This window comes from Cupressus sempervirens, chromosome 8 (genome assembly GCF_028749045.1).
Source record: "Cupressus sempervirens isolate cs-2001-9-10 chromosome 8, ASM2874904v1, whole genome shotgun sequence".
NCBI lineage: Eukaryota > Viridiplantae > Streptophyta > Pinopsida > Cupressales > Cupressaceae > Cupressus > Cupressus sempervirens.
In genome coordinates, this window is record NC_143125.1 from 694373751 (window position 1) to 694445839 (window position 72089).

General features: G+C 34.5%; 2 protein-coding genes and 1 long non-coding RNA gene across 5 annotated transcripts; 2 read left to right on the plus strand and 1 right to left on the minus strand.

Annotated features, from left to right (window-relative positions):
* Positions 1 to 16314: 16314 nt before the first annotated feature.
* On the minus strand, positions 16315 to 46444 carry LOC149544349 (uncharacterized). 3 transcript variants are annotated; one of them, XR_016355775.1, is made up of 4 exons: positions 46074 to 46444; positions 45903 to 45979; positions 17236 to 17293; positions 16315 to 17007 (listed from the first exon to the last, which is right to left on the minus strand). It is a non-coding gene; the product is annotated as an uncharacterized LOC149544349 (long non-coding RNA). The 3 variants fall into 3 exon arrangements; XR_016355774.1 differs by lacking the exons at positions 16315 to 17007; positions 17236 to 17293 and adding an exon at positions 38348 to 39337; XR_016355776.1 differs by lacking the exons at positions 16315 to 17007; positions 17236 to 17293 and adding an exon at positions 39996 to 40366.
* LOC149544350 (uncharacterized) lies at positions 41489 to 42962 on the plus strand. Its single transcript, XM_089795961.1, has 2 exons — positions 41489 to 42477; positions 42623 to 42962. The coding sequence occupies exons 1-2, from the start codon at positions 41738 to 41740 to the stop codon at positions 42960 to 42962; spliced, it is 1080 nt and encodes a 359-aa protein (XP_089652087.1). The 5' UTR covers positions 41489 to 41737.
* LOC149544351 (uncharacterized) lies at positions 42939 to 44866 on the plus strand. The gene is made up of 4 exons (XM_089798805.1): positions 42939 to 43461; positions 43567 to 43790; positions 43901 to 44088; positions 44185 to 44866. Exons 1-4 carry the CDS (start codon positions 43234 to 43236, stop codon positions 44796 to 44798), a joined length of 1254 nt encoding a protein of 417 aa, XP_089654931.1. The 5' UTR covers positions 42939 to 43233; the 3' UTR covers positions 44799 to 44866.
* Positions 46445 to 72089: the final 25645 nt, after the last annotated feature.

The window sequence follows — 72089 nt, forward strand, 5'->3', positions numbered from 1 at the left end:
GAAAGCAAAATGCTAGTGCTTCATTCCTGGAGCTCTATTCTTACCAAGGCTCAAGTTGGCTTTGCACTTTCTTTCTTAGCTGGGTAATTCAGAGTCATTATATATTTAATTACTATAGAATGATTTATGATGGGGAATGCAAAGACTTCAAAGGAAATCATCAAGATTGGATTTTTCTCTCCAAGATGATATTTTTAATAATTTAAATTTTTTAATTTAAAATTGAAGTGGAATTTCTTTGTACATTGACATTGCACAAAGCTCGATAATCGAAGGGAGAGAGAGAGTGGCAATTCTACAAAATGTACAATTCTAGCTACCGCTTGCAACCTTAGAACTTTCAATGAAATGCATAACCTAGTTTATAGTAAACTATAATATCAAAAGCTATCTAAAATATACACAGACGCTCTGATCTCACTCAGACAATATAGAAAATTGATAGTGATTGGAGTGTCTAGGGCAGCAAGGTTTTTTGATATTTTTTGGCAGAAATTTGAGATTGCTTCGATTCCGATTCAGCATTTGTTTGCTGGGCTCTTATGGCTGCGAGTGGGGTCTCCAGGAGTCTCATTCTTGCTGGAGTCTCCGGTTGTGATGGATCTTCTTCCAGGGCGAGGTCATAGGAGAAGGAGCCATTTTATGTTAGCAAGCTCCCGAAGTTAAATAAAGTTAATGGTTGCTTTCCGCGTAGTTAGGATCGGCCTGTGTTGGTTATCCCTCTGGAAGAGTAATGGAAGATGTGGACTATTTAGCCACACATGCATTGATATGAAAGTTTCTTGGTATCTGGATGTCCCTGTTGGCTTTGGAAGTCTGGATTCGTCGTTCATGGCAGGTGGAAGGTGATATGGATATTATGTTGGCTAGTTATAGCTACTTTTTGGTGAATTTCTCTTACATGTTAGATCAAAACCAAGTCTTTGAGGGAGGCCCATATTTTTATGGTAGTGTAAGTCTTTTTGTCAAACCCTAGCATACGGGGTTCAATTCTACTGAGGATCTTACTTCAAGGGTTCCTATTTGGGTCTGCCTGCAGCAACTTCCTTTGGAGTTCTAATGTGAGGATATCCTACGACAGATTGCTGCTATGCTTGGAAAGTCGACTCTTATAGCACATTAATCACTGGACAAAAAGGTTATTTCTTATGCCCGTATTTGTGTTGAAATTTGATTTAAATAATCCTTTGCCAAATTCTTTAGAAATTTGCGTAGGCTCTTCTTCTTGGATCCAACAGCTAGACTATGAATCTATTCCCTTCCGTTGCCACATTTGTCATGCATATGGTCATTTACAGTGCCAATGCCATCAAGCCTCCAAAGGCAATGGTACCCCTAGTGGGTTCTCTAGCCCAAGGATGGCCAATGATGGTAAGGGGAATGGTCAAACTATTAGTACTAGAAAAGGAAATGTTTAGACTAATAGTATAGGTAAAGGGAAAGCTCAAATGAACACTTCAAGTTAGGGGCAAGAGCCATCCAATACTACCGGTCCCGATAAGGATGGTTTTATCCTAGCTCAAAACCATGCTAAGGGGTGGATTCAAAAGCGATCTCATCTAGATCGGCAAGTGGACTCAGGGTTCAATCATTTTGAGGTTCTTGACAACATGGTCATAGAAGAAGGCAGTGTGCAGCTACTGGCTCAGAGGGGAGGAGTTCTATTCTTAGTGGCAACTAGGATTATGTAGCTCAACAGATGTCGGAGACTTCTATTAGCCTGAGTCTCATGCCCTTGTGGTTTCTCCTACTCCACAAGAAAAGGATGTTCTTCTGGCCAATTTGGTTAAAGATGTGTTTTCCTCTGGTAAAGGAAAGGGATCTTCTCTTGCTTTGGGCCTGATGCAAAGACCATTTAAGAAAGTCTCTTTTGCTACTCCCCCAAGAGTTGGGCAAAAGTAGGATCATAAAAATATTAAATTTACAGGAGACTTACTAGTAGAGTGTGGAGTTTTTAGGACCTTGGATGATCATTTTCCCCAATCTACTCAATGATTATTCTTTCATGGAATGTAAGGGGGTTGAATAGCATCCCTAGACAAAAAGCTATTCACGAGCTGGTGGTTGATCATTCTCCAGATATCCTTTGTATCCAAGAGACCAAGCTTTTAGTGGACTCCATCTTTAGATGTGCTCTTAAAATTTGGTTTCTAGGCCAATGTCAATGTGTTGGTGCTTTAGGGAGCTCTGGTGGTCTTGCCATTTGCTAGGATCCTAGAAAAGTTACGCCACTTTATTGGGTTTCTTGCCTCTCGGCTCTCTCAATGGTTGCATCCTCTTTAGAAACTGGAGAGATTATTCTTGTTACTAATGTGCATGCTCCTATTGATCTCCCTAGCAAGCTCAAGCTCAAGGAACATATTAGGCATGTTAGAAGCTATCATCCTTTCTTGCCTTGGATTGTGGCTGGAGATTTCAACTATGTTCTTAGTTGGGGTGGGCTGGCTTGTTTGGGTCCTTCTTCTAAGCTTCTTCGACAAAATATTGATCTTTTACATCTCTCTGATGTCAAACCTCCTAACAGGCTCTTTACTTGGAATGATCGAAGGGTTGGAAATGATGCCATCTCAAAACACTTGGACAGGTTCCTTGTTTCTTGCTTTTGGAATTGTGGCTCTTTTTCTCTCTCTTATGAAATTCTTGAGTGGAGAGGTTTTGTCCACTGGCCTATTAAGCTCACAGCTAGTTATGTTGTAGTCCCCAAGAAGCCTCCCTTTAAGTTCCAACTGACATGGCTTCGTGACTCTTCTCTTCATGACTTAATGGCTCACTGGTGGAGACAGGGAGGCCCTACCTATGACACCACTATGTTCTCCTTCTCTAAAAAATTCAATATGTTAAAAGGAAGTTGAAGCATTGGAACAAGAATTTTTTTGGTAATCTCTACATTATGAAGAAGAGGGCTTAGGATTATCTTGATGTTATTACCAGGCAAATTCGAGATCTAGGTTTTTCTGAAGCTTTTGGCATAGCAGAATCCCAAGCTTCTACTAATTTAGCTGAGTGGGATCTTAGAGAAGAAATTTATTAAAAACAAAAGGTTCGAGTTGATTGGCTTCAGGAAGGGGACAAGACCATTGTATTTTTCCATAAATCTGTTCAAGCTCAACATAACAAGAGTTACATTTCTTCTCTTGTTACTTCTGATGGGACACGTCTGACCTCCTCTCAAGCTATATCCAAGAAAGCTATTTAGTTTTACTTTACTCTCTTTTCAAATGATTTACCTCTAGCGGAGATTGAGGAGAATACAATCTTGTTATGTATTTCCTCTGTTGTGACCAGAGAGATGAATGACTCTCTTATGAGGCCAATTAGTATGTCTGACTTGGAGGGGGTGGTCTTCAGCTTGCAAAAAGGCAAAGCTCTGGGGCTTGATGGCTTCCTATTGAATTCTTTCAGGAATTTTGGGATATTATCAATCATGACCTTTTGGATGTGGTTTAGGAGTCCTATTCCAACAAATAAATGCTTCGAGCCTTGAATGCTACTTTCTTATTCCTTATTCCGAAGAAGGAAGAAGCTAATCAGCTAGACTTTTTTAGGCCCATTGCTCTTTGTAATGTGGTCTATAAAATCATTACTAAGCTCCTAGTATAGAGGCTTAAAGTTTGGCTTCTCATGGTTATCTCTGAGGAACAAGGGAGTTTTGTGGTGAGAAAACAAATTTTGGATGGGGTGGTTATTGCTTCCAAAGCTATTCACTCTATGTGTACTTCCAGGGAACGTGCCATGTTCATTAAGCTTGATATGGCTAAGGCTTATGATAGAGTCAATTGAGATTTCTTGTGAAAAGTTCTTCTAATGTTTGACTTCAGTCAGGAAAGGGTTAGATGACTAATTTTCTGTAATGAGTTAGAGGATGAAAATGTCAGGAATTGAAGAGAGCCTAGATTTCTATCTACGGTTTGAAGCATGAGTTCTAATTCATTCGGAGCTAGGAGATATCGCAATTTTACTAAGACATCGATTTTGGGAATTTAATTATTGTAGGAGGCCGACTTTGGCATTTAATTTATGTATTTGTATTTAATTTGTGTTCTGGGCTGACCTATGGCTAAGATTGGTATAAGTAGGGGTTGTGGGGAATTCTTTAGGATGATCATTCAGAAAGGAGAAGTAGAGGAGCTTGGAAGAGTGAATTTTGAGAAGGGCTAGTAGCCAGGGTTTGGGATTGGATCTTGAGGGATCTTGCAGAACTATTACTTGCTTTGTATTTGACCATAACCGGGAAGGCCTTACAGTCTGACACATTGCATGTAATCAGTTATATTTTATGAATATATTATTATGATTTGGTATCAAATCTTGCATTATTGCTCCTTGTCCTTGCATTGTTGCTTCTTGTTATTATCTTTCTGCTGCATGGTTGTATAGCTGGGGGCTAGGACATCTCCTTTGGGGATTCTCCTGCCTTGCATTGCGTCATATTTGGCTGCCTCTAGGCAAAGAATTAATGACCACAAGTCCTCTATTTTTTTCTTCAACACTCCTATGCCTATCCAGCAGAGGATTGCTAATATCTTGAGATTTCAGATTGAGTCTCTCCCTCTAAATTACTTGGGGGTCCCTATTGTGGTGGGTAGATAGCCTAGGCTTTTCTGGCAAAGCTTGCTTCACAAACTTCGACATAGGTGGCTCTTTACTGCACTGGCAGGGTGACACTCCTATAATTAGTGATTCAAGTCCTTCCCATATACAGAAGCATGGTTCAAGCTACCCTAGTGTATTTTCTTAAGGAATTTGATGCTCTCTCTCACCAATTTCTTTGGAGTAGCAATTTGAAAAATACCAAATAGAGCCTGATCAATTGGGATACCATTTGCAGGCTAAGAAAGGAAGGAGGCCTCAACCTTCATTCTACTATCTTGTGTAGTCAAGCTCTTTCTGCCAAGCTCTATTGGCACTAGTGTTCTAGTCAGTCTCAGCTTTAGGCCTGTATCTTGTCACACAAGTATTTACCTGGTGTTGAACCTTCAAATATTTCTAAGTTTTCTCTTGAGGGAAGAGGCTCTATGGTGTGGAATACCCTCAAGATTGGTGCTCACCTGGTGAAGACAAGTTTATTTTGGATTTGTAACAGAGGCATTGAGGCTCTATTTTGGAGTGATTCTTGAAATGGGCATCCTCCTCTCTTATCCTCTCATCCACACTTGCAATCTCTTTGTGATTTTTTCCTTTCTACTAGATGGAATAAGGTGGCTCATTATAAGGAAGCTTATAACTTGGGCCTTGTTGTGGGTTACATAATTCTTCTGAGGGTGGCTCTCTAGGGGATCGGTTGGAACTATCTCAGATATTGGCTTTTAGGGAGTGCAGCTCTCTGCAGGAACCTAATGTTTTGGCTTGGGGAGGTGCTTCTTCTGGAAAGTATTTTGTTTCTTCAGGGTACCTTGTGCTGACAAAGAAATTTTTTGGCGAGGTGGAGGTCTCTTGGTGGAAGAAAGTTTGGAATAGTTTTTCATGGCCTAAGTGTAACTTTTTTCTTTGGATTCTGGTTTACAACCGTTGTCTTACTTGGGAGAATCTTTGCTAGCAAGGCTTCTAGGGGCCTTCCATTTGTGTTTTATGCCGCAATAGTGAAGAGATTGTTTCTTACCTTTCTTTCCAATGCCCCTTTGCCAAACAGATTTGGCACTTCTAGTGGAGTGTGTAGGGATGCATGTGCTAGCATGTTTCCTCTTTGTCTAAATTCTAGGACTGTTTGGGCCATCCCCCTTCCAAGACTTCTATTTTTTAGGTTGCTTGGACTATTGGCCCTTCCCTTATTTTATGGCATGTTTGGCTTGAGAGGAATAGGAGGATCTTTCATGATGTGCAGTTTGAGATCAGACACTTGTGGGGGAAAATTGTTAATTCTCTTCATGAAACACTCCTAGCTAAATGTGACATTGGTGGAGGTTTGGATCCTAGAGATGCTGGTATTTACTCATGCCTTTCCTTTCTTCTTCAGGGCAGCACTCCCTCGGTCCCCCACAACCACTTTGGAAATAGAGCTAAGTAACACTCTCAATGTGTTAATCGTGAGGGGCATTGGTCTCCTCCTGAGGTGAGCATTCTTAAAATCAACACTGATGGTTCTTCTCGAGAAAATCTTGGTTCGGTTGGTATTGGGGGAGTTGGGCATGATAGTTATGGTGATATTCAATTTTTGTTTTCTATGTACAAGGGTTACCATACTAATAACCTCATGGAAGCCCTGGCTATCTTGGTTGCAGTGGAACAATGCTATCAACGTGGCTGGAAAAGAATTATTTGTGAAACTAACTCGCAGGTGGTTGTGAATTTATTGAATAGAAAGAACCTTGTGCATGTGGATTGTCATTTGGCTCTAGTTATTTAGCAAATCATTCAGTTATGCAATTCTTTGGATTCTATGTCTTTTATGCATATCCCTAGTGAGTGGAACGTTGTGGCTGATTGTCTAGCTAAATGGGCCTCTGAGCATGGGCTAGCTTGGAACATTATTGATCATAGAATGCTTCCCCTTGATTTATCTCAGATACTGATTCAACTTGTGGACCAGGATAAAGCTCTGTAGTTCTCTTTGTTTCTTGTGTTGTTTTGCTCTCTTTGATATTCAATAAAAAATTTACCCCTCTTTTAGTTTAAAAAAATATACATAGACAGTGTCCCTACAAGAAAGTCAAACTCTACAACTTTGCAAGTCCGCCAAAATAAAAACACCCAGAAAGGGAGAAAAGGAAAAATACCACTAAATGCAGACTTGAAATCAATCACTAATCTACAACACAATTCTGTCAAATGTAGAATCCCACAAAATTTCAATAATCGTACCCAGAAACCAAAAAGATTTCCCACAAAATATCTTCTAAATAGGAAGCTCTTCAAAAATCTCAAATTTTGTTAACCAACACCTCCCTCAACTTATGCAATAGTAGTTACATGTAGGAAATATCTTCATTAGAATAGGGTTCGTGTAAGATAAGAAGACATGTTATATCTTAACTACTATGAAATGAAGCCGATCCTATTGAAAAATAAAAAATAGACAGAGTACATTATAAATAGAAATGAAATCTTTCTTTCACTAGGTTCAACTTTTTTGCTAACTCATGTTTGCAGGATTTTGGTTGTTTTCATTCTAAAAGTATTTGTCAGAGTGAATTGGACGTTTTCAGAGCTGAAGCTAGTTTATGAAAATTATTATTTTTATATTATTCATATACGTGGAATGGTCTTTGTTCCCCCTTATGTCCTAATAGTAAACACTAGGAGAAAACAAATAACAAATCCAGAAAAATCAGTTCAAATTTACGACCACTATCCTACCTAGTCAAAATATTTGAAGTGAAAAATATAATTGCGATTTAGAGGAAAGGGAGCCTCCTCCAAAAGCGTAAGCAGAAAAATAGGAGCATAAGACAGCTCTATCAGATGCATGGATCGTGATGATTATAATTTATAATTTACAGATATACTATATGAGAAACAATAAAACTTCTTAAGATGCCCAGCCTCAATTACAGCAAATTGTGTTAAGTCTTCTATATGAAAGCAGTCAAATTTTACAATTTTATAGCAAGAGAACGTTTGGATAGATTTCTTGTTTCTTGCTTTTGGGTTAGTGGCATCCTTACTATCTCTTCAGAAATCCTTGATTGGAGTAGTTCAAATCATTAGCCAATCAAATTTTCTGCTATAGGGGCTTGTGTTCTGAAGCATCCTCCTTTTAAGTTCCAGTTGATGTGGCTTCGTGACTCCTCTCTTCATGATTTTGTTTTTTGTTGGTGGAAAGATGGTGCTCTTGCATATGGTACTGCAATGTTCTCATTTTCTAAAAGGCTTCAATATGTTAAAAGGCAGCTCAGGATATGGAATAAGCAATGCGTTGGGAACCTTCACTTTATGAAGAGGCTTGCTCAAGAAGATCTTGATGTCATCACAAGGGAGATTAGAGATCGAGGTTTCTCAGAGGATCTTGGCAAGGTTGAATCCCTTGCTTCTATAGCTCTAGAAGAATGGGAAATTTGAGAGGAAATTTTTTGGAAGAAAAATGCTAGAGTTGATTGGCTCCAAGAAGGTGATCGAAACACTGCCTTTTTCCATAAAACAGTGCAATCTCGCTGGAATCAAAGCACTATCTCTTCTTTGGTTAATTCTCAAGGTATCCAACTGAATTCCTTGCCAACTTTGTTCCTAGAGGCTACTTGGTACTTCTCTACCCTCTTCTCTAAAGACTCTCCTCCTGCTGATAATGAAGAAAATATTATTTTGTCCTGTATTCTTTCCCTTATCACTCAGGAAATGAATGATTATCTCATGCGTCCAATCTCTTTGGAAGAGCTAGAGGAGGTGGTCTTTGGCATGCCTAAGGGGAAGGCTCCTGGTCTTGATGGCTTTCCAGTTGAATTCTTTCAAGAATTTTGGGACATCATTAATCATGATTTTTTGGAGGTGGTTAAGGAATCCTATGCTAGCAAGCAGATGCTTCGAGCTTTGAACTCTACATTCTTGACTCTTATTCCTAAGAGAGAGGGTGCTAATCAATTGGAGTTTTTTAGACCAATTGCCTTAAGTAATGTGGTTTACAAAGTTATTACTAAGTTGATTGCTGAGAGACTGAAAAGGTGGCTTCCCATTATTATCTCAGAAGTACAAGGTGGTTTTGTTGTTGGCAGACAAATTTTGGATGGGGTGGTTATTGCTACTGAGGCTATTCACTCTATGGCTACTTCAAGGGAGAGAGCAATGTTTGTTAAGCTGGATATCGCTAAGGCCTACGATAGAGTTAAATGGAGTTTCCTAAGGAGTATTCTTCTTTCTTTTGGATTTAGCTCTGACTGGGTGAGTTGGACTATGAGTTGTATTACTTCTGCCTCTTTTTCTATTCTTATTAATGGTCAACCTTCTCAACTATTTGGTGCTTCTAGAGGCCTCCGCCAGGTGACCCTCTCTCTGCATATCTATTCATCATCATGGCTAAAGGCTTGGGCAGATTCATTAAGTATCAAGTGTCCCAAAATTCTATTCAAGGATGGCGGTGGGGTAATGACTTACCTTCTCTTTCCCATCTTCAATTTGTTGATGATTCTGCTCTTGCGGGTCTTGCTAGGATCAAGGAAGTTGAAGCCTTTCGACATGCTTTGGAGGTTTATTTGGTAGCTTCAGGCCAAAAAGTTAATGAGCACAAATCTTCCATTTACTTTTTTTAACACTCCTGATTCTATTCAGCACAGGATTGTTGGTATCCTACGGTTTCAGATTGGGGCACTTCCTTTGACTTATCTTAGCATTCCTATTGTTGTTTCTAGGCAGCCACGTCTCTTCTGGAAAAATTTGATTACCAAGCTTCAGGATAAGGTAAATCATTGGACTCATAGATGGCTTTCTACTGCTGGTTACTCTTCTTCAAGTTGTTATCCAAGCTCTTCCTACTTATAGAAGCATGGTTCAAGCTGCTCCTATTTACTTTCTCAAGGAGTTTGATGCTCTTTCTGGACAATTCCTTTAGAGCGGTAATTTGTGAAGTACTAAATGGAGCTTGGTTAATTGGGCAACTGTTTGTAGGCCTAAAAAGGAGGGCGGTCTTGGTCTTCGATTTGCTCTCTTGAGTAGTCAAGCTTTGGTTGCTAAACCTTATTGGTGATGGTGCTCTGGACAACATCAACTTTGGGCTCGTATTATCACTCATAAATATTTTCATGGTGTTGATCCTTGCTCTATTTCTGCACTTCCTCTTGAAGGTCGTGGCTCAATTGTTTGGCATACTTTGAAGACAGGTGTGATGTTGGTGAAGAGGGGTATGTTCTGGATATGTAAAGGAGGTTCTCAGGCTTTGTTTTGGTCTGATGCTTGGGATAGATTCCCTTCCATTTTATCCGTGTACCCTCATCTTCAGTCTCTTTGTGACTCTTTTCTTGCCGCTCGATGGGATAAAGTGGCTCATTACAAGACTCTTTATCAATTGGGACCTATTGTTGGTTACAGATGGAAGCATTCTTCTGATTGGCCTCCTGGAGGTACAGACAGGGATCGTCAGGAGCTTTCTCAAATTTTGGCCTCTAGAGAGTGTTCCTCTTTGCTTGGTCCAGATGTTTTGGCTTGGGGTGGTACCTTGTCTGGTAAATATCATGTCTCTGCTGGGTATCAGGAGATAACTAGACAACTATTTGGGGATGCTGAGGTCCCTTGGTAGAAGCAAGTTTGGAATAAAGTTTCTTGGTCCAAGTGCAATTTTTTCATGTGGCTAGTGGCTCACAACTGTTGTCTTACCTGGGATAATCTTTGTAAACGGGGATTTCAGGGCCCCTCTTATTGTGTTTTGTGTGGTAATGGAGAGGAGTCTGTCTCCCATCTATTTTTCCATTGCTCCTATTCTACTCAGATATGGCACCTTTGGTGGAGCGCTTGGGGTTGCTCTTGTAGGAATGCTTCCTCTTTGCTTGAGTTTTGGGCCCACTTGGGTAGTGCTCCCTCCAAGTCTTCACCTCTCCATGCTGCTTGGATTGCTGGCCCATCTTTCATGCTTTAGCATATCTGGTTGGAGAGGAATCGTCACATATTCCAAGATGTTCAGCTTGGTGTTTTGCATCTTCGGTGGAAGATATCACATTCTCTTCAGGAAACTATTCATGTGAAGTGTGAGCTTGATGGGGGTATGGATCTGGTTGATCTTGCTATATGTAATCGCCTCAATTTTCATCTTCAGGATGGGGTTGTAGCTCAAAGGTTTCCTTCTGTGTCCAGGCAGCTTCACCATCAGAGGAAGGGTCGGGTTAACCGGGATGGGCATTGGACTCCTCCTCCCTGTGGAGTTCTAAAAATTAACACTGATGGTTCTTCCCGTGGGAATCCTGGCCCTGCTGGTATTGGGGGAGTGGCTCGTTGTAGTTCTGGGGATGTTAAATTTTTCTTATCAGTTCATAAGGGTGATTACACTAACAATCTCATGGAAGCTCAGGCTATTTTATATGTTGTGGAACAGTGTTGCTTACGGGGATGGAGTAAGATTATCTATGAGTCTGATTCCCAGGTGGTGGTGAACATGCTTTCTTCGCAGGAGCTTGAGGATGTTAGTTGGCAGTTGGCCACAGTTGTTAAGAAGATTATTCTCTTCTCTACCTCTTTTCAGTTCATTAGGTTCACATATATTCCTCGTGAATGGAACAGAGCTGCTGATTGTTTAGCCAAATGGGCTTCTAGTCATGATCTGGGTTGGAATATTAGGGATAGGAGGCAACTGTCCTTTGAGATGGTGCAAGAATTTGATGATCTTGTTGCTCAGGATCGAGCTCCTTGTTGCGCTCTCCTTGTTGTATTCCTTTTTGTCTTAATAAATTTTTACCCCTCTTTTCTCTCTCAAAATAACCTCATATATGTAACACAAATCCAAAGGGAAAGCAAAAGCCAAATGTTCACATCTAAAATTGAACCTCGTGACAAAGAGGATGCTATAGCCTTAACTCCCATCAGGGAAGGCAAAGGTGCTTCCATTTTTTTGAGACTGTAGCCCTCTTCGTTCAGAATCATTTATTCAGTCAAAACACATTACTTTCAAAAAGAGAGAAAAATAGGTCCAAAAGAAACCTGTCAAGTACTTTATAGGAAATTCTTGTAGGAGGGGAAAAATCATTCTAAGGAGCCCAAACAAACCAATAGAAGGCATATAAGATACAGTTTTCTCTTTGAACTTTCCATTTTAGTATATATCAACTTCTATTAAGGAACTATTATGACACTGCTTCATGAAAAAACTAATATCATGCCTTTTTACCAGTAGTACTTGTGATGGAAGTCAAACCTAAGAGTATATCTAATTATAAATAAAAACTACAAAGTGTTTCCTATAAGAAATAAATTAATTTCAGTCTTTCATATACATGCATACGTAATTAGATAATTATAAATAAGGAAATCTTAAGAGAAGGAAAGAATTTGATATGTCTCATCCATATGGCCATAATTATCATAGGGAATTCATGAATTGGTATGGTTACCAAGGTAGAATAGTGGAAGTTAATTGTTGTTAGAACAACATAATCTTGTGCTCAATTGTAAGTGCATCGAATTGATCAAACTCAGGTGCATAATGCCTAGACTATGTCCTTCTTGAGGTCACTTGACACTAATGCTATCAATGAATTGCTACGAGGACTAGGTACAAAAGCTGAAAAGAGAAAATGTCAATACATCATCGCATTAAATCTGACTCTCTGCATTATTATCTAAACACACGCCGGATAGAGCAACTTGACGGTGGGTCCTTTGTGCCTGAATGAACAAGTGCAGAGGCCTTTAGCAAGTGAGAAAAGCATAAAATTAATATGCTAAACAATCCTTTTTATAAGGCATCTTCAGTAGTAAAAGCCTTTCTAAAACAAAAATTTCTTTGCTTTTGAAGTTACAGAAATTTTAAAGCTAAGAACAAAAAAAAATAGGACTTTGGCCTCTGCAAGAAAATATCAAGATCATTCAATTTCTTTTACAAAATATGAGGGCTTTAAAGAAAATAAGAGGATTCTGGGTATGTGATGCTCTACGGCGATCACTACTAAATATTAGTACAAAAGAATCGAATTACAGTACTGTCTACATCCATAGAAATTATCAAAACCCTAAACTTATAGAGGAATTTCAATCCGCATATTCTCCTTGCTCATCTATCCTCAATAACCGCTCTGCAGATGCTGCATCGTTGACAAGAGAAGAAGAGCATTAGTGGTTGTAACATGATAAGGAAAAAAGTGTTGTATTTAAACATATCTTCGACTCCACCTACTCTGTGAGGGAAAACAATTGGAGTATAATTTTGTACAATTGTTGCCTTCAATTCCTTTGGTTTATCTACTAATATTGGCTTTTAAAATGAGTTGAAGGAAACCTAAGGGACAGACGCATCACAGTTGCATGAAGCAAGGGAAACCGCTAGCTGGTCCTTTCAATCATCCCAAATAAGCCCACTGCCCAAGGCTGAATCACTCTTCAACAACCCTCATTCCAAGGGGCAACGGCTACCCAGCCAGTTATTTCGACTGGCTGGGTATGACGCTGTTTCTCCTTGTCTTCTTCCTTCCGCCCCTCCCTATGCACGGACCCCGCGGCAGCCTGTTTTGTACCGTCAGTCATGCACGGACCCCGCGGCAGTACATTCTTATGATTTGATTGAATTTTTTTTATGATAAATTTAACAAGTTAGAAATATCAAATTGATTTGTGTTATTTTAATATGTTTTTTTTATTAGTTGTGATTAAATTTGTATTATAATATCTTATATATAAATAAATTTAAAGATTGTATTATGAATTGTAAATATGAATACTTATAATTGTCAAAATTTATTCTAATGTAAAAGAATTATTTTAAATTCATCTATAAGATACAGTCTTATGTTAATATTGTTTTCATTTAATGATTAAATAATTTCATATTTAATTTAAATTATATAATTAAATATATGATTAAATAAGAACAATTTTAACTTAGATTGTATCTAATATACAAAATTTAACAATAATAAAAAAAATTTGTCTATTTAACTTTATAATATACTTTGACAATTATAAATATTCTTATTAATTTTTATAGTTTCAATCAACTTTTATAAAAACAAAATTAATAATTTATATAATGAAATTGTAAATTTTTTAACAAAATAGTTTTTTCGAATTACTTTTCTAAAATTTAATGGATTAAAAATGTTTGATTGATATAATCTTTTAATAAAAATGACAATATTTAGGTGAAATCCTAATATTACCAATATACTATAGTAAAACTAATTAATTCTCACCAATCACAAACAATTTTTTTTAATAATTCGAATATTTCTTTAAAAAAATTATTTCTTTATAAATTTTATACTCTATACATTATTGGCTAAATTATTTTAGTCTTAAGTTTTCCATATTCAATTTTTTCACCTAGATTTAGGAGTTTTTTGTTATGTTATCTAAACACTTTTCATAACGTGGTTATATTAAAATAACTATTTATTTATTTTTTATTTATTTTATAAACACATTTTATAAAAATAATTTAAGTTTACATATTAATTAAGTAAAATTTTAAATATAATTATGCATATCATGTTACTTTTGACTTTTAATTAAAAATATTCTAATTTTTTCTTTTTCTCATATATTATTGTTTAAAATTTTCATTTTCACTATAAATAAAATATGTAATACATTGTAATTTCAATAATAAAAACTCAAATCATTAAAAAAGGAAATATCAACATAGAAAATTTTGACCAAATATTAATAATTATAGATATAACTAAATTATAATCAATATAGATATAACCATAAAATTAAATTTTATTTTTTCTAAATTAATGAATGTTTTCAATATTTTTTAATTAATATATTTAATTTTTATTAAGAATGATTTAATTAATAACATTTTAATACATCATTTTAATATTAATTATCTATTTCAATTTACTAAACAATTATAAAAATATTATAATGCATCATTTATATATTAATTATGAATTATCTATTTTAATTAACTAAACAATAACAAAAATATAAATATTTAGTTATAAATAAATTTAAAGTAAAAATATATTATTTTTAAATAGATAATAAATATATTTAAATTATTTTTTTATCTTTTTCATTTTAAGATTATCTATAATTAAACAAAATACTTTCTTTACATCAATCTAAATATTCAAATAAGAATATATTATGCCATTGAGCTAAACCTTAAAATATATATAAAATGTTTGATTAAAAAAGAAAAATCAAAATATTTCTTTTATTAGTGAGATATGAGTTTTAATGTAATAGGTTTGAACGTGCTACAAGTAAGAAAAATTATTCTACATGGTAGTCAAAACTTATTTCCTTTTTACATGGTAGTCCTTTAGTGGAGCGCTTGGGGTTGCTCTTGTCGGCATGCTTCCTCTTTGCCTGAGTTCTGGGCTCACTTGGGTAGTGCTCCCTCCAAGTCTTCTTCTCTCCATGCTGCTTAGATTGCTGGCCCATCTTTCATGCTTTGGCATATCTAGTTGGAGAGGAATCGTCGCATATTCCAAGATGTTCAGCTTGGTGTTTTGCATCTTTGGTGGAAAATATCACATTCTCTCCAGGAAACTATTCTTGTGAAGTGTGAGCTTGATGGGGGTATGGATCCGGTTGATCTTGCTATCTGTAATCACCTCAATTTTCATCTGCACGATGGGGTTGCGGCTCATAGGTTTCCTTCTATGTCCAGGCAGCTTCACCATCAGAGGAAGGGTCGGGTTAACCGGGATGCGCACTGGACTCCTCCTCCCTGTGGAGTTCTGAAAATTAACACTGATGGTTCTTCTCGTGGGAATCCTGGTCCGGCTGGTATTGGCAGAGTCGCTCGTTGTAGTTCTGGGAATGTTAAATTTTTCTTCTCAATTCATAAGGGTGATTATACTAACAAACTCATGGAAGCTCAGGCTATTTTATATGCTGTGGAACAGTTTTTCTTGTGGGGATGGAGTAAGATTATTTGTGAGTCTGATTCCCAAGTGGTGGTGAACATGCTTTCTTCGCAAGAGCTTGAGGATGTTAGTTGGCAGCTGGCCACTGTTGTTAAGCAGATTCTTTTCTTCTCTTCCTCTTTTCAGTTCATTAGGTTCAAGTATATTCAGCGAGAATGGAATAGACCTGCTGATTGTTTAGCCAAATGGGCTTCTAGTCATGATCCGGGTTGGAATATTAGGGATAGGGGGCAATTGTCCTTTGAGATGGTGCAAGAATTTGATGATCTTGTTGCTCAGGATCGAGCTCCTTGTTGAGCTCTCTTTGTTGTATTCCTTTCTGTCTTAATAAATTTTTACCCCTCTTTTTGCAAAAAAAAACTTTCTCATTTCATTTTACATAGTAATTATATTATTTTATGAAATTTATCATTATATTTCATTTAATGTTTTAATAACTTATAATTTTAAATTTGATAATAGATTATAAATATGATAACTTTGCTTATATCTTTATATTAATTTCTAAATCAAATAATTTTAAAAATAAAATAAGAGGCAAACTATTTTTCACAAAAGTATCAACAATATATAATTATCTTTTCATTTTAAATAAAAATAATAAAAATAAATGAAATAAGGTCTTAAAATAAAAAATTTCAACAAGTTATTAAAAATTAATATATATGTTCATTTAACATACAATTTAATATTTTTTAAAATTTATTACTCAAAACATTAACGTACATACATAAATATTTAAACTAAATATTTTGTTAGTTGATCATAAACAATCTTAAATTTATTTATATATAAGATATTATAATACAAATTTAATCACAACTAATAAAAAAAACATATTAAAAGAACACGAATCAATTTGATATTTCTAACTTGTTAAATTTATCATAAAAAAAAATCAATCAAATCATAAAATGCAATGTAGTACCGCAGGGTCCGTGCATGACTGACGGTACAAAACAGTCTGCCGTGAGGTCCGTGCATGGGGAGGGGCGGAAGGAAAAAGACAGAAGAGAAACGGCGTCATACCCAGCCAGTCGAAATAACTGGCTGGGTAGCCTTTGCCATTCCAAGGCCTGTTCCTCGATTGTCGCACCTTCTCTGACATTGGATATTGTGAAAGCACTAATCCGACCCTTCTGCTCTTAACTTTCGATTAGCTTCATAAGTTTTAAGAGATATGTTACAAGAAATTGGAATTTAATATGGGAAAAGAAGTCTAAAGATTGACGGAGAAGGTTTGGTTTCATAACAAGATAACGGAAAGCACTCCTCTATAGTTTTTGGCAGCGACAGGAACTAATTAAAATATGCTAGTACTATAAAAATGTGTTTGAACAACCAAGTAATTTAGTCAAAACATTAAAAAGAAAACCCACAAAATGATCATTTCATTTACATTGTGTTCTTCAAACAAACCTGGTGTGCAGAGGCTCGTTCTGCAGGCAAAATGCAACGATACTTGATCATGGCTATTAACAAAATGAAAACAATAGAATCCTTGACCAGACAAAGGCCTTACTCCCTCCATTTCAATTGTTCCCTCAAGTCAACTTTTTAGCTGATGCAATTTGACAACATTTTCTATTATAAAAGTATTCCCACTTGACATTTATGTAGGTTTTCTAAATTTCTAATTATCTAAGATGAGAAATGGTTCTGAATAATTTAAAAACATTTTAGCAATATTGGTTTAAGCTATTGTTAGACCAGATTCATGATTTAAAAGAGGGAAAATAAATCTATTATGGACATATTAATTCACTGGTAACCAAATCTAACTTCTTACTTGTTCTTGTCATTGTTGGAATGTAAACTTCTATTATTCCACACCGTCAAATTTTCAACTGCAGAATACAAGCCACACATAAACTATTCAATAAAAAAAAATTGAATCATGTGAGCCTCAACTTAAATTTTCAAAAGAAATTATATCTTAAACAAAAATGTTAGAATTAACATAATAGAAGTTTAATTTTTTATAGATTTAGGTTACCAAAATCATTTTCTGAGAAGAATCTTGTAGCCACTACCTATTAATTTCTTATCTTTCTATTCTGAAAGGAGTCTTGTAACCACTCCCTATTAATTTCTTTTTATCTTTCTAAAATTTTCCCTTGCTAATATGCATAAAATGTATAGTCCTTTTTGATAAAATACTTTTAAAAATATATCTGGAACATTTGTCGAGAAATATCTCGTGGCTGCTGACGATGTAATAACTCTTGGATTTTAAGAAAATGTGAAAGAAAAGAACTTGAGTTGCCTATTAAAAATTGAGGCTACAACGTACCAAGCTATTTATGATCCAGGTTGTCCATTGTATTTTGAAGATGGATCTAAGTAGAATAGTCATCAAATACCACTAGTAACATGTTTTTGGTGGAACCGATGTTATACTCTTCTTCCCTGTGTTTTGAAATCGAGATTTTAAATTTGGTATCTTTTCTATCATTGTGAGAGGATTGTGTTTTTTAAGTTCTTAGGGAAAATTTGGGTTTTATCGATGCATTGCTATATGTATCATGTAATTCCTCCATGTTCATATGTTGTTAGCATTGTATTATTAGTTCTTCATTGAGACTTATGTTTTCGCCTCATTAGTTTGTTTCTATTGTAAATTACATTTGTAATGTTTTACATCTCGTATTTTTATTTTTTATTTTTTAAAAGGTATTCATTTTTTCTCATTGGTTCCTCCTATTTTTGCCTGTAGTTTTTTAATTTTTCCTTTCAAAATTCAAAAGATTTCTTTCTACTATTGATTTGCCTCTATTTTAGAAATGTTAATTACATTTGTAATGTTTCACAATTATCTTATTTTTATTTTTATTTTTTAAATCTATTTCTTTTTCTTAATTGGTTCCTCATTTTTTTCAGTATTTTAGTATTTTTCTTTTAAAAAATTTAAAATGTTTCTTATGCCACCAATAAAAAATAAAATGAAATATTTTTTACATTTCTTTAAAGATTTCCAAAATAAATATTTCTACAATTCTAAAAAAAGTCTTATACATATTTTAGTTTTTTAACATTAATATAACTCCATAAATCTAAAAACACTAGTACATTATTTGTATCTAAATTCAATAATAAAGAGCTAAAACTGAAAAAATGAAAAAAAATTCTTATATGTTTTAATTTTTTTAACATTATATGGTTGCCTTTAAAAAACCATTGATAAACCAAGTTATATGACTATTGCATATCTACTAAATTATATACACCATAGATTTTAAGAACCAAGTTATATGACTATTGCATATCTACTAAATTATATACACCATAGATTTTCTTAAAGTTATACCACAATTTCTCAAAGTTATAAAGCACATTTCATTTTTCTCTTTTTACATAAGGCGAGACTCAAGTTGTATCACAACTCTTGTTGAATGCATAGGCTATGTTTGGATATGTTGTTTCGAGTGTTTATGGATGTTTTAGCTTCATTATTAGTCCCTGTCTATACATAGGCAGAGAGAATGTTTTCATAAGACCCCTTTCCAATTAATTTGTATGACAAACAGATTCTTAAAAATTGAAGTTTTTGAGAGATTATTTTTAAAATCTATTTTTGTTACATAATTTCTTATTTCTTATTAGTGAGAACAAACTTTCCTAGTGTTATTTTTCCATTTTAATACAGAAAATAGCAAAAATAAATAAAAATGGAAAGCTAAATATATATTTATTAGATTGTTAGTATACGTCAGACGACTGACATAAAAGGTGACAATGATGGAGGGAGCACGAATCCCACTGAATAGAGGGAGGCCACAGACAAATATAATTAAAGAACAATGATTGTGAAAGACTACAACTACTGACATAATATGTTATCAATGATGTATAGTATTTTTTGAATATACACTGAAAGCTTCAAGAAAACAAACAAATGCTCACGCACGAGGCTGTAGTGGAAAAAGGAAGACATTGTTTATCATAAAATTGGCAGTTTCTAGTCCCTCTCATCAACATAGTATGGGTTTAGTTCACTTTTTTGGAGCTTAATGCATTAATTTGTAATCTTTTATTAGCCCATTATCTGCATAACCATTTATATTCCTTATGCTTTGCTTTACTTTGTTAATTGGTTATATTTAAATTGGAAAAAATTGATAATAGTAAGTTTTAAGGCTATTTACTCTACTTTAGCTTCGTTAAATTTTCTAATTAAATATTTTTAATAACATTTCAACGTGTGCATTTGTCCATATTGAAAGTTGATATGTTTTAGAATTTTTGGTAATTTTAATGTTAAAATTAAATGTATATTTAATATTAAAAAAATAAAATAATTATTGTGTATAGGTGATTTTTTTGTTTAAAATGGATTTATGTTGAGTTGGTTAATGGTGGCTAATTTGTGTTCTTAAAAAAGAGATCTTACAAATAACTTTTTTAGAAAATATTGTCACTTTTTATGAAATAAGGTTGAAATTTAATTTCTAATATATTATTCTTGTATGTTTATTGTCCAAACTTTACTTTACATTCCAATTTTTATTTATTTTAAAAAATATATATTTTCACCAAAGATATTATAATTTTCAAAATATTTTATAACGAATTTTGGAAAAAAAAAAAATTGTAACAATTTTTATAAAATTTGAATTAAAAAAATGTAAACTCAAATATTTTATTGTCATTTAAAATTATGATTAGTTCGACCTTTTAGAAGGCAGAGAACTGTTGTTTTTTTATTAATTTTTAGGGAACAATTATTCTATTCCTAAAGTTATATGCTTATATATTTTTAAATCTATTTATAAAAACATAAATCTTCTTTTTCAATTGGCTAATGACCATTTTCCTACGAAGAAATTTCAATTTTCTCCAACAAAAATACATATATTTTCTAACAACTTTATCATGCATTAATGAATTCATTAATTACAACTTTATCTTTTCCATATTTGTGATAATTTCATTATTAATTACAACTTTATCTTTTCCACATTTGTCACAAGTTAATTAGATTTTTTAAAAACATAATATTTTTATCTTTCACAACAAAAATAATGTCTAATCAATATTAATTATCACAATTTTTAGTTTTGAAAATGGTTTTCAAAATTGTTAATATATTTTAAATTATTTTTAAAATTATTTTTATATAAATCAATTATCATTGTAAATTATTAAATTTGATTTTTTTATTTAAATATACTATTTCTATTAAGAGTTATATTGCACTTTAGTGTATATTAATAAAAATAAATAAAAAATAATAATTTCTAAATTTAACTTATGTAATAAAATTGTAAAAATCTTAAATTTCTTGGTTATAAATCTATTGATTCAAATCTCGTGATTTTACAATGCATTACATTAGGTTCTATATTTTTAGACAATGGCTAGTTGCCACATTATTCTATAAAACTAAAATTTAAAATATAAATTAAATATCTAAATTAAATTTGTTAAAATTTATAACTTCTCTTTTCAAAAACATTGTGTGTCTTTGACTATAACATCCATATGGTCTAAAGATTAAAATAAATTTTTATTCTATTATTAAAATATGAATCATTAACTCAAACATACGGACTCAAGCTCTTCCAACTACTCATTCTTTTATCAAAATTATTAAAGAGGAAAAAATTATAAAGAATTCCATTAACAAAATTTTGCCACAACGCAGGGACTCAAGCTCCTTCAAAACTCTTATTTTTATTAATTGTCATTATTGTGACTATGATTATGCATTGGTTGGTGTGTTTTACAAATGAGTTATTGTATAACTGAATGCCATATGTTTAGATCACCCTCATGTTTAGAGATGTTGTTTCCTTGCATATTGGTTTTGATGTATTTCTCACATTGAGATGTATGGTAGTATTGCAAGTTCCTTGTAAGGGTTCGATATATTTGTTATTTGACCTATTGGGAGTATTAGAATATTGTCTTGCCTAGTGTACTTGAGCATGTTCTTTAAAAACTAACTCAGTTGGAACCTAGATTCTTCGTTCATAGAAGTGCTTCACTCTCCCAACTATGGCTAGAACTAGCCCATCTTGTGCATATAATATGCGCCTTCTAAATTTGATACAGTAAAAGTAATAAGCTAATTTTTCAAAGTAGGCTTGATTTCCTTCATAACCTTAATCTCAAATATGTCTATCACAAATGAAGTTGTAATTGAGAAAATAATGATACCCATTGAACTTATGAGAAAGGGAAAGCACATTGCAGTAAAATCATGTGATGTTCCAAATGATTATATTGATGCTAAAAACAACAATGCACCTGAGGATTTAGCATAGGAGTCAAACAGATCCAACCCCATATCTTCAACATTGTCACCAACATTATCAGCAATAACCATAGGGTTTCATGGATCATCTTCAAGAATGTGACTCTCAACCTTTCCAAGGAGATCAACCCCACCATTTTTTGTTTCAGTGTTAATACCACCACCAACTCTGATAAACAGAGCCATGGAGGAACCTCTAAGACCATAACTAGTAATAGCTTCAAAAAGACCCTCCCAATTATCTCCATAGTATAGTAGCTTCAAAAGATTAATGGTAGTATAAAGCACCAACAATCCATTTGCAACAAGCAAAAATCCCATAATAGAACTAAACCTTAAGGCAATGATGAAAGCTTTCCTAACACCCTCTTGCCTCTAAAATAGTTCTTGCACATGCATATGTTGCAGTCTTCATTCCAAAATATTTTAGATAGAACATATGTTAATGAACCAAGTAAGAAAGATACAATACTGAAAGCAGCATTAGCAAGAGCAGGCTTGCACATCCATTCCTTGTTTTCTTCACCATTTACTTCACCATGGAAATGACATAGAAGTCTTATTACTCTTGGAAGTGAGTGTCAATATGCTTGATACTCCTCATGTTAAGGAAGTCTTTGTTCAAACTCTGATGCTCACCTATATTTACTTGTACAATGTTTGGTATTAATAATATTTGGTTAATATTTGTTGTAATCAAATATGTTCATTCACCGCGATGTTTGACATTTAAGTTCTTTAAAATACTTATTAGTCCTTGCCTTAGGGAATTGTCTAATGGCATACTATAAAGTTTGGGAGAGCAATATTATATGTTCATTCACCGCGATGTTTGACATTTAAGTTCTTTAAAATACTTATTAGTCCCTACCTTAGGGAATTGTCTAATGGCATACTATAAAGTTTGGGCATTATTGATCTGTACACACAAGGCATTTGCCTGAACAAAAAATGGATTGTAAGGGCTTTAGAGCATGATACACCTTGGAAACATCTAGTTCGATACCGTATTCAAACAACTATTACTGGGAAATCATGGCACGTAGTTAGTTGGCAAGATAAAGTGTTGTTGGCCCCCTATTTTAAAACTCATGGTTCAACTCCTTTTAATTCCATTTGGAGGGCTTGGCAAATTACTTCAAAGAAATTGTGTTGGTATGATCAGATTTTAAGTCATGGTTTAAGTTTTGCTTCCTCCTCCATTTGGTGGAACCAACTAGTCCAGGAAAACAATAGCCCTCTGGCTATCTTAAAACATCTCAAGGGAAGACAAATGTTTAAGAAAGGTATTTGTGTGTTTCGTGACTTGTGGGACCCCCTTAGGTTTGACTAGAAATCATGGGAGCAAATCAAATCACAGTTCAATCTATCCTCTACTTATAAAAGACCAATCCTTCAACTGTTGAGTCCCGAATTGTTGTGCCTCATGTCCACACCTTGCCATGATAGTTTTTTAAAGGACTGGAGATGGCCCAGCACTCATACTTTTCAGAGTTTCCTGCTCAGAGCTGTATATAAATAGCTGCGACTTAACACCAAGTGGCAGTGTAATCTCAAAAGATCCTCTTGGAACAAATTCAGATCTCTCATCTGGAAGTCTAAACTGATGCTCAGGCTAAGTTGTTGTCATGGAAAATTTTACATGTCAAAATTCCAATTGACGACAATCTCTTTTTTATTAACACTCCTCCAAGCTTTCCTAACACCTTCCTACCTCTAAAATAGTTCTTGCACATGCATATGTTGCAATCTTCATTCCAAAATATTTTAGATAGAACAGATGTTAATAAACCAAGTAAGAAAGATATCATACTGAAAGCAGCATTAGCAAGAGCAGGCTTGCACATCCATTCCTTGTTTTCTTCACCATGTACTTCACCATGGAAATGACATAGAAGTCTTGTTACTCTTGGAAGTGAGTGTCAATGTGCTTGATACTCCTCATGTTAAGGAAGTCTCTGTTCAAACTCCGATGCTCACCTATATTTACCTGTACAATGTTTGGTATTAATAATATTTGGTTAATATTTGTAATCAAATATGTTCATTCACAGCGATGTTTGACATTTAAGTTCTTTAAAATACTTATTAGTCCCTACCTTAGGGAATTGTCTAATGGCATACTATAAAGTTTGGGCATTATTGATCCATACACACAAGGCATTTGCCTCAACATAAAATGGATTGTAAGGGCCTTAGAGGGTGATACGCCTTGGAAACATCTGGTTCGATACCGTATTCAAACAACTACTGCTGGGAAATCATGGCACATAGTTAGTTGGCAAGATAAAGTGTTGTTGGCCCCCTATTTTAAAACCCATGGTTTAGCTCCTTTTAATTCCATTTGGAGGGCTTGGAAAATTACTTCAAAGAAATTGTGTTGGTGTGATCAGACTTTAAGTCATGGTTTAAGTTTTGCTTCCTCCTCCATTTGGTGGAATCGACTGGTCTAGGAAAACAATAGTCCTTTGGCTATCTTAAAACATCTCAAGGGAAGACAACTGTTTAAGAAAGGTATTTGTGTGTTTCGTGACTTGTGGGACCCCCTTAGGTTTGACAAGAAATCATGGGAGCAAATCAAATCACAGTTCAATCTATCCTCTACTTATAAAAGACCAATCCTTCAAATCCTTCAACTGTTGAGTCCCAAATTGTTGTGCCTCATGTCCACACCTTGCCATGATAGTTTTTTAAAGGACTAGAGATGGCCCAACACTCATACTTTTTAGAGTTTCTTGCGCAAAGCTGTATATAAACAGTTGATCCCTACCATTTAGCTTTCCCAGCAACTTAACACCAAGTGGCAGTGTAATCTCAAAAGATCCTCTTGGAACAAATTAAACACTCTCATCTGGAAGTCTAAAGCTTATGCTTAGGCTCAGTTGTTGTTGTGGAAAATTTTGCATGTCAAAATTCCAATTGGCGACTATCTCTTTTTTATTGCTCTCATCTGGAAGTCTAAAGCTGATGCTCAAGCTCAGTTGTTGTCGTGGAAAATTTTGCATGTCAAAATTCCAATTGGCAATAATCTCTTTTTTTTTCTAGACAATCTCTTGTTTAGAAATTTTGCCGTAAAAGAGAGACTATTAAGCAAACATTTTGGTTTTGCCCTCATGCCTAAAAACTCTGGAGGTTCCACCTTTCCAGCTTTGTTTCCTCAAACTTAGTCTTGGAAAAATGTATTACTTGGTTTTTCTCCAGCCCCTAATATTATCATTCAATCCTTCAAGCACATTATCTTTAAGCAGATTTGGCAATTAAGGTGTATAGCTGTCTTTGCTCACACTTTCCATTCGTCTGAGGTTGAGTATTTGATGGTTACTTCAGATTTCTTTCCTATGCTCCTTGCTTTGAAAGCCGTCATTCAAATCAATATAGCTCTTAAAAAATCGCTTGAACATATAAATCATCAGCTTTGTGCTTTTGAAGAAAAGTTTAAAATTCAAGCTAATCACAGTGTCATCAATTAGTCTTGTGCAATATGGTGTTCAACTCTATGCTTTCAACTTGGAATATGTACATCTTGGTTGTAGCTTCAGTCATGGCTGTTGATACTTTGAGTGCCCATTAGGCAACGGGAATACAAGCAAAATAGGCATATGTAAATTCTTAAAATTTTGAATTCCTCGTTTGGATGTACCAAAATGAAATTGGAATACGAAGTAAAATAGGAATGCGTATTCCAATTTTGGCCCAAAATGGGGTTTTGCCATTCCAACCAAATAGGTATTATTGGAATACGTATTCCTATTCCACTTTTTTTTATTTTAGAAAACATAAATTTTGGGGTTCGCGAATTCCCATCAAATATTGGCTGAACCAAACAGAGAACAGGAATACATAGCCCTATTTTCTATTCCAGAATACATATTCCTATTCACCCATTCCTATTCCCGCAACCAAACGAGTCCTAAGGGCCCGTTTGGCGAGCAAAATAGGAATACGTATTCTGGAATATGTATTCCAAAATTTTTGAATTCCTTATTTAGATGCACCAAAATGGAATTGGAATACGAAGTAAAATAGGAATATGTATTCCAATTTTGGCCCAAAAAAGAGGTTTTGCAATTCCACCCAAATAGGTGTTATTGGAATACGTATCAGAGGGGTACTGGTGAGCTGCAAGTGCTACATCTGTATCAGTAGAGGAACCCAAACCACTAGTAGTAGAGGGGATTGTTAACTCATAATCCTCCTACTCATCATCCACATCAATCAAAGTGGATCTAGCAAGATCCCGGATGGTCATATCTAAATCAGGAGTCTCGGGTGCTACATCCCAAAGCTTTTCGGGCCCCTTCTTGTACTTAGGATCCTTCCGTGACAACAAGCGCAAATTGTTGTGAATGAACACAAGGTCTTCTTATTCTTTTGGAGCCAATCGGTTGCATTTGACTGAGTGGATCAAGGAGTAAGTACCCCAATTCCGCTCAGCTGCAGAAGAGCTGGCAACCTAAAGAGAAATTAAAAATTATCAATACAACAATCAAGATAAATAAATTAAATAATAAATTCAAGGAATTGAGAATGTTAACCTTAAGCTTAATTTTACAAACTTACTTGGGATAGGACCTTTATGGCAAGAGGTTGGAGGTACATGAAGGCTTGCCCATGAAGGTACCACCATTTGATGGCACCCATCTTGCTTTAGTCTGCTATGGCAATAGGGTGGAAATCCTCATCTGAGCTAAAAGTAGCAAATTCATTCCCCACAATTGCCCCAATCTCTGGATCTTGGAATATCTTAGCTAGTGCTCTCTTATACCCATCTGCAACCTCTGCATCTCTAAATGGTGGCACTCTACCTGGAAGGCAAAGTACATCTGCACTATAGTACCTGGGGATAACAAAAGACAATTGAACACTATCAAATATCAATAGCACAAACATTTGATAAGAACTACAGTACCTCGAGGATAGAGCATATGCAAGGAGGTGCAAAGGTGTGGTCATCTTGTTCCATCGATGATGAACAATTTTTTCCACCTTCTTGTAAAAGGTGTCCTTAGGATTATTCTCCCTCCTCTATATGACCTAAGATATGAAATATGAATAATAATTATAATTAGTGAATATGTCAATTTAAACTTTAGAATCTAGATATCTCTCAAATTAAAAATTGTTGTAAAAGAGCGTAAAACTTACCATTTTAATTTTTTCTAGCATACTCTCCATGGAATCATAAATATCCTGAAGGCATGGCTCATCACTATTTGCAAAGCGAAGCATTGCCATTATTGGATCGGTGATTTCCAACACATAACTCACAAGACCCCACCAATCCTCATCTAGTATCATTCTTCTCACATTTAAAGTCCTCGTTGTATTGGAATTCTTCCAAACGCCCCATTGGGGGCTAATGACCATATGCTTCAATGCTTATTTTACCTTCACAAGTCGTCTCAAGACGATTGTGTGAGAGGCAAAGCGGGTTTCAGCAACCTAAGAACATGTTAAACTCAAGTTAGTAAAATATTTAAAAATTAAACATGTTAATGTAAACAACAACAAAAATTAATAATTGTGGAATCCAATAATATTCAATTATATATTAAATATAAAAATTTACCTTCAATAACTCCAAATCCGAGAAACTCCTAAAAATTGCTTGTGACATGTGGTGATTTGTTCCAAACATTTGAATCTCTTCCGCTTCCTCATATATCCTTTTCACCCAATCTATTTCGGTGCCAATTGCTTTCATGACTAAATTGAGAGAGTGGACGGTGCATGGTGTCCAAAAGATATGATCATATCTAGACTCTATAATTATCCTTGCAGCCCTGCAAACTTTTGCATTGTCTGTGACCACTTGGACAACATTATCAGGACCCACTGACTCTATGGCATCAATGAGAATGCGTGAAATAAATTTTGCATCTTTCACTTGCCCTTCACAATCAACTGCGTTCAAGAACATTGCCCTCTCAGGGCATACAGAAATAACATTGATCAATGGACGGTTTCTACAATCTTTCCACCCATCCGAAATAATAGACACACCCGAGTGACCCCAAAAATCTCGTATTGGTTGAAGTTGAGCCTCTACATTTTTCCTCTCATCATGTAATATGGTAGTGCGCAACTTCTCATAACCAGGCGGTTTGTAACCATGGGGTGCATCATTTATTGCTTCCACCATCTCCCTAAAATAAGGTGATCTAGCAAAATTAAATGAAACACCATTTGCAATTAAACAAAGTCCAACTTTGTGATCAGCAATGTCTCTCTTTTCAATTTGGAATGCCCTATCTAGTGGGCCTCTCTTGCGGGTGAGTGGAGATGGGTCTTCATCTTCATCATTTGTAGTTGGCATAGGCAAAAAAAGATGTGTTCTTGTGTTTGTTTGATCGGATGATGGTGTTGGTATATTTGTTTTTTTGGAAGCACCACATTTTGCTTTTGCAATTGCTCTATCAGCATCATCTTGCTCTTTTGATAACGCTGCTATTTGTGCAGCTGGTAATCCCTTCTTATCACTATCTTGACATATGTGAATTCCTTCACCCGCAGGGCCCAAAAAATGTAGTTTCACTCGGGAATAGGAGCTTCTATGTTGTATGTTGCAAAAATTACATTTCCATATGTATGCCCCACCCCCAGGACATTGTGCAACTCTTGTTGTGTGTCTCCATAAAGGAGACCCCTTATCAATTTTGAAGCTTGGTGATGTAGCACCACCCCCACCCACTGAGCCTTGACTACTCATTGTTCTATTCTTGCAATCTAGAAAAAAAAAAGTGAAAGAAAACCATGGTTCACACTTGCACAAAAACTTGAAAATTTGGAAAACTAAAAATAAATCAATAATCTATGAAAGAACTCAAGAATATGGTTGAAATGCATACTTTAAACACTTCTTGCAAGGTATTTGAAGCTCCACAACCGATCTCCTTCGAATCCAAGCACTTTACTTCAAACTAGCAAGTATGAGAGAGCAAAATAGAGAGCAAATGAACTTGCATTGTGATTTAGAGGGTCGTTTTTAGGGTTTAGGGCATTTAGGAAACAAAAAAAAAAAATTAAAAAATGAAATTGGGCCCACGTTTTTGCTTTTTTATTTCATTATTGCCACGGATTCACGCGGATCCACGTGTGGATCCTCGAGGGTTCGGGCAGGATTCGTAATCTTGCCTGTGGATCTGTAAGGATCCTTACGGATCCACAGGCAGGATTACGAATCTTGCCCGGATCCTCACGGATCCATACGTGGATCCGGATCCGAATCGGACCCGAGTCCGGATCCGGTCATTTCCAGGCGAATCCGGTAACTAAGATTTTTTGATTTGGAAGTAGATTAGAGTGTTGGACAATATCAAACAAAGGCTTCATCAGGAGAGTGATTCATTTGACAAAAGAAACATATGGCCGTGCGTAAATAATAGTAGAATCAAGCTGCACAAATCAGTTTTAACTTTTGACTATTAGGACCACCATGCAAGTTGCACCACACAAACCATGCTAAGGAACCAACATCAGGACCACAAAAACCTAATTTTATTTAGCATGTAGAACTGTGCCTTGGAATAATTCAGAACTGTGCTGATATAAATAAATTCTGTGATACAGCTGTGAATTGATTGGCAGAGAATTTTAAACATATACTGTATTATTACATTATGTTAGGCTGGTAAATTCATATCAACACTATTGTTATGTAAGTTCATGGTGAAACTTTATAGCTAACGTGCGATTGAATATGTTATAATATGACCATTTCATACTCATCAATGATTAAAACAGATTTGACTTCATGCAAACACACATGATAGTTACCTTAATACCATCATAAGACTGGTTGACTAATTTCCGCGAGTGAGAAAGGAAGGCACTAGCTATCCAGCCCCAAGATTTCCTATTACTCATTTATTGCTCATAAACGTCCATCACATTTACCAATGTGAAAGGATTCCAAGAATCAAATCTTAAAGTTAATCGGCCACTAATGTTATTGAGTTTTAAAAACAAGTAAGGAGTTCTAACTAATCTTGGCCTTCATTCGAAAGGAAAATTTGTGAAAATTTATAATGTTTTAAAAATATTATGAAGTTCTTTATTATTAATGTTGTGAAAAGTTTTATAAAAATATTGTTCATGTATTAGAAATGGTTTATTACAGTGCTGTAAGGCATGAATATTGGGCAGCTTAAGAAAGAAAAACCAACAGCTCAAAATTGTCTAAAACTTTGGCTCTATTTCCTTACCTTCATTAAATGCAGATCAAGTAGCAGCAGAGGCTCAAACCTTTTCCTCATTTTCTGGTTGAGGCAAATGTGTGAGTAAATCATATAAATATATTTAATTAGTCAGGTCTGTAGGAATTCCCCAATCCAATCATTCCTTCAATGATCCAGTTTTGATAGGCATCAGATGAGATAGGGACGAAAACTGGTCAAATAAGAATAAGATTCAATTCCATCTTACATAGATTAGAATCATAATCAATTTCATCTTACATAGATTTGAAATCACTTATAAAGATAAGTAAAGAAATCAGAAAACTCACCATACCTTCCAAAAGCCTAGAAACGTGCGGTATGAACCATATTTTTGGAGCTCAGTAGTATGATAATGTTTGGATGATAAAGTATTGAGTTTCCCACTGATTTCTGGGACCTTTCTTACTTGTCTATGCTCTTTGACGTGGCAAGTACCAATGAAATGCACATACTAAGTGCAAGAGCATTTTCTAATTTCAAAGGTTCTAAGTTATTTCCCTCATCTAATTATGGTGATGGTGACTAATTTGTATGATAGGTATTTTTTACGGCCTTCTTGCATCTCGGAAAGTGATTTTTAGGGCCTTTTTTGCATCATGGAAATTGTTTTTCAATGCCAATCATTAGTCATTAAGATATTGGTATAAACTCTTGCGATCTATTTAACAGACATTTGGATGAACTCAACTTGTGTCCTTTGTGTTTGTGCAACTAGCTTATGGCGGAAGCACATAACGATGATGACATTGTCACTATCAATACACTCAGCGGGGATGATAACCCATATGATGACAACATTATCACTGTCCGTACAACAGGGGATGATGGTGGTTCAGATGTTGAGCAGGCAATAAATGCTACAGCCTCAGAGGCAGAATCAACTTCTGTTGTTGGTCCTGTAATCAACATTAACGATATTGAGGTTGTTGCTGAAAACATCATTACAAACTGTGATGCATTTGTCATAGATCTACGGTGGGCATGCTCTATGACAAACGCTGTAGACAATAACAGTATCGACAAGGTAGAGGAGGCAGTCACTGCCATAGATGCAATGTACAAGATACTTGTAGCATTCTGTAAAACAACCCGAGAAATAGGCCATTACCAATTTTATAGTATGGACAATTCAGCTTGCATAGCATAGTTTATGCGATATTCAGAAACAATGTGGCCACCAAAGGACAAATAGTCAAAATTTGGTGTCTGGCTATGACTAAACAATGTTGTTGTTTCAAAGTCTAAAAATGTTGCTAGCAAAAGAATAATGCCCCACTGTTGTACATATTTGTAGCTATCAGAACAGTAACACAATTTTGTGATGACGACATAGCTATGATCTTGAATTTTGTGTTCCAAATCACATCACCAATAACAGTATGCCAGGTGATACTAGACAGTAAATACCTTGCTGGGATAGGAATCTTGTTGTATAAACCTTCGAATACTTTTGTATAAAAAGATCTGTTGGAAATCTTGTTATGTAAACCTTTAAAGGCTTTCGTATTGCACTGAGAGCATTTTATTTCTTTCACAAAACTTGAATAGTGTACTCCATTCTAATTAAACCTATCTTCTCTTAATTTTTGATTCGGAGCTTATGTTGCCTCTCTTTGCTGGAAACTGTACCTCTTAAAGTTCATTTTTTTCATAATCCATGCCTCACAGACTAGGGCCTAGGATCATGTTCAATGTCTGATAGTGTTATCAGATTTTATTTTGAGATACAAGGTTTTTGAAAGCCATGAGATTCTTTTCTAAAATTTAAAATGGTTTTATTTAAACACAGTTTTATTGGTCTGTGAACTTAGACACTGCAAGTAGTTTCTGGTGAATGATGAATTGTGTTGAATGGAAATATGTTACCAACTGCTCTTATATGCTTATGAGACACAGAATTTAGAGATTGGAGTTAGGTATTTTCCAGCATTATTGAATGAAATAGGATTGTAGCATCTTACATGGGAATGTTGTATACGTTTTAGAAAATTTAATGATACAGGATTGTGGCATTTTATATGGAACTGACCTTACATTAAACTTTTATTCTTAAAACTCAAAGAAATCATTGCATTTCATGAAATGTGAACTATAAATATCCTGAGCTATATTTTGAAAATATAGCTTTTTCCTTTGGCAGGCCAATTTTTTATCCTATTGTGATGATGAATCATGATTATGTTTTCTAAGGACGACACATACTATTAGGGACACATATTATGACAGGCCAGCCTGTATAATGATTATGATTATGTATTTGAAGGACACATATTATTACGGCAAGAGGAGATGCTAACCTGTATTATTTATAAGGGTCATGTTTTCTAAGGAGAACAATTAAGATTGTCCTGCTCTTCTTGCATTATCAGTATGATTGTGATTTCAGGAAAAAGGTAGTATGAGATCTTTATATAGCCTAAAATACAACCCAGACAATGGCCATAGACCAAATTCCCTTGCGAGGCCTTTAAGCTGTTATCAAGTGAGGTTTTTGAGGTCCAAGGATTTTGAAAGCCATGGAATTCCTTAACAAAATTTTTAATGGTTTTAGTTGTTCGTAGTTTAATGCATTTGATTGTGTTAAACAGTGACCACAACCTATTTATGTGTTTGTTATATCATCTTTACTGCCTGCATGGTTTACTTTTTGTATTATTCAAGAACCTTGCTAGAACAATAATTGTTGGTGGTAAATTTTGTATATCAGCATAGGATTAGATGGCCATTTGATGTCACTGAACCTATGCATTTTTCAAGATATAGTTTTGAGTTCTTAGTTCTTAACCCATATCCTTTTTCCGGTAGGACATTATCTGGTCATTAAATGGAGTGTTGTGTTTGTAGATTGGCTTAAGTAGGTAACCCCTTACTTTATCTATAACCAGCAGCTGCATGAGTCATTCTTAATTAATTGTTGGACATTACATAAACATATGTACTTGTACATGATAAAAATTACCTCTTAGAGCTTTTAGGAAATCAGATATGGTATTGATCTATTGCTTCTTAAAATTCATGAGTTTGGGTAGGTTTATCATTGTAGCATTGTAGCGGATATACCCAACTCTTTAGCAACTAACGTTGCATTGATTTGTGATGCAGGGCTTCTGGTGCAGAGGCCCTGATTAACCACTTCCTATGCAGTATCTAGGAAAACTCTATTCATGTTAGGCACTATGTAAATAAGAACAGAGTACCAGTAAATAAATATTAGTCTTCATGAATGAACAATGCAGGCCAGTGGGCCTTATATAGAAAAAAATAGCATATTGGCAGTGAAATGAGATTACCTAAGAGGCAAAAAGATTGGAAACTAAACCAGAACATTTTCGATGTAATCATAATAATACAGGAGAGTCATTCAATAAGTGACTTTCCATGGATGATTACTGTATGCATGACCATAGCAGACAATGCTGCAAAGGCTATGTAATGAGAAAAGAATAAAAATGTACCTAGATTTAACTGACCATTTAGTATTGAAGCTTGGCTGGCTTCTTAGAACCATGAGAGGAGTAGAACTTATTTGAAATTTAAACCTAGTTATTTGGGAGTTACGCATAGGAGGATCTATTTTTAAAGTATGGAGAATTGAGAAGATCTAGTGGAGGATTCGAGATCAAAAGCTCTGTGGAACCAACTTTGAGCTTTGAGAGCTCATGTTGAAGGACCAACTTGTAGACAGAGGCAAAGTTTGCAATTTCTAGCTGTAAACCTACAGCCATTACCAAATTGGAAAGTACTGGATAAAAAATAAAGATGCCTAGCTAGACTTTGTTTGTTAGGTTCGATCCTTTTGAATGTTTTGGGAGAAGCCTTCACTGACCTCTTTTGGAAGAAACTGGGAAACCTAGACTAGACTGGAATTTGTTGTAAATAAGTTTGTTTCTAGGAACAAGTTGTATTACATATGGACGAGTGATATAGACTCTAGCAGAGTCTCTAAACAGATTCCATATTATCATAAGTTAGTTATAATCAATAGTTGTGAAGATGGATGAAGAAGATCAATTCATTACTCCGCTGTCTTTATTGTTCGAATGATGGGACAACCTTCTCATGGTGATCAGTGATACCATCTCCAAATGGAAACTTTAGGAGGTAGTGGGTGCCAAAATGAGTTAAGGTTGGAGTGTCCAACTAGGACTATAAAACGTTGCCAAGTTTACTAAAGCGTATTAAGTTAGATGTATAGGAAATTTAAGAACATACAAGGAATCCCACGATGAAGAGATCGGTCAAGGCTACCAGAGTCATTGGAAAATTTCAAAATGGAATCCAATTTTTCAGCTTAGTCTGGATTTGGAGACAAAACTGCTTTGACAAAGGATGTAGTAAAATGAAATACACAAAACGTAACATGATGGGTTAACAGAAAAGATTACATAAATAACAGAATTGTTATTGAGTTGACAAAATGGTTTCATGAACTTGTTGCACAATACACATCAACCTTTTAATTTAAAATGAGGTCAGAGGGATCTCAATACTTTGGTCTACCATTCAGTTGTGCTCCTAGCTGACTGTCCTCATATGATATCGGTCTTCTCTTTATATAGAGATGTAAAAATGATGCGTTGGCTGGAAATACACTATACCATCAGGGGCAAGTGTGATAAGGACCAATGACCCCAAAATTAAATGATTTGATTATTGGTCAGCCTTGAAGCTTTTGGGGCATCACCTCGTGTATGTGTAAGTTTACTGGCATCATGCATAATCACCATCATTGATGCACATTGAACTAAGATTCTCCAAATTCAATTAGTCTATGCATGTCCCCACGTAGGACTCTTAATGGGGTAGGTAAAATTAAGAATTGGCACTCTCACCAATCAGAAAAAACAGGAACCCTAATCTGAAGCAGAACAAGGAAAAATGTAAGAACACAAAAAGAAGTAACCAACCTTTCACAGGCATCTTCAATTGAAGAAAACAGTCGCTATCACCACTAAAATCCCAATCTCAGAATTCCATCTCTCTAGCTGAACTCTGTTGCATAAATTTTAGATGGATTTTTTTGGATTTATATCTGCAACTGATCTGTGTGGTAACAGATAATAAAAATTTCTAAGTTTGACGGTAATAGAGAAATTATTACTTTCCATGGACAATTACTGCATGCATGACCATAGCAGACAATGTTACAAAGGCTATGTAATGAGAAAAGAAGAAAAATGTACATAGATTTAACTGACCATTTATCTCATAGGCATGTGCTGCAAAGGCTATGTAATGAGAAAAGGAAAAAAAAGTATACCCAGATTTAACTGACAATTTATCGCATAGGCATGTAGCCACCCAGTATGTCTTTCCTAGAATTTGAAGAACACGTTATGCTAGGAAAATTAGTCCAAACCCCCCCCAGCGGATAGTTTCTTCAGCAAATTATAAAGAAATAGAGGATAGTTTCTTCAGCATATTATAAAGATATAGAGATTTTGACATTAGTCTCTTCGCTCCATTGGTCAACAATATCTTTCAGACATTTCTATTGCTGCGGATTTTGAAGGTAGAGTAAATGCTGTAAAAACTACTTTGATAGAGAATCTTCAGTCTTAAATTGTAGAGGTCAAATTTGTAACTATCGCTTTTGCTAACCTCAAATTTCCAAGCTGAAAGTAGGATGTGAGGTACTCGCCCGAGCTCTGATATGCGATTTAAGTAACACGTTAGCATGCTTGACATACATTAGAATGATTATTTTCATTTTACAGTTATACATACCTCATAACTACTCATCTATTTAGGAAATTCCCAAGTTAAAGATCAATGCAATGGTTTTGCAGGAGTTGTGATAATTTACAACACATGGATTCCTTTCTAACAAAAGGAGCAATCAAACTTATTCATAGTGGAGAACCACCAATAAACCCAAACGTACAGATAGTTGCAATCTCTGACCTTAGATTTGGGCAAGAAGAAATTAAGCGATATAGGATAGACATATCAGATGGGGAGTACAAAATCAATGCTTTGTTGCCTATGAAATACAACCACCATGTAGCAGAACATGAACTGTGTATTGGGACAATACTACAACTAAATAAGTATAGTAGCCCAACAATAACCAAATCAAGGTGAGTGCAACTAAACCTCACTATTATGCACTTATTATGCTCATTTTGTGCTAGAATGTTAAATTTGAAAGGTACCTAACTCGTGATATATCTCATGTACAGGTGGGTGGTAATAGGAAGCATGCAAATCATTGAAACAAATCATGAACTTATTGGCGATGCCAGGCCCATACCAAAAGTAATACAAGCCCAGGTAGAGCCTGCGATATGTACTGATAGTGCCTCGTATGTGACCTCAACAAAGCACCATAAAGCACATTTTGGTATACAAAGCTCACCAAAGTCAACCCAAAGGCCAACCATTCCTACTACTATCAAAGACCTAAATCCATACCAGACGAGATAGGCTATAACATCTCGTGTTATAAATAAAGGTGATAAGAGGGAATACACAAATCATAGAGGTGTTGGACGAGTATTCAGCTTTGATATCGTAGACAATGAAGGATCTGAAACATCTGTGACTAGTTTCAATGAAGTTGTTGACCTGCATTTCCCACATATACAAAAGGGTGCAATGTACACAATTTCTGGTGGAGATGTGAAGCCAGCAAATAAGATGTATAATAAGTTGAATAGTGGAGTGGAAATCATATTGGCAATGGAATCCATGATTTCTGCACTTGAAGATGACCCTGCCATCCCAATGCATCAATTCCATTTTACGTCGATCATCAACATTACAAATATGAGTGATAACATGACTGTCAACATCATTGGAGTTGTCACGTTTGTAGGGCCATCATCGACCCTACGAAGAAGGGATCACACAGAGGTGCCACGCTGTACCATACGACTGCTACATACATCTAGCACCAATATAGATGTCACTCTATGGGGGCTACTAGCAAGGAAATAGGGTAATCAAATATATCAACAGTGTGAACAACATCAGGAAACTGTGATTGCAGTAAAGAATGGCCGCATTGTCACTATAATGGAAAGGTGGTTACAACATCCACTGCTACTACGTTAGCGGTACACCCAAACATTGAAGAGGCCCAAGAGATCCGAGATTGGTACAGTAGAATTGGAGGGAGCTTACAAAAAAATACAACTAGAACAACTACACTGAGGGGATCTGTAGCAAGGCTAACAATTTTGGATATCCATGAGAAAATAGAGTGCATGACTGAACCCCTACTCTGCATCAGGAAGGCCAGTCTCATAACTATAAAAGAAGATGACCTTTACTAACCAGCTTGCCCTTGCAAACTTGGAGAACGTCAATGTAATTAAAAACTCACTAAGGAAACAGAGGAAAAGTGGATGTGTATAAAGTGTAATGTAAGTCATTCCGAGTACGATTAATGGTATCTGCTGCAAATGAAGATCGAGGATTACACAGATACAATGTGGGCCATTGCATTCGATGATGTTGGTACTCAACTACTTGATGTTACTACTAAAGAACTGTACTCAATTGATTCTTTAGCAGAAGATGACAATTATGCTCGTCGAGTCATAAGAGATCTTCTAAACGAACATTACTTGTTTAGCCTAATTTGTAAGAAAGAGACATACAACAAGATAGACTGACTGAAGGCAATTGTTGAGCAGATTGAACTTGTAGATTTTGTGGCTGAGAGTAACAACCTCTTGAAACAAATCAGCAACCTGACTACTGATAACCATATGCAAGGATGAGTTGTTTCTTGCTGAATGTCACTTGTATATCCATAGTTGTACAATGATTGTACATAAACTGTTCGATGCTCTATTCCCCCAATTATGTAGTATCCAAGCGTCTGTTATTCCATGTTCTCTATCCATTGCTGTACATTGGCATCTGTATAATTGTATAGAAAAATTGAGACTTGTTAGCACTTCTCTTTTCACTGTAAACTCCACCAAACATAATGTATAAACAAGATATGCGTATACCATGTTTTGTTCATTCTGTGTGAGCTCTCTTATGTATCGCTATGTATTATCAGATCAATTATAGCAGTAATATTATGGCAAAGAAAAAACATTTTACACATTAAGGGCATGTTAGCTTGATAATCCATTTATTATAGCATTAGTTTTATTGAACTTTTACTCTACAGTTGTATATTACTGTATTAACCCCTACGGTTGATTAAATTTCTTTGTTATTATAATTTCTTACTAAATATGCTTTGTAAACAAAGCACATCCTTTTATTTTCCTTCTCTCAAATAAAGCATAGTCAAATACAACATTTCTGATAGAGTGCTTGCTATGATCTCACATCCCATCCATAAACAATAAGTGAATGTGTTTGGTTGTAATTTTCAATAAATCGGTAACATAATATTAATAAGTGGATGTTTGGTTGTAAACTTCAATAAATCAGTAGCATAATATCACGTTTCTATTTTTCATAAAGAATTAAATCTGTCCCATAGGTTTTATAACTACAGAGTTCTATCTCATGTAGTAGATCAAATAAGCAATTTGACATTGATCTTGAACATATAATCTATACTCCTTGAGAATTGATGTATATCACTACCTTATGAAATAACGATGGTTATGCCTATCCATTATTTATCATCTTGATTACAATAGAAAATACTGCTAAATGCAAATGATACAACATATCCACGATATCAACTAAAACAAAATGTGTAATCTGCTGCTCAGATATGTTGCGCCACAGAACAATTGTAATAGAGGACTTCATCCAATCCATGGATCTCTACGATATTTGTAACAAAGCAAGAAACACATCCATAATTGTGCAACAAATGTTGGCGAAAAGGCGCTTGATTACGTATCGACCACCATCAAAACGCAATTTGGATCATATGTTTGTAGACCCAAGTATTTCAGAAATGATCACTTGTTGTGTCTGTAATCCAACAGATATAGAACATGTTCTAGGCAAAAACTGGTGCCAATCGGCATCCATAGCAACCGAACTAGAGTATGCTTCTTTATTGGCTGGAACTGGGGAAACATGGATAGAACAAATGTTGATAAGGCCGCAAATCAATACTCCGATTTCAAGCACTATGCACTACCATGGTCAAATATTCAGACTGCAATTTGGATGTCTCTCAAACACGAGGTGGAATCGACAAGTAATACAAAGGTGGGGACCACAGGGAGTCTATTTAAGTCTACTGATCAAAGAAAGGATTAGAATAATTTCCACAGAGCAAATACCCACGTGGACGCAAACAAATTGTGTCTTTTCTCCAAAGATGCATCCTACCATGAATAACTGGGGGCCACAATGTCGTGTATTTGAGCATCTTTATTGGTTTGATGTGCTGTACCCAATGGCAGAAGAATTTATACAGTCCCAAGTTGAGCATGTGCAAGTTATCCCAATGTTACTTTGCACATGAATCAAATCAACAGCCCCTGAAAGAAATTATCTTATGTGAGTCAATTGCTGCCGTATGTTCAACTTGTCTTGTACATTAATTAGCTTCACAATATACTGTCTTCAAGAAAAACATATTCATGTAATAATTACACTACTTTATCATAAGATGATTATGTAATTACAGCATTACTCTGTTGAAATTCCAGCATGTTATTACACTCTGTTATTATAAAAATATATCCAGTTCTTTATATTTGGAATCACAGATTGTACCTCAGTCAACAATTAAATTGGAAAGCTTTGTTTATTTCTTTCAGGATTACATAATCAATACCACTATCTGCTAGAATCTAAGGCTGTCGTCTGTGCACCAATGTTAATACGTTATTACATCCTCATGTAGCTTTCGTGGGAAATAACACACAATTTTGTTGTAATCATTTTAATCTCTTAGGATTGCACATGTTTTAAAATGTAAATCAGTCATTCTTAGACAAATCTCAATTTGCTGTTACATTCCTGTGTATTTACCATAGAAAATAATAGACAATAATGCTGTAATCATTCTGATCTCTCAGGCATTAGACGTGCTTTCAAAGAATCATGAAGTTAGATTTATCGTATTGTATTTTCATAGGAAATAACACGCAATTTGGTTACAATGATTTTGATATCTAAGGCATTCCACATGTTCTAAAATCTGAATCTGTCATATCTGCATTAATCTCAATATGCTATTACACTTTCATGTGCTTTTCATAGAAGATAATGCACACTAATGTTATAATAATTCTGAGTGCTTAGGCATAACACGTTCTTTTTAAGAATCCTAAGATTGGATTTATTGTACAATAGAATAAATGGACATATCAAACAATGGAAAGAAGCCACGAATTCAAAAAATCAAACCTACAATAGAAGAGCAATGAAGGAAGGATCGCTTCATAAAGACAACATACTAGCTCGTAGACGTGCACACTACATGGAACGACAAAGTTCACAACAAACTGTTGATGGCAATAACAACCGAATGATTATTCCACCATCCTCCACTGATCCGAATACTACATTACAAATACCGTTGAGTTACGAAAATAAACAAAGACCTCAGATTGAACCCACAATAGATAAAGCAAAGCAGAAAGATAGAGAGTATTATGTTCTCCATAAAAATGATCTAGTAGCCCACATATGTACAAATAAAAGAGATTTTGTTGAGTACCACTCCTTGAATATTCAAACACAACGAATCTAAGAAAGTAGAAAGAAACGATGCTATCGTGCATGCCGCAGGGAAGTCGACAATGCAGAATAGGTTAATGAAAACATTACCAACCAAACACCTCTATCATCGATCCTTGTTCAACCATGTACTACTTCAAAGATGCCAGCAAGTTGCCACCGTGCATGTAGCAACCATGACGATAGTACAGCTGCAGCATGGAGATTTAAACAAAGAATAGACAACCTATCTATTCTACGAAGATGCATACTCTGTAATGAAAGCTACCTAGGCATGGCCCTACAAGCATCTGCATCACAGCCTACATGCAGAAGATGTTCTAGAGAGAGCGGACTACAACATTTCTCTATGTTGAACAACATGGACCAAGGAGACCAACCTAATGTTTTGATGAGGTTAACACAAATAGAAGAAATGTTGATTGCTAGGGTGAATCCAGTTATACAAGTGATACAAGTGTTTGGTGGATAGTACAAGTACTATGGACACACCATCGGCTTCAGACAAGACATCAAGACTCGCATAGATGGAAAACTCGCCGAGTACTCGGCGAGTTTTTAAAACTCGCCGAGTTTCCTAGCTCGGCGAGTTTTTAACCAGTTAACTCGCCGATTTAAAAACTCGGCAAACTGGTAAAAACTCGCCGAGTAATCGGCGAGTAGTCGGCAAAAACTCGGCGAGTTTTTCCTAAAAACTCGCGGTTTACTGGTGAACGCGGCCTATGAGGATTTAAGCAGCAGTGAGTGTGTTTTTTCTCATTCTTTCTTGTATTTGCATTGTTTAGAACCTTGAGGAGTGAAGAGAAGAAGGTTTGGAGGCATTCTTGGCTGATTGCAAGTGATTCAAGGCGGATTTGAGTGGATTGTAGAGGATTCTAACCGATTTTAGAAGACAAATTTCTTTCCAGGTATGTTCATCTTTGATCTTATCATAGTTTGAAAACTTTTTATAGTTTTATAACAAATGTTCTTTTGTTTTTGTTGTTTTTTGTAAATGTTTTCAAATCATTTAAAATCATTTTGAATCATTTGAAACCCTAGCTTCTAAGGATATGGTTGAAGTTTGTTGTTTGCTAAGGATATGGTTCAAGTTTGAAGTTTGAATCATTTGAAACCCTAGCTTCTAAGTTCTAACTTTGTTTATTCATTTCTCTATATATTTATGTGTAGGGCAGCGGTCAACCATTAAAAAAATGACAAACCCACAAGAAGAGTGGCCACAAACACCATGCCCATCTGGATATATAGGCACTCGGCCTAAAAATGCAAGAGATAAGGCATGGCGGTATGCCTATGAAGCTCCAAATCCAAATGATATTGGGAAGGTGATATGCATTCCCTGTGAGAGAATTATTTCTGGAGGCATAAACCGCCTCAAATACCACCTTGCAGGCATAAAGAAACATGACTCAAATCCTTGTCTCAAGGTAACTGATGAAGAAAAAAGATTCATCCATGCCCTACTTGCAGCTGCTAAAGAGAAAAAATTGAATAGGGAGAGGGCAAAAATAGCTATGAGGGCAGCCATAGCTGAATCTGAAGGAGCTCCTTTTGATATGCAAGAGGAAGAAGAAGCACTTGAGAACATACCAGGATCTCTTCGTGGCCCACGGATCCGCAAACAAAATTTCTCTTTTACCGGTTCCACTTCTTCTACATCTCCTACTTCTTCATCATCACCATCCAGATCCCCATCAGGGATAGGTGGTTATTTTGTGCCCAGGAACACACCTGGAGCACAGCCATCATTAGAGGGCACTGCATGTTTTAAGGAGGTGCATGAGCAAACTGATATTGCAGCAGCTGATTTTTGGTTTTTCAACAATATCTCAATGAATGCCGTTGATAGTCCCTATTGGGTCAATATGGTGAATGCAATGACAATATCAGGCAAAGGGTACAAGCCGCCTAATCGCAAGGATATGAGTGGAAGGTTAGTATTTTACTATTTAGTAATTGTAAATAATTGAGATTCACTTTAGTTCATTGTTATATTTTAAATCTTAATTGTTATAACTTATTTCCTAATTTTTTACTAACACTTACACTTTATTTAATATTACACTTAAATTTTGTAGGTTGCTTGACAAAGCGGTTGGTAGGGCAAGATTGTTGATAGAAGACCAAAAGAAAGAGTGGAAGAAGTATGGCTGCACCATTTTATCTGATGGGTGGACAGATGGAAGAAGTAGAACCATTATTAACTTCTTGATTGCTTGCAAAGATGATGTGGTGTTTTGGAAATCTGTCGATGCCTCCAACAAAGTGAAAAATGCAGCCACATTGGCTTTAATGTTGGAGAATGTTGTCATGGAGGTGGGAATAGAGAATGTGGTGCAAATAATCACAGATAATGCAGCAGCATATGTGGCAACAGGTAGATTTAATTTTTTATATTTGAATCAATATGAATCATGAATGTAATGCTATGGTATTATTCAATTTAGATTTGATGTAATTTGTAAATACTAAATATGGAAAGTTTGTTACTGATTATTGATTTTTTGCTAATCTTTTAGGTAGAATCCTCCAAGAGAGGCATCCCACACTTTTTTGGTCACCTTGTGCAGCACATGTCCTTGACCTTCTTTTGGAGGACATAGGAAAACTTGATTGGGTGAGTCCAGTTGTGGAAGATGCTAGGCGAGTCACGAAATATATCTATAATCACCCATGGGTTCTCAGTTTGATGAGAAAAGCCACTAAAGGCAAAGATTTGATGAGACCTGCTATGACAAGGTTTGCAACGGTCTTCTTGACGTTGCAAAGTATTCTTGACCACATATTGGCTTTGAAGCAAATGTTTGTGTGTGCTGATTGGGTTGCTTCACCTTACTCAAAGAAGCCCGAAGGAGAAGCTGTGGCACGAATAGTCTTTGATGATAGCTTTTTTGCAAAGGCTAAGGAGATTGTGGAGGTAACTTCATTATATTTTTAGACTTTTAGTTTATTCAAGTTTCATTTTCAATTCATAACTTACTATGTTATTAACTAATTTGTATTTTTCAAATTTCAAATGTAGATGTCTCTGCCCCTGGTTCTAGTCTTGCGCACATGTGATGGGCAACAATCCCCAATGGGAGGTCTTTATGAGGCCATGGATAGGGCGAAAGAGGCTGTTAGAAGTTACTATCACGGGGACAGTCTCAGATTTGACCCCATTTGGGAAATAATTGATAGGAGGTGGAACAATATGCTCCACCAACCTATTCATGCAGCAGGCTACTTCCTCAATCCCAAATTCAGGTACTATGATAATTGATTGTCCTTGAAGTTGGGATTTTAATAAGTCTTTATTTTACTTTACTTTTTAAGGTTGTGTAGTAAGACTTGATATCATTTTCTATTTGTTTTAGGGCTGATGATTCCTACTCAGATCCTAATGGAGAGGTCATGGAAGGTCTCTCTAAATGCATTGAGAGAATGATATCAAGTGAAGAGGAGAGAGACCTTATTGTGACCGAACAACAAATCTATGTGGAATCAAGGGGTCCTTTGTTCTCTTCTATGCTAGCAAAGAGAGCAAGATCTACTCAAGCACCAGGTAAAGCGTCAAACTTTAAAACTTTTGCTAATTGATAAGTTGTGCTTCTGATTTTGTTTTTTATTGCTTTATAACTTTTTAAATTTTGTTTTGCAGATGCTTGGTGGGCAAGTTGGGGTGGCAATACCCCCAATTTAAGGAAATTTGCTCTCAGAGTCCTATCCCAACCTTGTAGCTCATCCCATTGTGAGCGCAATTGGAGCTTATTTGAGTCCATCCATACAAAGAAAAGAAACAGAATGACTCAAAAACGGCTTAATGACCTTGTTTATGTGCACTATAATCTTAAGTTGTGCATAAAAAAGTCACAGCTCTTAGAACTACCTGGTCCGCTTGATCTAGATGAGATAGATCCTTATTCTGATTGGACAGCACAGGAGCCAAGTCCATTTTTTACACCAGATGAGATCGCTGATTTGGAGAGGCAGGCCATGGAGGGGGAGGTTGACACTGATTTTCAGTTCACTATGGATGACATTGAGGATGAGGACGAGGATGATGATGATTCAGGCGAGGATCAGACATTACCATTAGGAGGAGATGCATCCTCTTCTAGGACGCCGAGCCAGTCAGTAGGGACATCGAGCGAGGGGGCACAGCCACAGAGTTCACAGTCACGCAGCTCACGCCCTATCCCAGTGCGGGGCACTTCTTCTAGGACTAGACCCCCTCGCTTTCCTGCTAGTGCAAGTGGAAAGAGGAAGATGTGATTGGCATTGTCACATTGTATTGATGTATTTAGACTTTTAGTATTTACTTCTAGTTTGACAGATTGAAACTATTTAGTAATTTACTATTTTTCTTCCTACCATGAGCATTCTGCATGAGAATGCAATTTTGTACGCATTATGCATTTATATATATCTAAACTTTGTTTCTTTCTTTTGTATTGTCTTTAATTAACTTATTAGATGCATCTTCTCATTAAATTTTGCAAAATAAATGTATTTTTAATTAAATTTCAGCGGTTTTTTAGGTTCCCGAGTTTTTCCCGAGGTTTTTTTTTAAATCGCCGAGTTTTTCCCGATTAAACTTTTGGGGGGCTTGGCGAGTTTTTGCATTTGGCGAGTTTTCCAACTATGGATACAACAGTGATTTCCTGGCAGTAACATTATTTGCACATTTGGTTCAGGGAAATCAAGGCACCTATTGAACATCGATTGAACATTTCAGGAATCAAACCATTGAGTAACATGAATACCTATTCATTAATAATTATTTTAATATTAGTTTTGGTTCACCATATGAACTTGGATAGAAAATTGGTTGTCTCTATGCCTGGCATTTGGAGGAAGGGTAGATGGCATGGGGAAGGGAAGATAGCAGAATATAGCTTGCATATGTGATTTCATGCCATGGAACTCTAATGCATCAGAAGTTAATCTGCTTCTTTGACCAGTTTCATGCCATGGAACTCTTTGATCTAATGCCTGATTTTATGACAGTGGGTTTTCATCTACTTAAGTCTTGCAAGAGAGTGAAACAGTTTAGTTAAAGACAGTCCTCTCTATGTTTGAAACACAGTCCGTTACAAATTTCAGTATGCTCTGATTTCCCCTGTTTTTGAAATTTACAATATGGGAGCTAAATTGTATACTCTATTCATGGAAAAATGGCCATTCTTTAATGGATAAAAAAAAAATGGGCAATAATGCAAAAAAAAATGATAAAAAGGGCCATTTTTGGCCTAAAATCTGTTCGAAAGAATACTGAAAGTAGAGATGCAGTTGAGGCAAGGGGAAAGAAAACACAAAATCTAACAGATAAAAGTCGTCTAAGCCCAAATAATCGAACAAGAAAAGATCAGAGATAACCTGCTACCGTGCTAAATGGGGGCAACGTAAGATCGATATCCTGCCGAATTTGCTAAACTTCTGAACCCTTCCAATTCCTGTAAACAAAGAATCCACATTACAGAGAAGATCAACACAACAGAAAAACTATCAGATTAACCACAACCACAGCAGGACTAGGGCACAACAAACCTGCTCTGATGCGTCTTAGAATCCGTCTAATCTCACGGCAACCACTCTGAAGAACCAATTTATAGTGCCACAACAACACCGACTGAAACGGTGGTCGCCCAAGCCACATTAATCTTGCTGCCTCTGTGCCCAGAGCATGTATCGCATGCTTGGAAGTAGTAAAAATCCTAACACCACGGTGACAACGGTAACAATCCAAGCATCAAGGTGGCTTCTGCTAGCCAGAACAACAGGCGAGAATGCACGCAGCTAAAAATTTATTCCAAGCAGCTCCGTGTTGAACCCCAAGCATTCAAATCTTGGGTTGAACCATTGGCCGGGTCGAATAGGACATTTTTTGGCGAAGCAACCCCAGATAGGTAGCCTATCGGCTAAAGATATGATGCATTCTCTTTGGGCATTTAATGACATGGTCCCACAAGAACCATAAACATTAGTATTCAGTTTTTTCTCATGGATATTTTTTATATAGATTTGAACAAGATCTAACCATGAGAGGCTATTTGGTATGTATTTTTTTTCTAAGAGTTCCAATGTTTGGACATTTTTTTATTTATTGTTTCTTTTAAATTAAATCGATACACACTCTTAGATGAAATTTAATATTATTTTAGTAGATATAAAATAGTCTCTTCTTAATTAAATTATGTAATAGTTTTTATATCAAATATTCAGTCATTGTTCAAAAATATTTGTAATATAGATAGCACGTGTTAAAAGAGGTGTTTTCCTTTGCTCCTATTATTGACAAAATTAAATTTCAACCAATATTTTATAAATATTTATAATTTGATAAAAATACATAATATAATTTGGAAACAAATATAACTTTAAACAGATCTTATAATAATATTACCATTGAGTACAAAATTAGAAGCTTGCATGTGTACGCTAATATAAATTTTACTAACTTTGTACCTTTACCCAACACAAATTTCCATGCCTAATGTTTTTGTTTTCTATTTAGACTTATAATATATAAATGTTTTCTTGATTTTTTAATTAATTTGTATTTTTGTTCATACATTTTAAAATCTAAATTTGATTTCTCAAATATATCAATAATTATTACATCATAACATATATAATATATAAATAAATAATTTTAATATTTATAATGTGAAAAGGTATTATAACTTTCAAAACATAATTTTTATATTTTTCTAATAAATAAACTATTATTCTATACTAAAAAGTAATTTAATATTTTAATAATACTATCAAATATTTAGAATTGAATTCTACTACAAATAAAAACTTGTATCTATTTTATCATTTGGTTATTCTCACATAAGGTAGGGACCAGAGCTCAACCAAAGCTCTTGCTATTATATAGTCATAAATGTGTTTTTCTTTCCTAGAGGTAAGTAGATTCATGTTATATATTAGATGAAGCTACACATAAACCAATTCCTCTCAGAAAAAAAAAATTAAGAACGTGGAACAATAATAAATTGTCAACCAAAATTTGTAGACATACTTATCTCCCTTGTTTGCACAAATAAAGGTCTTTCTTTTTTTGTTCACAACTTTGTTATAATAAGGGGAACAAGTCACATGTAATGAATTTTACAATGAAAATATTATCTTGATCTTTATATTATCAATAATGTCTTGATCTTTAGAAGTAGGAGGATGGTGATTCGATTCCATCATGTCCTAATATGATTAAATAAACTACCAAATATACTACCAAATATATTACCAAATATACTACCAAATAAACTACCAAATATACTAGCAAATCAACTACCAAATCAACTACCAAATATACTACGAAATTAACTACCAAATATACCAAATAAACTACCATTTAACAATAATACATGACCGAATCAACGATCAAATCAATGATTAAAATAGTTTAGTCATAAATTTGGTCGGGAGATAAATGTCTAACAATATAGTACCACTAGTCACATGATCAAAATTAGTCATATATATATATATATATATATATATATATATATATATATGAAAGAACAAAAGAGTAGAAGACATAACAAATACGAAGAAAAATGTTATGGCCATGTTTAAAAAATGTCAAATTGGAAAGATGAGAAAAATAAGTTTTAGAAGTAAGACTTTCAATTCTAAAGAAGTTTTGGAAGTATTTCATAGATCTTTATGGATCAATGGGTATAAAAAGTTGTTGTGGAGACATATACTTCATTCTATTTGATGATGACTATTCTAGGATGGTGACTATGATATTATTAAAAGATAAATGTGATGCTTTTCAAATGTTCAAATGGTATTTGGCTAGAGTTGAGAAGGAAACAAGAAAGAATCTAGAATGCCTGAGATTAGATAGAGGAGATGAATTCATCTCAAATGAATTCTGTAGTGAAAAAGGAATCAAAAGATAGGTATCAACCCCTGGAACACTAGTGAAAAATGGTATAGCAGAAAGAAGGAATAGATCCATCATGTAGTGTGCAAGAACAGTAATGATTAAGAAAAAAATTGCACCAAAATACTGGAGAGAGGCAATTAACATAGTAGTTCATACACCAAACCAAGTTCAATTGAAGAGAGGTGAAAATAAAACACCTTATGAATTATGGTATAGGTGTAAGCCTAATGTTTTTTATCTCAAAGTATTTGGAAGAACATTTTATGTCTTGAAAGATATAAGGAAAGGAAAATGTGATGCCAAAAGTGATGAAGGTATATTCCAAGGTTACTTCAATAAAAATGTATTTGGAACTTGTTACTCACAAAGTTATAGAAAGTGCACATGTGAAGACTAATGAGTTTGCAGAAAGAAGTGAAGAATAAAGAAACAAGGAGCTTGACGACCACACAAAGTTACTATGAGGAGGAAACTAATACTTTATCCAACTCACAAACACTTGAAGCCAAGAAACAACAAAGTGAACATACCAAGTCAGTTCAAACAGTGCGACTTGAGTAAGAGGCAATACAACCTGAGTTAAAATCAGATTAGCCAGAGGAACCTAGGACATAGACATAGGAGCCTAAGAAAAAGGAGGAAGATCACAAGCATGGAGAACCAAGTAAACCTAGTTCAAGAAGAAGAGAGCCTAAACTTGCAAAATATATCAGTAGATATCATGCACCTGAACAAATAATTGGAAGAGAGACAAATGACATATTGACAAGGAAAAAATTAAAAGGTACATTTATTAGTGAATTTGAACCTAGATCTGTAAAATATGCTTTAGAAAATGAAGATTGGATAGAGGCAATTAACGAAGAAATTGAGAAAATAGAAAATAATAATACCCAGTCTCTTGTACCTAGACCTAAGGATAAGAATCTGATTTTTACAAAATCGATATTCAAAAATAAGTTAAATGAGAAAGGAGAAGTAATAGGGAGCATGAAGAAAGCTAGTACGCAAATGAGATGTACAAGAAGAAGGTATTGACTATGGAGAAAAAATTGCCTCTATTGCAAGACTTGAAGGAGTCAAAATACTCCTAGAATATGTTGTGCATAAAGGATTCAAAGTATATTAGATGGATGTAAAATCAGCCTTTTAAAATGGAATCCTAGAAGAAGTCTACATTGAATAGTGTGAAGATTTTTTTGATCCAAACAAAAGAGACATGGTATGAAAACTATACAAAGCTCTAGATGGACTAAAGCAAGCTCCCAAAGCATGATATAAAAGTTTGCATAGATATCTAATAAGAATTGGTTTTGAAAAGAAAAATGATAATAGTAATTTGTATATAAAGGAAGGACTATAGGAAAATATATTGCTAGCATAAATATTTGTTGATGATATCATATTTGGAGGACATAAGATGTTATGTAAATCATTTGCTGAAGAAATGGGGAAAGAATTTGAAATGTCTATGTTTAGAGAGATAAAATTCTTTGTTGGCCTACAATTTCATTGAATGGAGGATGACACATACATCACTCAGTCAAAGTATATCAAGGAAACATTGAAAGAATTTGGAATCAAAGTTCTAAACTAGTTGGAATACCTATGCCTACTATACATAAAATTTCAAAGAATCATGATTTAAAAGAGGTAAATCAAACTACCTACAGATTAATGATTAGGAAAATTTAGTATGTGGTACACACCAAACCTGATATTACATTGGAAGTTGACATAGTTATAAGGTGTTCTGCAAATCCTAAAGAAAATAACACAATGGCAGTAAAGAGGATTCCAAGGTACCTAAAAAGAACTAAAGAATATGAACTATGTTATAAGAAAGGAGGAAACCTTGATTCAAGAACCTTTACTAATGAAAATTAGGTAAGAAGCATTGATGACAGAAAAAACACTAGTGGGGGAGAATTCTTTCTTGGAAAGAGATTTATATCTTTGAAAAATAAGAAGAAGAGTTGTATTTCCCAATCAACGCCAAAGGTAGAGTATGTTGCTACAACAACTAATTATTATAAGATTAAATATGGACTAAGCTATTATTGTCAAGAATGAAGGACGAAATCAAGGAACCAGTGGTTATCTATTATGATAACAGAAGTGCAATCAATATATCCAAAAACCCAATGATGCACACAAAGACAAAACATATTGCAATCAAATATCATTACCTAAGGGAATTAGTTCAAGACAAAGAGGTGAGATTCAAATATGTGAACACCAAGAAGAAGATAGTAGACATATTTACTAAGGCATTACCTAAGGATGCATTTATGTATGTAAGAGGTAAACTAGGGGTTATTCTCCTATCTGATGCTTACTAAAGCACATGATAGTAATGCGTCAACCAAGTCTCATTGAAGATCTCTCAAGTTGATGTAGATTGTCACACTTCAAGTGTGAAATATAGAATATATTGCATATGAATTTGTACAAAAGGTACATACTAACTTCAAAGTATGTATCCTTTGGAATTTGATGTTAAAGAGGGAGTGTTTTAGTAGCTTAATAAAGAAAGAATATAAATGGAAAAATTTATAGCAAGAGGGAGAATAATGACAAAAGTACATAGCAAAGTGATGAAAAATGTAAGAGGAAGAATTCATTTGAAAGCACTTGAGACTAATCCAAGAAAAATCATAAAGGGAGTTAGTATGGATGAGAGTCAGAATTAAACTAAGGATATTATCTAATTGCTCTTACATTTATCATTGTATGTTGACGTGTTTTCATCAATACCAAAGCAAGAGATTGTTGGAAATAATTCTTCAAATTGTATGTTTTCATTGATGTTACAAATGTCAGTATTAACCAAGTAGTTGGGCAATGAAGGATATTCAATATTCAATATCAATTAGGAAATCAGGCAATGAAGGGTGTTTAGTGGTAACTGAGCAGTCATGCAATGAAGGACATCTAGTATCAAGTATTAATTGAGTGGTTGAGAATCAAAGGAATCTTAGTTTAACTAAGTGATTAATCCTAGTATTGATCAAGTGTCAGTGGATTACACTTGTTAATTAATTGACTAATTGAGGATGACTCGTTGGATGTTAATGACTATTTGAAAAGGTATTCAAGCTGAATTGACAAAGCTTATGATATGTCAAAGAGTTCAAGAAGTGTAATGAAGTAAGAAAGAGATGGAATAAAATGGATAAATGATCAAAGGAAAAGGAAACATAGGAAAGTGTGGAAGATAAACACCAAAGAGTATTTTGATCAGTAAGGATCTAGGGGTCAAGCCAAAATAGAGATTTGAATTTGCAAAAAAAGTTGCTTTGTGAATCAGGTCAAAATATTGTTACCTTCTAATCATTGTAGTAGTAAATAAATCTCCTAATAGAGTTGACCTAATAGTCAAATTGTAGATCCTTTAACAAGGTGACATTTTCAGATCGAAGTTGTTGAAGACCTTAGCAAGCCACTCCTAATGGGGTAATCTAAATCCTCTAACAAGGTGATACTTAAGAGTATGTATTGTAACATTTAATAGGGTTGTCTCTTAATAAGTCTCACTTTAGAAGAGTGAAAATATTGTAACTAGTTGCATGGTGGTTTTTCCAAATTGGATTTTCACATTAAATCTTGGTGTCATTTGTGTTCATGTTAATTGATTTATGCTTTATGTTTATGCAACTAAGTTACTAAAGGTTAAAATAGATTGTTTATCATTAAGACTACTTTGTTAACCAAGTTAAAATAAATACTTAGATTTAACTGAGATGGATAAAGTACTTCATTATTAGTAAAAGGTTTGATTTGACATTTAAGGATAGGGAAGTATTTTTGTGGTAACTAATTCACCCTTCCCCTCTAAGTTACTCTCTTCATATCCAACAAATAGATGTTATATATTAATGGGAAGGGATATGAATTATCTTATAACAAGGGTATTGAATGTTGGTTTTAAAGAAACTAGATAAGTGATCTTGTGAAGTGACCATGATTGAGTGACTCTTGGGCACATGGATTTAAAGATAGAGCTAGCCACACTATTCTTTTGCATCAAAACTCTTGAAATCCCTTTCAACCTATTAGAACAAATATAACATGTCCCTTGTTTAACCCACATTAAAAAGCTTGCAAAAATGAAGAACCAAACCTCTTTTCGCTAGTAATTCATACCTTGGGACTTGAGAAGGTTTAGAGATATTGACATATATTTTGACTATTCTTGAGTTGGTATATTTGACGTCTACTTGTAACCAATGGATGTAAAATTGAAGTGAAGTTAACTTGTAATTAAGTAAATTAAGTTGACATAGGAATATAAAAAATATGGTCCCTGCAATTATATGTTTTATTCAAGTACTGGATGATGTATTCATCTCTCCAAAAATACTATATGCTATCTCTCTAGTGTGAATCATATCAAGGCCAAAAATTTTGTCTTTTGTCTACAAAAATCTCAAAATCAGTAAAAGTTCAATCTAATTTTTGCAAATCTCAGGTTTTGGAACACACAATCATTTTGTTATAAAATATACTAGTAACATATCGGATATACAATAAATTGGGCATCTAATAAATTGGGTATCTGATATATCAGATACTCGATCTTTTGATGTCCAAACCAGTGAAAGGAATCACATAGATATTGGAGGGTGTGGATTCAAACTTAATGAAAAATTTAGATTATCCCCTCCATGAACCATGTAATTTTAATTCAATTAGTCAACTATGTGCCTTTTTGGTTGTTATAAATGAGACAATTCAACAATAGTAAACTCTTTCAATTCTTTTTTTGATTATAAATTGTTAAGAAAATATTTAATATATATAATTTAGACAATATATATTTATATTATAATATATTATATTATATTTTATAGTGTACATATATACATACATACATACATACATATACATATACATATATATACATATACATATATATGTATATACATGTATGTATGTATATATATGTATGTATGTATATACATATATATGTATATGTATATATATGTATATATGTGTGTGTGTGTGTGTGTGTGTGTGTGTGTGTGTGTGTGTGTGTGTAAGCAAGAGATTGAGGCCATATATTAAATAAATAAAAAAGAGTACAACCCAACTCATGAGGCACTGAAAGGTTGGAATTGGGTGATGGTCCCTCAGTTTAGCCCAAATTTTATAAATATATCATTTATTCCACATTTAATGGTTATAATATTCCATCTTCTCCAAAGAGATCCACTCTTTTATCTTAAATTACGTGAAATGTCATAGAAATACTAACCAAAATAGACAACTCCATATTTCTCTGTTAGGGGTTAGAAAACTTAAATAAAGACACTATTAAAATATAAATAAAAGAAATTACATAAGGCCAACAACTGAAGATTGAGGAGAAAAAACTGATAAAGTCTTAAAGGAGCATTTAAACAAAAATGCAAGACCTCAAATCAAATAAACATCAATATGCCTAGTGCTAATTAGTAACATCATAAAATACCTTTTTAAAACACTCCTACATACTAATCAAACTAATACATCTCAAAATCCAATCTGACAGTGAGTAAGAAAATCAAGAAACTTGAAAAAGGGGAGGCTCCTACCAATTACTTAAATGGAGTAATAAAATCCTACCTTACAACCTTAGATTTCCAACCTCGCAAATATTGAGAACTTGTGAATATAATCATGATTCATTAAGGGGAAGAGCACCAAAAATAATTACATCTCCCTTTTCTTACTTAAAAGAAAAATTATACTTACCAACTTTTTTGAGCCTAGTAATTAAACATTAATAAGGAAGATGAGGCAATAATTAAACATTCAATGCTAGAAAGCATTAATCCCCATATTAGCCAACTCATCTACTTGCTTATTACCTTCCTGATAGATATGATTGAAAATATTTTTTTCAAAATAGTTGTAAATTTCTAAATCTATAGATAATTTTGCATCTATTCTCTATTTAGTAAGAGAACATTTTATAAGGGCATTAATTATGATAGTGGAATCCCCCTCAACTTCTAAAAATCTAATATTTAAGGATGTACACAATCAAAGGCCTAGCCTTGGAGTAGAAACATATGCCCAGTTGTCAGTAGCTTTACCTATGTATGTGGACAAGTTAGCTACTTCAATCCCTCGATCATTGTGAATTCAACACCCTATACTCACTTCACCCAAATTTTCTCTAGAGACTCCAACAAAATTGACCTTGAACTAACCATCCTACATAGCCTACCAAACATATTATAATCTCTATAATTTACCCAAAGTCCCTCTATCACCCAGAAAGAGAGAAATTTTCAAACCAATCCATCTATCTCTTATCCTTTTCATCCCAATGAGTCAACTTTGCATATTTGGGGAGAGAATTAAGAAAATTATTATTAGTTAATTCAATGATAGAGACTTCAATCTCTTTCTTTAATTGATCAACATGCATTTGCTTATCCTGGAAGATTCTACAGTTCCTTGCCTTCCATAGTTCCCATAAAATCATGGAAGGAGATGTAATCAAAGGGCTAAAATATATACTATCTATTTTCAGCAGAGGCCAAGAAGCCAACATGCTCCTTATTGAATTAAGAAATCCCAATAGTTTGTTGTATATATTATAATATAGTATAAATTTATTGTACTATATGTAGTTACCATATATTATTAATATAACATATCTCTAAAAGGATGATATCATAATGTCATATAGATGCTGCTATCAAAATCAGGAACCACAAGCGTACCCTATTTCTAAATTGTGGATTTGGCATACTTTGCCCAAACTAATCTGCCTCCTTTGATCCTATGACCCATTTTGACCCATTAATACAAATGTAATATATCTCTAGCATTCGTAGCACCCCTAAGGATGTATGTTGACATAAAATTGGTTAAAAGTGGTCATAAGATACTCTATGAACCCTTTAGACCCATTAGAACACATTTAATGTGTTGCTAAGGGTTTGAAGACCTCTAGGGACACATGTTGTCATTGGTTGAGTCAAGAGGGGTTATAGGATACCCTATAACCACCTTTGACCAATGAGAACAAATTTAATATGCCCAATGTATAAAATTTGTCATAGGTTGGGTCGAAAGGGGTCATAGAATACCCCATGACCCCTTTCAACCCATTATAATAAATGAAATATGTCTCCCCTAAGGAGACATTTTTTCATAAAATTGGTTACCCCTAGGGACATATGTTGTCATAGATTGGATTGAAAAGGGTCATAGGATACTCTATGACCCCTTTAAACCCATTTGAAAAATGTAATATGTCCCTACCTCTAGAGACATATGTTGTCATGGATGGGTTGAAAGGGGATGCATAGTACCCTATGATCCTTTTAGACCCATTAAAATAAATGTAATATGTACCTAGGACCCCTAGTGATATATATTATTGTGGATTGGGTTGAAAGGGGTCATAGGGTACCCTATGACCCCTTTTAACCCATTAAAAAAAATGTAATGTGTCCCTAGGGGTCCTATGACTTGTAAGGATGTATGTTGTCATTAAATTGATTGGCCCTTTCAACCCATTAGAATAATTATAATATGTACTTACAGGTCCTATGAATCCCAAGGTCGTATGTTGTCATGAAATGGGTCGAAAGGGGTCGTCAGATATCCTATGACCTCTTTTGATATATCTGATAAAATTTAATACATTAATAGGGGTCCTAGGATCCTTAGGGACATATTTTATCATGGAATGGGTCAAAAGGGTTATAGGATACCCTATAACCCTTTTGATCCAATAGAAAAAATACAATATGTTCCTAGTGTAAGAAAACTTGCAACAAAGAATATAACCATTTCCTCATAACCCATAATAGATTTGAAATAAACATGCAATTACAATCCACATGCAAGATAATAGACAACATACCCACAAAAATGTGACACAAGATATACCCTGGGAAACCCTTATTGAGGGAAAAACCCAGCCTCCAAAAGCATCCATCACCATGTATTATTCAACAAAGATACCATTGTAATACAATTGTGGGAGCCTTCAAAGCCACAGCTACTACCAAGAAATCCATGTAAATAAGTATGCATCCACACATCCCATGCCATGCTTTCAACCTTCACAAATGCTCCCTTGGCTAACCTGTCAAGTCTTGTCTCACTCGAATCTTTCCCTTTTTGCCTTCTATCTTCTCAAACAATAACTACCCTTGTGGTTGCTTATGTAGTAGCAAGTTTCACAAAACCACCAAGTGATATTACATAAATCATGTGCTAAAACCATATGCTACCTCACCCATTGACCCCACATTTACTTTTCTCCAATATTAAATAATTATATGAAATATTATCACAATGTTACAATACATATCATCAAATATATCCCATGAGAATCTTTACATGTTGCATGTCCATCTAGGTGCAACAATACATAAGAAAAATAAAATAATACAATATAACAATATTATGCAATGTGTGCAACACCCATTATCTCAACAATCTCCCACTTGTTGTATATATATCATAGGGTCAATCTATGGCCACATAAATTAATAAGGGAATAATTCCTCCTAGCACATCCACCATAATGGATCAAAGTACACCATGTGGTCCATCCTAGTACCCACAAAAAAATCAAAGTATCCAACATCATAGACATGAATGAAGCCACCTTCTATTGTGCACTACCACTGGACATACAAAGAAGCCGTCCAAAGAGAAAGCCACCTAACTTGTGGCATTAAAAGATCATAAAATCTTGCACCAACTGAAATGCCAAGAACACAAAACCTGATCCAAAGGTAATCACATGTATTCATAGTTGTCAAAATATCCATAGCTGAAATAGAACCCACACCAAGTGCCAAACCCATCCAACTATCCATACCTCTAAAGGTATACCAAGTAAATCTCACAATCATCAACATATCCAATTTGTAACCATCAATCACAAGCCTCAAGAGAAATATTTGCCACATATATACTAAGAAGCTCTCATTGCAAAAGATAATGTCAAATCCACAACCAATCCACTCACAACATTTCAAAGAAGTGAATCCATGTAGTCTCAAGGACATCCACAATACATAAAACAATAGCTTGCAAGAACAATTCTCATAATAAGTCTCCAACACTCTCCCATGCTCTCCACAACCAATATAGAAAAGAGGTAAAGTAATAACCATGTCATCTCTCACATGACATACATGAGCACAAACTAGTGATCATCATCTCCAAACAATCTCAAATCCAATGTAAGAAAAACTAAACATCTAGGAAGATAACCAACATCAAAGAGGAACTATGCAAATCACAACCTGTATCATATCCTTCTACACACACCTCTAGATGTAAACTATGCAAGTATGATCTTCTCCATAAAAACCCAACCAAGAAGCTACAACAACACGTAAACCATATCATATAACTAATCATGGATGTAAGCCTCTCACAAGAAGATGAAACTCATAAACGATTCCTAACTCAAGGAATAACAATTCGTAAAGCAAGGAATATGCCTAATATAAAACCATCTCCCAAACTTAACCAACATAACAACATATGCAAATGCAGATAATCAATGCTAAACTATCTCTCAAATGAACCCTCCAGAAATAACTCATATAATGTAGCTCAAGATCCATATCCATGAAAGACAAGCATAAAGATAATGTACCTGAGAGAAACAATGGGCTATGCCTCTCAAGTAGCAAAATGCTGAGTAGACCAAGAGTGAGGAATGAGAATGCTCATTAATCCAAGTCTCCAACAAAGACTTATCTAAGAAAAATCTCCTCTCAAGTCCATAATAGGTGAATGCCCCTTGGACTATCCTTTTGAAACCATCAATTGTCCCAACAAACACATCTCTAATCTAGGAGAAATCAGCATCACCACCATCTCTAAGTATCCATGAGCACCTGTAACCAATCAATCCATGCCAACTCCAAATGCAACATAGTAATTTATTGAAGTATCTAGCTTATGATCAATGTACTCAATACCAATAAACTAAACCAAGATCATTGTCAAAGTTTCAACTATGGCCTCAAGAACATAAACATGACAACATGATCTAAGCCATCTCAACCAAAGAGATAACATGCTCCATATGAACATACTATAACATGTCAAAACTCTAAATGCATATCAAGATAATACCATGACATAATAATAAAACCATACTAATACCAAGGATACGATTTCAAATGAAAGCATAAACCACATCTTTACGAAGAACCTTATGTGTCCTCAAGATGTAACCATCTCCACACACCATGAAGATAAAAAAGTGCACAATGCAAATGTCAAAGAAGCTTCTATAGCAACAAGCTCTAAGACAAACCTCTAACATTTTCAAACACTCAATAGATATATCAATGCCAAAAAACTTCCACTCAACCATGGTACCAAGGCATAATACTCATCTCCTACATGAAGATCCTCTGGGTCTACACTCACACAACCAAAGTGTCAGTACCAAGATCTTCAAACAAAACACTGATAACCATATCATCATGAGACCAATCAAAAATATGAACCGAGTATATAATGACATCAAATCTTAAATATCCAAACATATAATGTCATAAACTCACAATGCTACCATAATCAATATATACCATAAACTATTTAGATCAACATATCACCAAATAAACCATGCCAAACCTACAATAAATTTGAATTGACATGTAAAGCTCTCCAAGAGCTTTCTATTGACTACTCGAAGTCCAAAATATGATTTTGTATGCCAAAGTTATGCCCTAATTTGTGCTCAAAATATATAACATATGACTTTTAGGCTCTTAAAATCTAACAAAATGTCAAAATCATAGAACCAAACCTATACCAAGTTTTAGTGCTTTGAATTATCTTTCCAATTCCTATAAGAAGTTTAAAATCTGATATCCTAAGAGAAAGTTATGGCCATTTTATTAAGATAGTATTTTTACCATTTTCATTGCACTTTTAAAAAAAAAATTCTTGTGACACAAATTCTAACGGGATTAAATTTTATGGCCATCATGGGCTGAAACTAAAAAACTCTTTCATTTCCTCTGAACATGGCCAAACTAGGGCATATTATATATCAAAATTTATGAAAACATTGACCCAGATCCAATGACGAAGTTTGTTTTTATTTAGGAGGTCATTTCTACAAGATCCCCCCTAAAAACCTCATTTAAATGAAACATCCATAAAATTATTTTGACCAACAATTTCACATGCCAAAAATCTACCAATATCCCATCATAACAACAAACCCAAAACCCTTAGATCTGCAATAAGCAACTCATATATCTTGCCCTTTCTTTTATCCTCTCCTACATTCCCATGGATTCAATCTAGGGTTACGATAATAAAACCATAGCTCTGATACCACTTGTAAAGAAACTTGCAAGAAAGAATATAACCATTTTCAGATAACCTATAATAGATCTGAAATAAACATGCAATTGAAATCCACATGCAAGAGAATAGACAACATGCCCACAAAAATGTGACACAAGATATACCTTGGAAAACCCTCATTGAGGAAAAAACCTAGCCTCCAAAAGCATCTGTCACCATTCATTATTTAGCAAAGATACCATTGCAATACAATCATGGAAGCCTTCAAAGCCATAGCTACTACCAAGCAATCCATGTGAACAAGCACGAATCCACACATCCCATGTCATGCTTTCAAACTTCACAAATACTCCCTTGGATAACCTATCAAGCCTTGTCCCACTCAACTCTTTCTCTTTTTTCCTTCTATCTTCTCACACAACAACTACCCTTATGGCTGCTTATATAGTAGAAATTCCCACAAAACCACTAAGTGGTATTACATAAACCATGTGCTAATACCATGTGCTACCTCACCTATTGACCCCACATTTAATATTGAAAATCTAATTCTTTTCCTTAGTATTAAATAATTACATGAAATGTTATCACAATGTTATAGTACAACTCATCAAGTATATCCCATGGGAATCTTTACATGTTGCACATCCATCTAGGTGAAACATTACATAAGAAAAATAAATTAATACAATATAACAATATTATGCAATGTGTACAACACCCATTATCTCAACACCTAGGGGTCTTATGACCCCTAGGGGCATGAGCTATCATAGAATGGGTTAAATGGAGTCATAGGATATAATATGATCCCTTTTGACCCATTGGAACAAATGTAATGTCCCTGAGGGTCTTATGACCCTGAAGGACACATGTTGTCATGAAATTGGTCAAAATAAAATATAGGAAACCCTATGACCCATTTCAATCCAATAGAACAAATTTAATATGTCTCTAGGGGTGTTGGGATGGCTAAAGACATATGTTTTATTAAATAAAGAAAAAGGGATCATAGGATATGTTATGACCCATTTTGACCCATTAGAATGAATGTAACATGTCCCTTTCAACCCTATGATGCAAAAATATTAAATAATTAATATTAAATATTAAATAATTAATATTAAATATTAAATATATTAAATAGTTACTATATTATATACCATAGTACAATATAGAAAATAATTTAATATATAATAATAATAAAATATAATATAATAATATTTATTATAGTATATATTATAATAATAATTAAATACTGTGTAGGGGAAATGTGAATCAAGGAAACTAACCCTAATTTCATGACATAACCACACACACCTCATAAGGATTGAGTCTAAGGAAAGAGATTCTTTCAAACAAACCCTCAAAGGTGTCAAATATTAGTAGGTTAATGTGATCCAAGCAATAATAGAGCATCAACACAAGACAAGATCTAAGGATTATGAAGGTAGGGAAATAATTACCACTTTCCCTTGAGATTTAAATTAGCTACGTCTAGATCTATGCAAGATACACAATGTAGAGTAAAATATGTGCTTAAATGAAATGTTGAATTCACAAAGAGAGATAAAGGTACTTATCTTTATGATTGGAACATTGATTTCCATGTGTTCTATTACTCTTAGAAATAAACAAAACTAAACCTAGGCTTGAAATTATGAGGCAAAAAAAACCCATAATTCTTTTAGTAATCTTTCCAGAGTGAACTAGACCAATCAAGGATGAAATCAATCATAAGGGGTGCATTGAGCCTTGTATGCATAGTGTGCCATGTTGATTTTGATTTTATGATTCTAATAAATGATGAAAATGGTGCTATCATGGCTTGAAAACACATGCCCTATTTTCAACTAAAAAATAGGGACTCCCTTCTTCAAAATGGGGCCTCCTTTTATGTGCCTTAAAGAATGGGCCACCTATAGTTTTGGTTCATAATGTCTAATCAGTTGATGTTTTTCTAAGACAAGAAGTTAGGGAGACAAATTAACCTTACTAAGGATGGCATGCATGTGTAGCACACATGCACAAATTAGCAAGATGTGCTAATGTATAAAAGACTAACCTTGAGGGCACATAGGCATAGTTGCACACCTTGCGCACCCTCAAGAGATCACTAGGTGTGTGCCTCTAAGCTCTATGCACTTATATATAGGTGCCCCCTCATAATTAATTATTTGCATTTGATCTCTCTTGAACATTGCACATTTATGCCTACATATATGTGCTTCCCCCACTTCTTTAGACACCAAGGTAAGCTTGGGGCACACATGTGCACTCGCACATGGGCACATGGTAAGACATGTGTGTCACTTATGCTCATATAACTCAAGGCATCACTTTTATCCCAATTATGCACTATGAGAGGGATCACAAATGCACATGTGTAACATTCAAACCTTTATAAGACTATGAGGTGTACCTTGTGCACCTACATAGATACACTAGGTGCACTAGGTGTGCTAGTGTGCTAAATCCTATTCAGGATTAATTTGACCATTTCTTGTTTTTTTTGTTAGTTTCTGTCTAGTCTAATTGTAGTAGTTAGTATCTTTTCAATCTTCTAACAATGGTGCACTAACATTTGGCTATTATTCTAAATAAAATGACATCTTCATCATCATCCATGGTGACAAAGATAGAACCAAAGTTAGTAATGTTCAAGTTTTAGGGTGTACCAAAGAAGTCTCAATTTGTGGACAAACATTGAGAAGTCTGTGATGTAGAATTGGGATACATACACTAGAATACATTCTTGATCTTGTGCAACAAGCCATGAGAGAGGTCAAAGATGATCACTTCACCAACTTTGACTGAGTTGGTGAATGAAGCCTTGCATCTTGTTTCTATACAATTCTCAGAGTTGATCATGGCATTGGCCCACAATTATGTGCTACAAGAGAAGGTCTTGAAAAGCATCACTTGGAGATAATATTGGACATACACCTTGATAACATTGAGGAGTTTTTTCACCTATTAGTTGTAGATCAGTACCAAAAAAAACCTATGATATAGTAGATAGATGGTACTAAGACCATGAACAAGAGGCACAAGGCTTGGTATAAGAGAAATACCTTCTCTCCAGGTCTCTTCCTAATAGAAGAGATTGAAAACTAGACATGAACCAAGGGTATATGATAGATGATATTAGCTATAGTATAGTCCTTTTAATTAGATTCATGGGAATTCTTGTCACAATTCATTTGGAGATATGGATAGTACACTTTATAGAGGCCACCATGAGGAGAGTCCTACCAATTGACTTGGCTACAATCATTACCAATGATTTGGTTGAACAAATCATCTTAGTAAAGTCAAACCCTCAATTCTACATGACTTCCTACATTGTATATGTTCTGTCACCAAAGCTAATAGACTATCCATGGTTGTTGAAGAGAGGGAGCATTTAGAATGCTAATTTCTAGTCATACGCAATGTGCCCCCAATTGGTATGAAATAATCTCCTTGTCAAGAGCACAAAATATATATTGTTGAATAATAGTTTTGTGTGTTCTATAATCTGGTTCCTTGAAGGGGATTATGAAAAGAGGTTTCTTGTGGAGGATACTACTAGAGTAGCACAAGTGGGTGCTTAATTTATTTTAACACATTTACTTGCATTCAAGCGGTTGGAACTCTCCCATGCCTCAACAATTTTCTACACTATCTCTCAGATAGACTTATACTCTAGGAGATCACTAGGTAGTTAGCCTCAACTTATGATAGATTAATGAAGCAACACAAGAAAACATGGGTGTCACAAATTACTATAGGGCCCTTAAAAGTGAAGCAAAAACTAGATATTACCACCTATGAAATAGAATGAGATCAATGTCCCTTGGATGACTATATAGTTCCCCACTCTTACTTTGACAACATTGGGATGGTTGTACATTTAGTGGGAAAAGAGTTCATACCTAATTCTACTAATGAAGATCTTTGGATGAACTACATAGATGACTATGATATTTGAATCATAAACTATTATCAAATGAGTTTACAACTCATTGAAAGTACCCTCTACTTGAGTATATCTTTTTACATATGGAACAAGGACAACTCACATGTTTTGGATCTTCTCTACAATAGGGACATAATCTTTGAAAGACCCATAATGAATACTAAGATTGGTTGAGAAGATAATAATGAAATACAACATTGTGCAAGGCATGTTATTCAATTGAAAAAGGATTGGGTTAAGAAGGATTTCCACTTGGAGCTAGTTCCTAGTGTGCTAAATTCACAAGAAACTACAAGACCCAAGAAAGGTAAATGATGCAGAAGCATCTTGGGTCTTGGAGTAATATGCATCAACCAAAAATATATCTTGTTTTCTATACTATTTTTTTGTTCATGAGGTAGCTATTGTTGTTGTTGGCTTTTTATTATCTATGATTAACATGATTATGAGGACCTATCCTTGATCCTCCTTCTAAGTGAGTGAGCCTTGATCATTTGTATTTCTTGAGTTGTGAACCATTCTTTACGGTCCAAGTTTCTTGTGTTTCTCTTCTACTGAGGCATTTCATTTCCTTTGGTGCAATTTCTTATGTTAACATGGCTTGTTACAATGTTAGGAGCCAACTCCTTAGACACCTGTGGATCCACCTTTGAGTGCACATTGATTTATGTTTCATTTGTGATAGTTTTGGTTTAGTCTTACTAGGATAGACCTATATTGTAACTAAATACTTGACTAGATGATTTGTGGCTTAGATGACTATATAAGAGGCTAGGTTAGATGTAGAAGAGGGTAGTATGATTTCAAGAAGTAACATGAAATATTAAAGAGAAATATAGGCTGCAATCTTGGACTCTAATTTCATAATTTCCTTTACATATGGCTATAACTTAGAAGGCCTCACAACCAGGGATGTGGATAGATTTCTATTAATTACTACATTAGTGTGGTTACAATTTTCCTAGCCTGATATCATCTTGTTTCTAGTGTTTCATGTGATATTATATATCTCTTCTATGTGTAACTCTAAGAAGGGTATGTTGTATGTTTAAGTTTGAGTTCTTCGACTTGAATCCTTCCATCCCTATATTAGGTGGTATTGGAGAAGAGTTCTTTCTTATGGATAGGATCATGGAGAACCTTATTGGTTTGGTTATAGAGTGATAGATCAGAAACCTAACATATAACTTGTAGAAGGTTATGATATTGTAGGAACTATTGTTAAGATAGTTCATGGTGAAGGAAGTACTGCTAATGCTATAATAGATATGTTGAGGAAGATTATAACTAGTCTTGAAGGTATATAAATATCCTAGAGAACAACACATTAAAGATTTCAATGATGAGGAAGAGCCAACACATAATCCATATCCTAAACTTGAAATTGAACAAGATGAGGAAAGAATTTTGAGAGTTTTGTCTAGGGATAATTCTAGATTTTCTATTGAAGTTGCTTGCTATGATGGAAGACATGGAACTGATGCAATATTGGACTGGATCTATGAGATAGGTAAATATTTTGAGTATGAAGTTACTCCTTGTAACAAGTAGGTTAATATAGTCCTCATGAATTTGAAGGTTCATGCATATCTTTGGTGGGATCATTTGTAAACTTAGAGAAAAAATAGAGGAAAGGCAAAGATCAAGACATGGAAAAATATACTACAAAAGATGAAGAAGAAGTTCTCTTAGCAAAGTACTAGGTTAGTTTGTTGAGAAAAATGCAAAATTTGAGACAAAAGGATATGAATGTAGAAGAATATACTAAGGAATTTTACAAGTTAGATATTAGATCTAGACATGTAGATGATTAAGTTAAGAAAGTGGCTAGATATCTAAATGGCCTGAGGATATCAATTTAAGATGAGATCATCTATATAAAGTTGGATAGTATGGAAGATGTATATCAATTTTCTTTGAAGGATAAATAATGATTGACAAAAAGAAATGATCACACACACACACACACACAAATAGAGAGAGAGAGAGAGAGAGAGAGAGAGAGAGAGAGAGAGAGAGAGAGAGAGAGAGAGAGAGAGAGAGAGAGAGAGGTGACATATTTCAAAGAAAAAGAGGTAGAACCTATAGAGAATGTAGTAGATCTGACAATGTTGTAAAAGATAAAGGATAGAAAGATAAACCTATTGGTAAAAGAGGTAATTACTCTAGAGGTAGCTTTATTGATTACTCTGGGAACAATAGTTGTGGAAGAAAGGAAGATAGATGTTGGTTTAAAAGTACTTGTTACAAATATGGAGAATGACATACATATTTTGAATGTACTAACTCTGGAAAGAAGATTAGAGATAATAAAAGAAATAATTTTTCTTGTGAAGAAATTGATGAAATGCCTAATGAACTTGAGAATGATGATAATTTGATGTTAAAAAGGATCTTGTAGAGTGAGAAAGCTGATGAAGAACCTATTTTGTGGAAAATTTTCTTCAAGACCAGATGTAAGATTGATGAAAAATATTGCAAGGTAATAATTGGTGGTGGAAATTTGGATAATTTGACATCAGAAGAGCTAGTTAAGAAATTCTAGTTGTAGAGATTGAGATATCCTAAGCCTTACCAAGTTTCTTGTATCCAGAAGGGGTACAAACTATTTGTAAGTGAATAATGCCTTGTCAAATTAAAAATTGAGAATTATCATGATGAAGTCTTCAATGATATTATGCCTATGAATTGTTGTGTTGTTCTTTTGGGTAGACCTTGGTAGTATGATAGACAAGATTTTCATGATGGTCGATTGAATCAATATACTATTTGTGTAAATAGAAAGAAACAAATATTGTAGATTGAATCAATAGACAAGAGAATGTTGGAGAGGTAAGATCATTTCATGGATTGGCAAGTTTTTATAGGAAGTTTATCAAATATTTTAGTTCTATTTGTAATTCCATGTCTAAAACTATGAGAGGAGATAAATATTTATTTTTAAATTAACACGTGGAGCACAAAATAGTTTTGAAACATTGAAACAAAAGATTGTAGAAATGCCTACACTTGCCTTGCTTGATTTTAGTTAAAAAAAAGAAGCTGAATGTGATGCCAATGGAAGTGTAATTGGAGCTATTTTGTATTAGGATGGAAGAACTATAGCTTTCTTTAGTGAGAAATTGAATGATTCTAGGAGAAAATATTTAGTTTATGATCATGAATTTTATGTTAATACTTAAGCTTTGAAAAATTGAGACATTACTTGATGCCTAAGGATTTTGTGTTGTAAATTGACCATAAAGCTTTGCAATTTTTGGGAATTTAGAATAAGTTGAATCAAAGAAATATGAAGTGGGTTGATTTCTTACAAAGGTTTTCCTTTTCATTGAAGCATAAAAGTGGACAATTAAATAAAGTTGCTAATGCATTGAGCTGAGAAAGAAATCCACTGACAGAGATGAGAGTTGAGGTACTTATTTTTTATGACTTCAAGTGTTTGTATAAAGCTAATCTTTATTTTGTTGAACCTTGGAAAACTTGTAAGGAAAAAATAGTGAGTGATAAGTGGATTGATTTTTTCATTCTAGAGGATATGTCATTTAAGGGAATTCATTTATGCATACCTAGAGGATCTATGAGAGAGAACATAATGAAAGAGAAACATAGTGGTGAACTTGCTAGACATCTTGGGATTGATAAGATAATAAAACTCATTTCACATAGATACTTTTGGTCATATATTTATAAGGATGTATAGAGAATGGTTAGAGGTTATAGAATTTGTCAATCAACAAAAGGAACTAGTCAGAATATGGATTTTATTCACCCTTTCCTATACCTGATAAGCCTTGGGAAGATGTGAGTATGGACTTTATTCTTGGATTTCTTAGAAATCAGAGAGGTAATGGTTCTGTTTAGATAGTGGTTGACAAATTTTCAAAGATATCTTATTTCATACCTTACAAGAAAAGTTAGGATGCATTACATGTAGCTGAATTAATTTTCAAGGAAGTGGTGAGATTTCATGGTTTTCCTAAGACTAATTGTTTAGAAAGAGATACTAAGTTAACTGATTACTATTGGAAAATACTTTGGAGGAAGCTTAATATAGATTTGAAATTTATTTCTACATTTCATCCTTAGACAAATGAACAAATCGAAGTTGTGAACAAAAGTTTGGGTAACTTACTAAGATGTGTGGTTGGGGATAAGCTTGCTAATTGGGATTTAGTTCTTGCACAAGCACAATTTGCGTTTAATAATTTTGTGAATAGAAGTAATAAGAAGACACCATTTGATATAGTTACTCGATGTCATCCTAAGGGAACCACAAAGTTGTGATATTTTCCTACAAAGACAAGAAGTGTTGAAGCTGAGAATTTTTCAATTTTCATGAGAACTTTGCATGAAGAAGTCAAAAGCAATTTGGAATATAGTAATCATAGATATGAACAATAAGTAGATAAGAGGAAGATGCATAAATATTTTGAGGTTGGAGATGACATTATGATTCTTTTGAAAAAGAATAGATTCATGGTTGGTACCTACAGTAAGCTAAAAATTAAAAAGTTTGGACCTTGTAAGATTCTGAAGAAATTTGATGGTGGCAATGCTTATGAAGTTGAATTACCACTAGACATGGAAATTTCACCTTTATTGGATATTGCAGATATTCTTTAGTTCTTTGAGTTAGATGAGGAGATGGAAGATAACCTAGATTATCCTAAAAAGAAGAAATACAACATTGAGAGAATCTTGAATAGTAGAATAAGAAAGAGTACAAGATGAAAAGATTAGATGGAGTACCTAGTTTAGTGAAAAGAAAAACTAGTTGAAGAGAGTTCATGGATTACACAAGCTAAGTTGGATATTTATGTTTTAGGTCAAAATGTGAGTAGTCCCTGACATGGAAATCATTTCTTTATTAACCCTATGTGTCTAATGCAAGAGCATCTTGGGTCTTGGAGCAATCTTCCATCAACCAAAAATATATCTTATTTTCTATACTAGTTTGTTGTATGTGAAGTGGAAATTGTTTCTATTGGTTTTGTGTCATGCATAGTTAATATGATGATTGAGAACTATCTTAATCCTCCTCCTAAGAACACAAGCCTTGATTTTTTGTATTTTGTGAGTTGTGAACTATTCTTTGTGGTCTATATTTCTTGTGTTTCTCATCTAGCTATGCATGTTATTTCTTTTGATGTGGTTTCTTATGTTAATGTGGCATGTTGCAAAGTTAGGATCCAACTCCTCATACATGTGTGGATCCACCTTTAAGTACACATTGATTTATGCTTCATTTCACGATGGTTTTGCTTTACTCTTGCTAGGTTGGACCTATAATGTGATTAAATACTTGACTAGCCAATTGGTGGGTTAGCTGGCTATATAAGAGGCTTGGTTGGATGTAGAAGAGGGTTGTATGATGTTGGGAAGTAACATGAAATATTGAAGAGAAACATAGGGTTCAAGCTTGGAATCTAATTTTATAATTTCCTATGTATATGGATGAAACCTGGAAAGCCTCATAGTTAGGCATGTTGATAGATTTCTTTTAATTATTACATGAGTGTGGTTTCTGTTGCCTACCGTCGTATAATATTATTTCCAACATTTCATTGTGATATTATATATTTCTTCCTTGTGTAACTCTATGCAGGGAATGTTGTATGTTTAAGTTTGAGTTATTTTTCTTGAATCTCACCATCCCCACATCGGTAAATGAACTAAGGTCATAAGTTTGACATACCAAGAAAAGTCCCATATGAAAATAGAGACCATGTAGAAGAATGATTGAGAAGTAGCGTACTTTTGTAATGACAAGGTGAAGGGGAGGAAGAGGAAGAAGGCTACTCAGGAGGAAGAAGCCCACCTAAAAGAGGCTCTACCTAAAGAATCAATGGTTTAAACACAAGAATACCCACGAATGCCAAAGAAGGCTAGAACTAAAATGGTGGTGGTGGGAATAAAAAGGAATAAATTTAAGAATAAGAGCACTCCATATCCTTTGATTATAGAAATCAAACCTAAGATAGACAAGGAAAATCAAGGAGAAGAGATTGAGTATCTCCCTCTAAATAAGATGACCTAGTCAGCAATGTTGTGGAAGTGGAAAGAAGGAGGAGTGTGTTGTGAACAACTTGGGACACTTAAGGATAACCAATACTGGTTGAACAATCTACAAATCGAGAACATGATGGGTAAGTCTATTAAGGGAGATGGCTATCATGTCTTTTATCTCTTTGAATTTGATATCATGCCCTTGGGGACTCATCTAGAGGGAGACAAGTTAAGGGATACTCCATATAGAGATTCAATAGGTGAAGATTAGAACCAATTGCCTCTACTTTCACAAGGGCTAATGGGACTATTTTTAATGCCCCACTTAGAGATCCTTGGAACAAGGATAAAACATGCACTAAATAATTTTTTTCTTAAGATAAGTTACTTATCAACAACATGAAATAACCTAGTGCAAGAGTGAAACATCTAAACAAAGTAATAAGAATAGGGAACATAGTTAAACTCACATGTTCACCTACACTAGTGAAAGTCTTACTTGAACACTTCCAAAGATCTCTAAGAATAAAACCAAAACTTACAAACCAATGATCACAAGAATCATGAGAATAAACCAAGGAGAGATGTTCTTTTCAAGCCCCAAAGAACAAGTTCCTAGCATGGCTAAACATACAAGTCCATTTCCAGCTAGCCATGATGTAATCAAGAATCACAAGAAGAGACCAACAATGGTCATGTAGACGACAAGGGCTCAAAGTTACAACCACTAATCTAATAAACGCCATGTTGAAAGATAATTTTTCCCTCTTATAATTTGGCTAACTCTGAAATTTGAAGCCCTGAAATTTGGCTAAGTCTAAATTTTTGAAGACCTAAAATTTCCTAGAATCTTTATCTTAACTTGGAGAGGTCCAAAACCTATCTCAAATAAATCATCACATATATTAAAATATACCTTAAGTAAATATATCTTAAATATATATGTCAACTTGTTGAAAGATAATTTTTCGCTCTTATAATTTGGCTAACTCTGAAATTTGAAGCCCTGAAATTTGGCTAAGTCTGAATTTTTGAAGACCTAAAATTTCCTAGAATCTTTATCTTAACTTGGAGAGGTCCAAAACCTATCTCAAATAAATCATCACATATATTAAAATATACCTTAAGTAAATATATCTTAAATATATATGTCAACTTATAATTAAACAATACATTTTAAACCCCATAGAAGTACTATTTTGAACTCGAAAGATGTAAAATCCAACAAGGTGTCCAAAACCAACTTTCAAACTTTGCTCAGCCAAGCCTAGATGACCCCTATTTCTCGTGAAAGGAAATGCATTGGTCTCCAATCTCATGGAAGAATTTGCATCACTAAACATGAGAAAGTACTTTACTATGCATGAGGAAGTGCATTACTCTGTATAAGGATTCACAAAATGCCACATGAGGAAGTACCAACTCCACACAAGGAATTTCCCTTCCCATATGAGGAATGCCAACAATGCAAAAATGAGACAAGATGAAAAAACATAAAAAATTAAAACCTCCACACTAGGGAGTACCATATCCACATAAATTTATGAATCATCACTTGAGAGCATAGAAGATATCAAAAGCATCTAACATCTAATCCACAACATCTAATGTAATCATGTATAAAGAAATATCACAATGTAAATACATGGTTCATAAACCAAACATCATATGAAGGAAAGTATAACCATCTAAGAACCAACACAACTAAAAGTCATGTGTTGTTCCTCCCAACCATAATATCATCATGAGAGTTCAAAGGAACTAGCCATCCCTTGCACATAACATCCCAAACTACCAATTAGATAGTCAGAGCTATCTTATGAGGGCATTGCTACTACAACATAACTATTATCATAAGAACAAGAAGATATAACATGCTAATCCAACAGAGTATAGATACTTAGACTAGCATTGAATCACATCATCTAACCATATGCTACAACATTGTAATAAATGAATACACCAAAGAAACTAACATCATATAAACATGATATCCATGCAATCCAATGAAAGCATAAATCATAAGGAAAAATACTCTGAGAAACCTGAAATACCAAGTAAACATCAAGCACTGGTCTCAACTAGAAATAGACCATCTGTATACATTGGTCCCTAGCAGTGGTAAAGGCATCTATGCCTCCCAACCATGTGAAACTCATAGGTCCACTCCCATCATGCTGATGGAGATAATGATCCAACCACAAACACACATAAAACATAAGTCCATGGCTAAAACTCACGCTAGACAGTAAAGAGGAATAAAACAAAGATCATGAGACAAACTAGTTATAATAGGTCCTAGTTAGACACTCTATGGGTCAACTATGTAGTGACTTGATGGAGGGTGAGTCACTTGGCATCAAGTAGCCCAAGCTAGAATTAGGTGCTTAAT

What these genes read in the sequence shown, in the direction of transcription:
- LOC149544351 (XM_089798805.1), top strand. Translation starts at nt 43,234, where the DNA reads ATGAGAAAAGCCACTAAAGGCAAAGATTTGATGAGACCTGCTATGACA. An exon ending in TTCCTCAATCCCAAATTCAG is followed by an intron (nt 43,791 to 43,900) that starts GTACTATGATAA and finishes TATTTGTTTTAG; the next exon opens with GGCTGATGATTCCTACTCAG. An exon ending in AAGATCTACTCAAGCACCAG is followed by an intron (nt 44,089 to 44,184) that starts GTAAAGCGTCAA and finishes TTTGTTTTGCAG; the next exon opens with ATGCTTGGTGGGCAAGTTGG.
- LOC149544350 (XM_089795961.1), top strand. Translation starts at nt 41,738, where the DNA reads ATGACAAACCCACAAGAAGAGTGGCCACAAACACCATGCCCATCTGGA. An exon ending in CGCAAGGATATGAGTGGAAG is followed by an intron (nt 42,478 to 42,622) that starts GTTAGTATTTTA and finishes TAAATTTTGTAG; the next exon opens with GTTGCTTGACAAAGCGGTTG.